The sequence below is a fragment of the Falco rusticolus genome, chromosome 5, assembly GCF_015220075.1.
Source record: "Falco rusticolus isolate bFalRus1 chromosome 5, bFalRus1.pri, whole genome shotgun sequence".
Classification (NCBI taxonomy): Eukaryota; Metazoa; Chordata; class Aves; order Falconiformes; family Falconidae; genus Falco; species Falco rusticolus.
The window spans coordinates 669,377-724,443 of NC_051191.1; the positions used below are offsets into that span (position 1 = coordinate 669,377).

The 55,067-nt window shown below is 42.8% G+C and overlaps 1 protein-coding gene across 1 annotated transcript; it reads right to left on the bottom strand.

The window, feature by feature from the left end:
• Positions 1-1,019: 1,019 nt before the first annotated feature.
• LAMB4 (laminin subunit beta 4) lies at positions 1,020-45,578 on the bottom strand. Its single transcript, XM_037388154.1, has 34 exons — positions 45,545-45,578; positions 44,130-44,344; positions 40,095-40,230; positions 37,265-37,338; positions 36,383-36,571; positions 35,728-35,791; positions 34,956-35,170; positions 34,030-34,150; positions 32,582-32,770; positions 31,330-31,509; positions 30,416-30,525; positions 29,544-29,623; positions 28,394-28,544; positions 27,322-27,453; positions 26,380-26,565; positions 25,062-25,183; positions 24,234-24,354; positions 23,071-23,248; positions 21,562-21,705; positions 21,105-21,336; positions 19,381-19,538; positions 17,578-17,802; positions 16,230-16,450; positions 14,940-15,036; positions 14,213-14,588; positions 13,686-13,846; positions 10,363-10,568; positions 9,255-9,458; positions 7,532-7,676; positions 5,490-5,697; positions 4,755-4,893; positions 4,295-4,471; positions 3,137-3,290; positions 1,020-1,750 (listed from the first exon to the last, which is right to left on the bottom strand). The coding sequence occupies exons 1-34, from the start codon at positions 45,576-45,578 to the stop codon at positions 1,611-1,613; spliced, it is 5,484 nt and encodes a 1,827-aa protein (XP_037244051.1). The 3' UTR covers positions 1,020-1,610.
• Positions 45,579-55,067: the final 9,489 nt, after the last annotated feature.

Below are 55,067 nucleotides of genomic sequence, written 5' to 3' on the forward strand. Positions count from 1 at the left end.
TGCCTGCTTTTAGGTGTCTTTTGTTAGATTATGTCGAAGTTGTGATTTGATAACATCATCTTCACCATAGAAGCTATTATATGGGTAATGCATGTTGCACATTGCCCTGGAGCACAGCTGGTTTGAGTTAAGAAGAATATCTTTGAAATCTCCTCTGTGCCAGCAATTCCCACCCAAGCCTCCCACTGCAAACAAATGCTACTTTAGCTCTGCTAAACACAGAGTGATAGCTACGGAGGGTTTATCTCCATTAAATCGATAAGGATTGTTTTATGGGTGCTGATGACATGAGGACGGGTAAATGCTAAGAGCCCTGTATTCCGGCAGAGCATTCCTTGTTCTACAGATGTGGGCTGGGCTGCATCCTAGCTCTGAAGCAGTGCTGGGCTCCTCACCCCAGCTGACTGAAGCCTATAATGGATGCTTCCTGTGGGACAGTCCATCCGGGAGTGACATGACTGGTTTTAACTGATGAAAAGCCATCGTTAGTCTGTTCAGCATCCTGCAGGAGTATGTATACTGAGGGTGGGATTTTGAAACTGAGGTGTAGCTCCTTTCGGTCTTTCAAAACCCTAGTCCTTCTGTAGCATTTGGTTAGCCCCAGTCTCCTTCTTTACATGTTAAAAAAAAAAATAAAATTATAAGCTAAAATTTAAGGACAATTCCTGTGTTCTTTATGGCTACAAGAAACTGCTGAGTGAACCCTGACTTCTGTGAAGTGCTGCATGTAGGAGAAGGGCTGGACAGACTTTTTTAACACTTGTGGCCCTTTAGATTCACTGCTTAATCCTAAGAGCTGGAGTTATTCTCCAGTTGTTGATTGCATTAACAAAAAATGTGGGAATTTTATAAGCATAAGAAAAACAGGCATTGCAGGAGGGGCATTGACAAAGAAATGATTTTGAAGTTTTTTCAGCATTAAGCATCTGTGCACTGCCATCCAGTGGGCACTGGGGAGTTGGCTCCCCATCACCCACCGCTAATGGGCCGCTGCTCCACGGAGGTAATGCCAGTTGCAGTGGATTTTCAGTGAACGTAGGGGAACCCCCACATGGTCAGGGGTTCCTAGTGCCCCCTCTGCTCTGTCTCAGTGAAGAGATGGGGATGGAGGAGTGACGGTACCCTGGGGATGCTGCCGGTTGTCAGCAGGGATGGCTACAGAAGCCCACAGCCCTTCATCTGCGTCACCCCATCCCAGTCTGTGCAGCCCTGTGCAGTGTTGTGGCACAGCCACAGGTTATAGGGTTCAGCAGAAGACACAGGGTGTTGGGAGTCTGTCTTTGAGGCAGTGACCTGCAGCTCTCGGAGCAATCCTGCTTTTGCATTTCCAACCCTCTACAGTGAGAAGCCCTAGGCTGTGCACAGGCATTTATTACAGAGCTCCCTCAAAGACTACGCCTGATTACTTAATGAGCTGATTTATTCAAAGGTATTTCCATATAAACTCCACTGGACAAAAAACCAACAGAAAATTACATTATTCAACTGTGCCAAAATACAATAGGCACCTTCAGATGTGTTTACAGGGGACAGCCCTCCATGCTGGGAAGCTCAGGAGGTGGTAAGCACAGAGACTTCAGTTGCCTTTTACCTGATGGTCTGTTCAGATCCTAACTTTTGCATGTTGCATACTTGCTTTCCTGCTCCATGATTTCGTTTTTAATGGCTATCACTTGTTCCTCTAGTTGTCTCAGTTGCTCTGCCTTGTCTTGTTTGGTTTGATTCAGGTCCTGAAGCTTCTTCTCCAAATCTGGAAGAGTAGAGAGATGCAATGATACTCCTATTTATTGTGTAACTAAAATCCAGGGTTTAACAGTGTTTCTTTTTCCAGCAGTTTTAGAGGCAATAAGCCCATTTCAAATGGGGAATGTTATATATGCAACTGGAGGGAAAAGTCTGGCTTCTGGATAGCAAGACAAATGTGACAGCCTTAAAGATATTAATTTCTTAGCATCTGCTTTTGTCCATCAGCTAGGATGGAGCCCGACACAGAACTCTTAAAGGAGTTGGTTTAAATGGAAATGCTCAAAGGAACACTGTGTCCACTGATGTGTGTAAAGCCTAGAAAACGGAGGGTGTAATGAGCTTAGGTCTGCCTCATTTACACACATGTTTGCTGCTGGTCCCTGTGAAGCTACACCAATGTAAACATATTGGTAATGAGTCAAACCCACATTATTCACTGCCTGTTTCCAACACACATCATCTGGGCATTTGGAGTGACTGGGATGCTCTTAATGCTTCTCTTCAAGCTGTATGATTAGAAAAGTTATTCAGATCCTGTCCTGAAGAATTTGCTCCTGGGATGGAGTTTCTGCTTCAGTTCCACTGACGTTACACAGTATTTTTGGATGTTGAGCCTGGCAGGATCCTAGGCCCAAGGATTCCCAGTGGGAATGCCCAGACCTTCACTACATGTAGAATTAGGTTCCCTGCATGTGATTGCATGAGATGTGCTCTTCCTTTTTGGTGACCGTCTAGACCCACCCAAGCAGCTGCATGAGGACTGGTGCTGGTATAGCCACAGCAGCTGCCATCTCCGTTGCCCATGACCCCTTGGCCTCCTGGCCACAGCCCCGCAGGTCCAGGGCATGTTGGCTTCAGTCTCCACAAGCCAACTTTTGTACCTGGTTTGTTCTGCCATTGCTCAGAGGTGATGTCTGAAGGGGAGTAAGTATGGGCTGGTGGAAAACAGCTACCCTGCAGCTCTGTATAAAGCAAGCCATCACTTGGGTAATGTAAGAAAAGACAGAGCGCAGAGGAAAGATTAAGGTCCAAATGGCCAAAGCAAGCGCATAAATCAAGGCTTCCAGCTAAATCTGCAGCCAAGTTTTGTGCAGATTTTGCACTTGTCCTGTTTTTAAGCTGAATCAAATGACTGCAAGTCCCTATGTGGACACCTCTGAAACTCTGCTTATAGCAACCAGTTTATGCCAGAAAAAGTACATAAGCCAAATCATTTCAACTACTTTTAAACTGTTTGAGTAGCTTCAAGCAGGCATTTTCACCAGTTAAATTGTTTTAAACCCGATTTCAGGTGAACCTAGTCAGTTAGTGTCTGTGGGCAAGGCCTTCAGTTTAATTCATAACGGTCACAATTTTTGCTGCTTGCTATAGAAAGAAGTGAGAACACCACCTGTTATTTTTTTGATTTTTTTTTCAGTCTCTTCAGCCAGTTTTTCTGCTTCTTCTTTCAGCTGCTTCACTTTTTCTAGTGTTGCTTTGGGAGGTCCTTGGGTTTTTAGCTTTTCTTGAAGAATGGTGTACTTTCTTTTAATGTCAGCAAATTCCTGTAACAAAATTCTGTTACTTAGTTGAAGAGCATCTCATAATTTATCTGGTATGCCGAAGGAGATTTTTATATTTTTTTCAATATCCTCTTTGAACCAAACTTTGAATCTCTCATTATCTTAAAAAAAATAATATCCATAATGTGTGCATCAAGCAATGCTTTGCAAAACCTGATAGAAATAAATTAAAGCAAATGGCCAGTAGAGCAATCTAAAGGAAGGTGAGAATATAAAGAAAATATGACTTCAGATTTTTGAAGCTTATGCTGTTTTTACTTATTTTGATAGGGCTTTTTGGTAAATTTCTTTTTGCCATGAGGCTTAATTCAAATTTAATGAATTATGTGTAGCAACATTGAGGTTTTTTTACATTTTTGGCTGTAGTAATATTTACTGGCTAATCTATTCCCTGCTGATTTAGGTTGCCACTGTTGAGGCTGCAGATTAGATTTCACCTAGATTTCTTATAATCTGGAAGCTTGATCATGCTCCAAGCTTGCACTGTGGGTGCCTGGTTCTCGCAATTTTAGCAAATTTCTAGATGCAGTCTCAAAAATTTGAGCTACTGAAAAGCACCCCGCCAACTAAAAACTCCAAGTTACTCCCACAGCAATTTTCTGTGAAGGAAAGTGTCATGGGATGAATGGCCAGGCTGCTTCCATCACTCACTTATTTTAATACCTGGTTTTATGATTTTTTCTGTTGTGTGTACTGGTGCCCATGGTGACTACAAGTCTTATACACAGTGCAAGGAAAAATGTCGTAGAGCAGCCAGAGAAATGTATACATTTTCTTTCATTCAAGCAAACAGAAGTGTTACATGCCAGAAGCCTTGAAATAAAAAGTAAATTATTCTTAACCTGTGACATTCTATGCTGCATGGCATAAGGAAAATGTTAACAGTTTTGAGGAGAGCAGGGTAACACAATTACACTTCTGAATCAAAATTACTATTAAACACGGAGATAATCTTTTTTCCCTTAACACATGACAGAAATACTTACTTTATCAATATTCTGGGCTCGCTTGTGTGCTGCTTCTGCCCCTGCTCTTGCCTTTGTGGCTTGATTCTTGTTCATCAGCATTTTTGCCTGCAGTGAGGCAATTCCATCTTCCATCTCAGACTGTTTTGCTGACAAGTCATTCAGTTCATCATTTGTCTTGTTCACTTGGTTCTCAGCCTAAAACAGAGCAATTGGAGGCTGTGGTTTCTTATGCAATGTCCATCCAGCCTGCAGAGTGTGGCAATGAGGGAGATTAATATCAACTGACTAAGAAGAGGAGGGAGACTCCTGAGCGGAGTAAGCGATTAAGAAGAGGAGATTCCTGATTACGGAATCCGTGTCATATCTGTGCCACATTCTGCTTTTATTTATTTAAGCTTACATTAAGGAAACTTTGAGATTAAGTATCTTTTTCTAAAATGTATCTAGTAAGTAAATCAAAATATTTACAGCAAGATACCTGTGAGATTTGTGTTCTGATGTCTTGTATCTCTTCATTTAGCTTTATGAAGGTGGTTTTGGAGTGTCCTTGGGACTTCGCAACATTTTTTAGTTCATTATTAATTTTATCCACAGGTGGAAGAGCTTTAGCTGCTTTGCTAAAACAGAAAAATAGAAGTGTGTGTAGTGATGTGGAGAGCAAAGGAAGAACACATTTCAAATGCAGCCATGCTGCCATGCAGAAATGTTCCCTCAAGTCCAGCAACAACCATTAAAATTGTGGCTCATAAATTGGCAAAGAAAAACCTCAGTAAGGGACTTTGTGTGGGAGCAGATGTGCTGCTGTATTACAGGCCAGGCTGGATGCTGCGGGCTGCCTGGTGGTGCCCTGCTCGTAAGGAAGACTCGTGGGTGAATGTTTTCTCCCTCCCTAGTTCTTGTTGGCTCTTTCTCAGCCATATTTAAACTTCCCAGGTGTAATACTCCACTAGGTCCAATGTGAAAGTAAGTAGCTGCTTTGGCCTCTTTTTGACTCTGCAGGCTGAGGAGCCAGGAGCTGGCGGGAGCTGCCTCCTTGCAGCACTGTCGGCTCCTGCATGGTCATGGCTTGTGGCTCGTTCCTGCTGGCAAGCTGCTGTCACCTGAACTTTCCCTCCAGCGTTACTAGGATACTGCCTGGGGCATGGAGCAGTCCTACCATGCACAGTGCCACCCCAGCTGGAGCCTGCACATCATACGAGAATACCCTACTCACTCAGCTTCTTGTGCCTCCACCAGCAGCGTCCGAGCTTCCTCCCTCTTTCTGTTTCTCTTATTTGCATTCAGTTTGTACTTCTCACAGTGGTTCGTAATGCTCCTGATTTTGCCAAGCATGCCTGTGAGCTCTCGTGGAGTCAGGGGAAGGTTTATTTGCAAAACGTAGTTTGCCACCTTCTCAATGTCTTCTGGAGGCGCGCTCTCATCTGCAACAGAAATGGAGGTGAGGATATCCTGAAGCAGCTCTTTCCTCCTAGGGGAATGTAAGTGGTCGTTGTGGCTGCCTACCCTTTGAATTATGTGGGAGAATAAAGCTGACAGACACAGCAAGGGGGTAAGAGAATTTTGTAATTTAATATTATGCTTCCCGGTACTGCTGTTGGCGTTGTCAGAACTGGCTAAAATGAGGATTTGAGCCCACTTTGAACTGGGTTATTAAAATTCTGATGTAGAACTGAGCCCACAGAAGGTTTTAAATCAGTGCACAGCACAGCTAGATGTGTCAGAGCCCGTTTCTCCCTTGGCCCCCAGATCAAAGAGGTGCTGGAGAGACCGGGGTGTGAATGGAGCTTTCCAAGCCGGCTGGTGGGTGTAATCCCTTCCCTGGAGTCGCCACAACATTGAGGAAGTGGTTCCTTTGCTGGTTAATGAGAAAGGCTAAGCTACAGAGGGAACTTGGGTCAGACTCAGATAGGATGGGAATTTACAGTAGAAAAAACTTATTTTGACAACTCCCCTTACAAATGAGCTTGTCCTAGCTCTTCGCTAAGAGGCACAGACACACAGTTAGAGCAGTCCATGCCTTGTGAAGTCTCACCATCACTTCTGTTTTCTGCTCACTCCCCTTTATAGACAAGACCTTGGGTGGTAAAACATTTGAAACATATTAAATGTTTTTGCTAACGCTCCAAAGCAACTCACCAAGAAGTCAATAGAAGACATTTACTGTGCAAACAGTAGTGCGTTCCTGAGAGCTATTTTCTGTAGGAATATATTAATCTAAAATTACCATTCTCATCGATGTGGAATACAGCAGATTTAATGTAACTATATGCATCTCAGCTGTTACTGTTCTCAAACTTCAATTTACAAAACAAAAATCCATTCAAAAATGATTTTATAATTGTTAGTAAATGCTGTATGTCTGCTAAGAAACATAAAAGAGCCAAAGGAATTTTCAATTGCTATCAAATAAAGATCTGAGAATCTTAAGGAGTTTTTCTTCCACTTCAGTAAAATAATTTCAATGTTCCTGAACAAAGGAAGTCCTCTGCTCTCACTCACATTTGGTTGTAGAGTTATGAATGCCAAAGGACTGCCAACATGCAATCCTTAGAAACTTATGAGACCAGCTCCATCCAAAAGGTTGAAAAAATGTTACCACATTTGAACTCCTTTGATGTACATCTGGTGAACAACCTTAGGGTCCCTTTCTTACAGCATTTTTCTGCATTTGTGAGGGTGGATAAAGTTTTAGGGTATATATAGTTGGTTTTTTATTTTTTTTGTGAGAGCTGTGAAGTTCTACCAGAATCCTTTGATTCCTCGAGTTACAGCTTTACGGAGACGACGGAGTGGTATGTGTCCTAATTCCCACGCTCCCTACGGAGAGCCTCTATTTATGGGCCTGGAAGAATGGGGTGGAATAACAATTTGAGGATGCATTGGACATGGCTGGTCATTATACATTGTATGAAATTATCTACATTGTATGAAATTATCTTAGTAACCCTTTACTCAGATAAATCAGGAACTGAGGGAACTGCATGCTTCAAATTAAGCACTTTAATAAAAAATGACAATCAGAATGTAACAGATCTATTGGAAAATTAATACAAAGTACTGTCACTTGGGAGAAAGAAGCACTAGAAAAAAAGGGATTGAAAAAGATTGCACAGATCAGGAGGAAGATGAGAAATTATGTGTGAATACAGCTAGATCATTTTCTGGTCACCTATTATGCTATATTATATCGGAATATATATAAAATTAAAATTAATATATATTAAAAATTAGTCCAAAGGAACTTTGCACATTTACCTAGTAAGAAGTTTCTCACTTTTCGGATGAACTCCTTAGTGATCTCTCCATCAACTTCAATTTGATTCTTAGCCCTCTCCAGTTGTGCATTGAATTGTGAACCTTTCAACTTGCTGTCTTCTGCCACTTTTGTAATGCTTTCAACCTGGAAATATTATTAGAAATCGTAGTGCGATTTTCTGGAGGTTAGCTATCATTGCTTGACAAGATGAGCTCTTGACACAAAAGTGATTTTTATCTAAGCCTCAGGTGGAATCATTTGATGTGGCTTTGAAAAGTAGTAGGAGACCCCTTTGGGGAACTCCCCAAGTTGCTATGTCATGGCCTTCATCTGGCCTCAGAAAAAGCCTAAATCAAGCATTTTTTTGTCTCTGCAACCATGCTAAACCACAGCCCCTTCTGTTTCTAAAAGAAGGTGCTAACTTATTTTCTATTGCAGTACTGCAGTATGTCAGTGATCAGATTCAGTACAGAAAAGGCATGTATTTTCATTTGCCCTTCCACATTTGCTGTTAAAAATACGCTCAAGAGGACACAAATAAGGAAGATAGAGTTTAAGGCTTGTCTTTAAAAATTAAATTAGTATTCTTGATAATTTAAATGAGAGCTTTTAATCAATCATCGAATTTCAATGGCATTTTGCTTTGTTGGGGGCTATGCTTTGCCTTAAGGCAATGCACAGGTACCACCTCTCTGCGATCTGTGGAGGGAAAAGGTTTGCCATTTCCCCATGTAACAAGAAAAACGGTGATGTTTTTACTTCTGAAACGTCTTGAGGTACTTCACTCATTTTATCACAGAGCTGCCTGGGCTTGCAAGCACCAAAGGCAATGTCCCTGCCACCCGGCACTCACCACTTCAGCAAATGCCTTTTGCTGCTGCCTCTCTGTGTGCTGGGGCCCCAGGCATGTGCCCCGATTGCTCATTTCTAAACCCGTTAGCGTTAGCTATGGTGCAGTGTCGCGTGCATTTTAAAAAGAGGAAATGGATGCCCAGGCACCCTGCAGGGACAGGACAAAGCCACAGCAGAATGGCACTTCTGTTGGAAAACGTGTTTGCCTATAACTCAAACAGGCATCGTCTCTGACTGTTATTAAGATCAAACTGTCTTTACCGGTGTTCTGGGATTTGTCAGTTTTGTTTCCTTGGCACATGTTGCATTGGCCACACTTTGCTTTGAGTTACTTTTCACTGCTGCTGTGCAGTACAGCTGACTACTTGATGCCCTTCTAAACATCACCAGGGGCAAAAAAGCTTCGTCTTGAAATTATTTGCAAAAATTATTTAATGGCAAACATAAGAGTAATACAAAGTTGTATAAATAGAGCTTAACGGTGTGCACAGCTGTAATCCCACTGCAATACGCATGGGCCATACTCAGGCTTCTGACAAATGGTGCCATCTGAATCTTTCCCAATAAAAACAGACAATATTAGCCTGATGCCACCAAGTTCCATAGTTGCCACAGGGCACCATGACCTGCGAGATCTTGGCAGCTGTGAGGAAGAGGAAAGCATAGCTAGAGCCATAGTCTCTTGGTGGGACTGGCACCTAATACTTCCAGTACTGAGCTGTGATAGGTCTATGACGTCAGGACAAGGTCCATCACTATGTCACTGCTCTTTATTATCCAAGGAGCAGGTGAGGTTTTGTAGATTTGTCACCTCCCAAATCTCACCCACCATCCATTGTACTGAACAAATATAGGTTTGATATACAGCACCTGATTCTCAGGTTCCTGTAGCTGAGTAGTCAAGTTGTTTAGCAACACAGCAGTCTCCTCAGCTTTCCGGAGGGTTTCAGTGGAGAGAGGAAGAGCTCCACTGCAGTTTGGGCCACCGCACTGCCTGAGTCCGTGACTGTCCTGGCACAAAGCTCCCCCGCAGGCTGCGGTGGCACAGGGCTGGTCTCCCGGCACGCCACAGATCTGCAATAAGGAAAATGCTTATGTCAGGACTCCTCTGGGGCATGAGATACACTCCTGGGGGAAGGAAGATGTTTGACGACGCATAAATATTGAACATATGATGGGATTTTCCTGAGGAGATGCTGGTTTAGTCTCTCCAAAGGTGAGTATTGATGCCAGGTGCAGGTCCCCTTCCCATTCCCTGAAGGATGCAACGGTAGCCCATGGCTCCAAGCATCCTTGCAGGAGCCATCTGTTGGGCTTCACGTGTTGCACTAAGACCCTTGCTTCACCCCTCTGTGCCAAAAGGGCTGGAACTGTCCCCTGGCCACATCCAGCCCACGGGTCAATGGCTTATCCTAAAGGGTCCAGATCACCTCTCACATAACATGGTACCATGTCTAGCCCTCCATATAGTTTGACACAGATGTTGAGACTAAAGGTCTAGATGGATGATCTCTCCCAGATTTGGCAGGGCTGGTTGAAGGTGCTCTCAGGTATTCATTGCTGTCCCACAGAAGGACAGAATTCCCTTCCTCTCCCATGGGTGATGCAAAGGATAAGGTGAGCGCTCCCCATCCACTCCAGGGCAAAGTTGCTCTGCTTAGTTTAAGTTACTGATGGAGGAGGTTGGGGTTAATTTTTCTGGGTTTACACTGACATCCTCTTGAGGCTAGAGAGTGCTTAAACCGTTCTGTGTGCTAGGTCTGCCCTGGGAGCAATGGCTTCCAGAATGGTGGTAGTAACCACAACTGAGAAGTGCAGCTGTTTCTGACGTGACTGCATGTCTGTGCCAGAAGAGTGTTGTTTTTTAGATTTAGAAATGCATGTAAAGCACCCTTTTAAAATAAAACTTCCTAACAGCATCAAAAAAAAAAAAAAAGAGATTTTTGTTTAGCTCCCATTCAAAATTCACAGTGCCTACCTTTTCAGTCAAGTTTTGGATGTTGGGGCTCTTGATCATCTTGAGCTGTTCCAGAACATTGCTTGCTTTCAAGGCCTGATGGCCCAACATAGCCAGTGAATGGTTCCTGGTGTACTCTGAGTCCCTTACAACAGGGGTTGTCCCACTGGTCTCCTGTTCTGCCAGCGATGATACTTCAAAGTCTTTCCTAATGTTGCTGACAGCCTCTGTAGCAACAGAAGTAGGGTTTAGTACCAACTGTGTTTTGGTTGCATTTAATTCACGTATCTACCTGAATTTGGACAAACGGTGAGTGACAGGCGATTCAGTTTGTTGTCACTGGTGTTTGATTTGGGACAGCAGGGAGGGACAGGAGCTGTCATTTCCTCAGTCAAGCTTTTTAATCCTTTACTCAGCCAGCTGCCAAACAGGACTCTTAACAGGAATCATGTTTGATATTCATAAAACCTCCTAAACTAGATGCAAATACAGTGGATCCCATGTCATTCTTCAGAGTCCAAGTTGTATGAGAAGCCAATGGAAGACACAAAAGTAGGAAGGGGATCCCATTAATAACACAAACTGCTACTGATCTGCATTTGTCAGTAGCTCATGCATTGCTGCCATTGTCAATCTGATAAAGTTCCTATCATTTATGCTGTTTTGAAGTTTAGGCAGGAGAACTGTTTCTGCCAGTTGCAAAACCTATGAAATTATCAGCTCTCTGATTGTGAGTCAGGAAAGCATTTGTCCTGTCTGTTCAGCATACCATGCAAAAGTTAAATGGTCTGCTAAACTGAGCCCAAAATTTAGATTACAAATGGGAATTTATGAGTTTTCTTTGGATCTGGAAAATCCAATTTCAGGGTTGACGTATTTAAAAAAACCCCAAAATTTCCTTGATAAGCTTGTAGACCAGGCAAAAAATACTTTCCAGCAAGAGTCTTTCTTGTTTGCTTAGTGTAAGCTTTCCCTTCAGCATACTCAAAAGGGTTGGAGAATAGTACATATTAATAGCCTAAGGAAAAGGCTCAGGCATTTTGCAAAACACATAATTTAAAGCTGCTGCTGTTGGGGCTTCCCAGATCTCCAGAGAACCCAAGTTGTCCCCAAATCTCCAGTATGGGCAATGAGCCAGAACTGATGTGTTGGCAGTGAAAAAGCATTAGAGGTCATTTATTAACATCCCTCTTTGTGCTGGTAACTGACTCAGTTACTAGTTGAAGTCAATGACAAGGCACTCATCAAGTCCTGCATGCTTTGAATCAGGTTCTAAAGCCCTTGGGGCCTTGCTTTGACTGAAGCTGAACAATGTTTAGCTATTGTGTGGAACCAAGGCTATTTATTTTATCTTGTAACTCTTGGAAAAAATGTACAGTTTAAAGTTAGTTCCGAATACAAAATACCTGGCAAGAGGCTGCTGTAACTCCATATCTAAGCCAGAGACTGTTTTCAGTGCAACAGTTCCATTGCAGGAATATTTTACAGTGGTTCAGCTCTCCCTTAAGTGGCCCAAATGCATTTTTCACACTTGGTTTGTGACAGAGCTGTAGAGCTTCCAGGTTCCTTTACATTAAATATAGCATCTTAGCACAGGCTTGATTTACAGCCTAGGAAGCTGTACTCACAGCATTACCATACCACAGTGGCTGCAAAGGCTGGAAAGCCGTAATTTAATGAGATCTCATAAAGGCGTTCTTTCAAGGACACTTGTGTCCTGTTTTTTCCAGTGATTTTAATACATCATTAGATATTGATGTTTCCAGGTCAGCCGGCTGAATGCACACCTGTGAGGAGTCTGAGTCCTGATCCTTTGCAAAGGGAGGGAGGGAGGAGCCCATTTCCCAAGTGTGTCTAGGGCACAAGTGTCAAATGTGCCACAGATGGTGAACATGGCCACATCTTGCTCTACCCGAGGACAAAAAAAAAACAACCCAAAAAACAACCCACCCACCCCCCAAAAAAAGAGAGAGATGAAAAAGCAGACAGAGCCAGACCCAGGATGTGCTGCTGGTCCCAAAATGAAGATGGGGTAAGGGAGAAAGGCTTCTTCCCGGATATCAGAGAAGCTGGTAATCTTGAGGGAAATGTTATTTCTGTGCTGTTAGATGCCTGGTAGCAGGACCAATGAATATTTGTGGCCCCAACCAGAAATTCAGCTTAAACTCAAGGTCTTCCCCTCCCCACACCCCCGTGTGCTTTTTATAGGGCTGTTTATCCATCTCTGGAGGCTGAAAGATGAAGTGGGTTTGGAACGTGACCAGACAGCACCATGGATGCTTCAGCTGTGCATCCACTGACCTCCCTGGGGTTTGTTGTTTCTTTGCCTTGCTGCCTTTCTCAGAGTGCACGACTCAGTTCGATTGGGAAGTGGAGCCTGGGAGAGCTGCACTGAGCGCTCTCGCAGGGACCTGAGTGGAAGAGCTGGCCCCAGGGGCGCTTCCAAGTACAACAGGGCAGGGAAGCCCTAAATCTTAATTAATCCCTCTGTATCCCTTCTTCCTTTCCCTCAGCTTTGTATCCTTTAGACTTTTCCTCCCTTTATTTTTTTTTTTTTTGATCTTGCCTAGGCCAATCTTTTTCTTGCCCAAACGAAACACAGGAACTGTAAATGGGAATGCCTGTAGCTTGTGTCTTCTGTGGTGCATATCTTGTTTTATGGGGGTTCGTATCTTGGCGGCTGTGAGTATACTGCTGACAGTCTCCTGCCATATATTCCCGTCCTTCTCCAGAAGCCAGTCTGTGACATTGTCATTACTGCTATTAGCAGCTGATGGAGACTATACTTAGCTCAAGCACAGACAGTGTAATTCTTTCAAAAATGCCAAGGAACACAGTTCTGATGTCATATATTTTGATGATGGAGAGCTAGTTCCTTACTACATAAAGTCAAGTATATTCCCATGGGAACACTAAGAAGTTGCACTATGACTCTCTGCTTTAATTAAACAAACCCCATTGCTGTACAACATTCTTTAAAGTATTGCTAAGAGCAAGAGAAGTCATAAGTGGGGAAAAAATCCTTTGCTGTTCTACCGTATGATCCGTGTCAAACTGGGTGGCTTTTAAATCTCCATCTAAACATTGGGATTCATAAGACTTCTGATTGACATGACCCCAGCACATGCATCTGAAATTTAGGATGGTAGAAATCATGGCATTTTAACATAAAAGCAAGTTTGGAAAATCAGTATAAAGTGTTGTTAGTATTTGTATTTTTGTGCTGCCATACAACATTTCAAAGATCCCTAGATTCTAGTTTTCTAAGGTTCAATGGTGAGAAAAACATTCTGAATTTTCACAGAAATTGTTCACCTATTTCAATTAATTGCTGGCTGCCTTACCTTTGAGGTTCAAGTAATTAAAACTTTGATGCAGATGTATTTTCTGCTGTAGAAGTTCATACACTAGGTCAGCTTCTTCTCCAATGTCTTCTATGTTCTTGTTAAGGTCAGGAAACTCATACGGTGTACTGTGAGGGGGATCCATTTGTGCAACTTTTTGTCTGAGAGGGAAATGGCAGTTAAGCAGAAGTCAGACCAGATTGGTTTTAAACTAGAACTGATATACACAATATTTTAGAGGACAAGAGAGAAATTTCTAAATGAACAGAAACATTTACTTGTAATGGCTTATTTAGAAAACCCTTAGGATGAACTGGAAAATTCCAGCATTTAATTATACGGCTGTGAGGGACAAATAATATATATAAGGATTATTTTGTTCACAGATTTATTGAAAACAGCGACTTAGGAGTCCAGCATCTGTGTGCTCTCAGAAGCAGGACTTTATGTCTAAGGATGGCTGGTGGAGCCCGGGGGAAGACTGCTTTCTCAGCCAAGGATTTTTTCAGGAGCAGCTGAGCCCTTACTGAATATAGCCCTGAAAATTCTTGATGCCTGAGAGGGCCTCCAGTGAAAGAACAGGATGTCTCAAAATTCTTTCAATTTCAGAAATGGCATCTTCAAAGGCTTTGAAGCGCATGTCACAGATGGCCATTCGTCCTTCTTTATCGTCGAGATTTGCAGCAAACCTCATTAACCCCTGAACAGTCTGACCAAGGGTAGTAATTTCAGTGTCCCACTGATGAAAACAAAGATGACACTGACGGCAAGAGGGAAAGTTTTTCTCAAAGCCGCGGCCACACCGGTCGCAAAACTGGCCAGTGACACCAGCACGGCAGTTACACGTGCCAGTGGCTTTGTCACACTTGGGCTGGCTGGTTCCCTCCAGGTTACATTCACACGCTGCAAGAAAGGGACAGCAAGTTAAATCCAGTTGTTCCTTTTCCATGGGACATGCAAAAGGTACAATCATGCACTTCAAGACAATAAATGCAAGCCAGTGTTTGAAATGGTAGAGCAAAGTGGATTGCCTGGCTAACGCCTCTGCTTCATCTCTAACTTCCACGGTCCCATCATAACCATAGAAGGAACAATACAAATAAATAATATGAACACTTTTAACCATTTCATGCACACAAATGTATGAAAGCCTGCTTCTTTAGATGCATGTCCCATCTCCCCTATGAATATAAAAAGTAAATGCTTCTTTTGAAGCAGTTTCTAATCCAGTTGTCCCCACTTCGTAATACTTACAAATGCAATGCGTCTGGGGATTGCCAAAGTAATTATCCTCACATTCATTGCAACGTCTTCCGCCGTAACCTAGCTTACACGGGCACTGGCCTGTAAGCTGTAAAGACAGTTAGGATTAAATAGCTTCCTGCAGAGCCATATGGCTGGATATACATTATTTACTGTGTTTCTTTTTCTCCCTGTGACTTATATAGCTGTGTGGGGACTGCACTGATCCTGCTTGCACATGGTATTTGAACACCATGGTTTACACAGTATTGGCCCATGCTTCCTGTCTTCTTCCTGAAGGCTGTGAAAACAAAGTGGACTTTGAGAGGTGGCTCTGCTTTACTAATATGAAAGACTTTGTATGTTCCAGTCTAGAGATGTTCTTCAAGAACTCATCCTCTGACTATGATTGAAAAGAGGATGCTTTTCCTTTGCAAAACAGATGAATGAGCAAAGTACTCACCTTCGCATTTCAACTTTTAACGACATGATATAACTGTAACTGAAAACTCTGAGGGTACATTATGCACATTGTCCTAGAAAATTTATTTTGGAATTCAGCTGCTAAATTACACTGCAGGGAATTATAGCTCTGATAACTGGTACAGCTCAGAACAGCAGTAGTAGTTCTTTGAAGTTAAAAGCTACGTTTGCTAGGAAAAATAATAAGTCTGCTAAATAAACTTGAACAAACAGAAAGCACATTGAAAGGAAAATGTGAAAGCACATCAGCAAGAACTTGGGATAAGCTCCTGGTGCTCTAAAGTCAATAGCAAAATTGCTGTTGACTCCATGGGACCACAACTCCACCTCTCTGTTCTGAAATGCTGTATTATTTTTTCTACATTCTAGCCCTAAAACATGCACAGGAAACGAAGATGTGAAAAGCTACTCTAGCAGTCTGATAGATGAGGCATGATTCCTGTAATGGCCACAGCTGCTACTTTTATAAAAATAAACGCTTTAAAAAGTACTCATGAGACACTCAGGTCCAAGCCTGGACTTCCTTCTTCCCTATACATATACTTACAAGGCCATTTTTTCCTGTGTGACGTTTTCTTAGATCCACATGACAAAGAAACACATAGACAAAGAGAGATTGTTTACAAGCAGAGCCACATTACCAGAACAGCACGTTTGATACAATGACTCCAAGTGTGATGGCACCAACTGCAAACTTCCAAAGACTTTTTGTTTTCAGAGAGCCTGACAGACAACTATCCTCATTTATAAGAGGGTCCCCGCTGTGCCATGCCAGAACACCACCACCCCAGTTCCTGGAAAGCAGAGTAATTTTCTTGCCTGGTTGCACTGGTTGCTTTGGGAGTTTTTTGGATCACAGTCACAGATCTGACATCCTTTTCCACTAGCCAGGTCCCAGTAGCCAGAGGCACACTGGTCACATGTCGCGCCTACCACGTTGGGCAGGCAAGGGCAAGCTCCAGTGGCTGGGTCACACAGACAGGCTGCATCTCCCCCGGGGCACATGGCAGGGTGAACACCCGCTGGATTGCACATGCACCCTGGAAAAAGAAGGACAACTGCTACAGCAGATGAGCATATAGACAGCGGATGGACAATCAGAGCTGCATATAAAGCCCATGCTGTTGGTTTACTCCTAGTAACCTTGAACGCATTTTTGATCTCATATAGTTTACTTATGTTTCCATAATAGCTTATATGTTGCTTTGAGCAAACTTACTGGGAACATTCAGCACTTAACACAGGCAAGAAAAATTAAGGCGTAGTGAATTTTGGATCTTATTAAAATGAAATGTTAAATATGCTAGGTAAGGAGAAGCTGTTTTACAGTAGGCACTATGCAGTGTGGGAAACTCCAGTAAGCCAAATAAGATAAGAAGCCTTCCTTGTGAGGAGCCAAAAGTCCTTGCTTAACCATTTCTAGCGGACATCTTCCAAGAATGCACAAGACATGGGTTTGAACTGTATTTTAGAGATTCCCAGGAAGAGTTTCTTGAAAATACTTATAACTGTCTGGCCTGTAGAAATTAGACCCTCAGTCAGGCACATTTGTGAAAATTTGTGTCTTTGAGAAGTGTTGGGAAAAAACTCATGCCTTGCTGTTTTGTTTTTTTTTTTTTAAACACTCCTGGCTTTCTGTTAAAGTGCTGAATTACTGACTGTCCTCATGGAGTCTATTAAATTGCCTGAACAGACTCATTCTAGCCACTTAATGAAAACAACTGGTAAGGCAGGGAGCTCAGCAAGGGATCATCTGGTTAACTGAGCATTGCTTAGTTGGCATCAGCCAGCAACATGGATAAACAGTTATCTTTGAGTCCTTTACTTTTGATCCCTTCCTGAATGGGCTGAACACACATTTATTTTTCTAACAGAGTACTGATTACATTTCACAAATTAGTATTTCCTAGAAGTGATATGCAGTATGAGATTTAGCAAGACTTGGGCGACAAAGAATTTAATAGATGCCACATTAACAGTTATTTGTGTCATTGATAGATATCTATTTGGTACACATAGAAATGTATTTGATATTCTCATCATGTTTTGCTCCATTGATCTGCTTTAGTTTTACTGTCCCTCCAAGGGCTAACCTCTCCCTGTAGCCTAATTACTTGAGAACTTTTCTGGGTAGTAATACACGGTTGCAATGCTGTTGCTTACTTACTTTGACAATTTTGATCGAGGGCTGAGCCAAAATACCCTGGTTTGCAGAACTGGCAGTTTGCTCCATGGGTGTTGTGTAAACACTTGGTGCATTCCCCGGTGACCCTGTTACAGGACTCTGGGTCTGTCAGATCGATGTTGTTATTGCAGGGACATGGTGCACAGTCAAGCCTGGGGCTGCCTGGGTTTTTGTAGAACCCACTAGGACACTCATCACACTGACTGCCTGTTGGAGGAAGGTAAAAATATTTGCTGGCTGATGGGAATTCAAGTGAAACATGTAATTTCCATGTAATACTGTTAAAGGATTCAGATTGTCTGTTCAAACGCACGTTTCCAATGGAAAAGATCCACCAGTCTGAGACTGTTGCCCTTCAATCCTACGGTCAGTTTAAATTACACGTCCCACACTGAAATCTGATGGAAATGCACTTTCATCATCCCATGCCGTTTTTATCGAGGAAATAGGAGTAAACAGGTACCCCCTCACACAATACCTCCAAATATCTTTTTCCAGTGAAGTCCTTTCAATGGCAGTGGTGAGGATTGGCCATATTTGCAGGATTTTCCCTGGGCCCTTCACCCCAACACCAGCATGGGAAGGTGTGGGCTGCCCTTTCCTGGAGGAACACAGAGTCCAGCAGACCTTCCCTCCTTTCCATAACCCAGTGGAGGACCCTCAGGAGGATATACCAGCTCTGGGACACTGTCCTCGCTTGCTGGCATTGCAATTACTTCTGCATGCCATCCCAATGCCTGCCATGACTGGAGTGCTACCCTCTCTGCATCTCAGAAACCCTTCTGAGTTGGTGTTGCTGCGACCTCATTCACTGGCTCATCCTCAACCAAGGACACTACTCCTTCACCATGGTCTTCAGGACCACAGCCTTTAACAGCCTCTGAAGTAGTGAGCCCAGTGCCACGGAGGTGATCAAGAGCCTTGTCAGAAGGGAGCAGGAGGAGGATAGTCCAGAACTAAGAACTGCAGTGGTTTGTGAGAAGTTCCCTGGGTGAGTACCAACAAGGATCATTTTGGTCCTACAGCAATTACTCAAGCAAAACTGCTCTTGACTTATAAAGGAACCTGGCCTAAGTAAAGATGACACCATTGGTTTAGTTTTTGGCAGCGTTTCCCATTAGGGATTGCTTCCATCAATGGAGACCTTTCTAATGCCCCGGGGGAGGGAAATACCTTCAGGTTTCCCTGCAGAAATTCAAGCTACGACAACGGGATCTTAGGAAGCGAGGCATCAGTTTGCTGCAAAAACATCTGTATATGAGACAACTGAGGATGGGAACTTCATTTCTAAAGTGACCATCTGAATGGTGAAACAGTCACTTTTGGGCATAACATCAAAGCTAGATTCCTCTATATGAAGAAAGATTTTTTTTCTGATTAGGAAATTTTATTGGGTCTTTTTGATGTCCTGTTCTTTCTGATTTGAATTTCCAATGCTTGTTTTTCAGAGGTAAGGAGCAACTACAGTTTTCCCCCCTCTCCCCATCAGGTTAATGTACTGCCCCTGGAAAGGAGGAGGTTTTCAGAGAATTTCAACAGACTAATGGCTTCACTGTATCCACACAGATGATTCCCTTCTTCAAACACTAATTGCATAATCCCTACTCTTCTCAGTCAGGACTTCCTCACATAATTTCAGTAAATTTGAGTGTTAACTTTCCTTACCTATGCCATTACCATTACCTCACTTGTCATTTCTGAACAGAGGATAAGCTGAGGATGGTCATTTTTCTCTCTTATGTTAATTTTAAAAGAATCAAAACAAGTCCTTATTTTGCTTTGTACCTGAATATCCCTCGAGACAATTGCAGACCAGTTGTGCAGACTGGGAGTCCTGGTAACAGGAATGTGCGAAATACCTGTTGCTTGTAGGTGCCCCTGGGCACATGCATGGGCGGCAGGGTTCTCCGTTCAGAGGGTTTCCATAATAGCCATCCACACACCTGTCAAAGCAGTCAACACAAAGCAGAAGAAATTGTCAAGTACTCTTTTCAGTCCCCTCAGCTGAACCAATGTAATGTATGTATAATTAATTTAACACTCCAGGTCATTGTAATACTATCCCCATTAACTGGTTACAGATATACTGAGCTTCAAAGATGTTCTAAAGTGGAAAATCAGAGCTGTATTCCCAAAATTTGGAGCAAAAGGAAAAAGCATATCCTTTCTTTTCAAAGAATATTTCTGAAGACTTTCACCTACTCTGGAACAATTTTATTCTAAATTATAATATATGCATATGACATACCACACATGCTCTGCATAGACAGCTTAAAGCTGCCATGTAAAAATTCTGCATATTCACCTATAACCACACACATTCGTCTATTTCCATACACACACACAAAGTGTTTGGGACGACATTGGAAAGTCCTGACATGGGCAAAAAAGCAACGATTCATTCAGAGCACTCGGAGAATATTGCATGTTTTAGATGCAGCATATATTTTGAAGTCAGCCATGCTCTGTCTGACATGTTCTGCAAGCGTGGGGTGACGGCTGTTTCAAGGCAGTGGTGGCTGTCCTGTTACCCATACAGGCAGGGAGCTCTGGGGGCTCAGCTACCCCTGCCATCCCATCTGTCACCACCACCTCTGCGTCCCAGCACCCTGTAGCCCTGCAGCTGTAGCAACACAGCACCTTCTGAAGCATCCTGTCTTTGATCTGCTTTACTATGACAAATGGGAGCACAGTTCTCTCTATGTACACAAGCCAGGCTAAAAGTCTTGGCTATTCAATTATCCTTGCCCTGGGGTGTGGAGCTCCTGTAGAGGCACAGGGCAACAAGTAGTTCAGTCTCCCAATTTTAATATATTTGCTGCCTACAAGCACAATAGCCGAAGGCTGTATCGTCCAAAAGCACTGCAAGAAAACCTCAGTAGGTTTCATGGGGAAATACTAAAAGTGAATTACAAGGTACAGTCTAGCCAAACTAAACAGCTAAAGAATTTAACTCTGACATCCATGTTGAGCTCTGATGCTGTCGCCACTGTATAAAATAAAAAAGAGCAGCACTGTTTTGAACAGAGCTGGAACACATGGGAAAAGTGATTTGCTGGTTGTATGGAACTAATATGACCAGAAAACAGTACGTGTTTATTTAAGCTCCTCAGAGATAACTGCAGGTATTAAAATGAGTATTCAGCACGAGGTTAGTCTCTTGGCAATGTAAAAGCTAGCAGGAGTCAGCGGATCTCATACACAGTGCTTTGCACATGTCTCCAACCCCATGGTGCCATGGCACCCATGTCTCAAATGCATTCTTTCAGAGAGCCCACTGCAATGCTGTCTGCGTGCCATGCCCGCAGTCCCCCCACAGGCATTTGTCAAACCTGCCATAGGTACCTGCCATTCAGCAGCTACACCCAGTTTAATATTGAGCTTAGGTACGTGTTTCTGGTTAAGGTCAGCAATGCATTCACGGCATTGTAGGTGGGCCTCCAGCAACACAGGCATTTCAAAGAGCACCAGTGTTTGGGTGAGCTTTGCAGCACTGTCCATCAACTTACCTTTCACAGTGGCTTCCAGCCGTAAACCCACGGCAGTTCAGGCACTCTCCAGTCAACGGGTCGCAAAACTCTGCATAGCCGTTACACAGGCAAGGACGGCAGTGGGGAAATCCAAAATACCCAGCCAGACATCGACTGCAGCGCTGACCATCCACCTCCCGGCGGCAGGAGCACTGCCCTGTCACCTGGTCACACAGCGAGCTCAGTGAGCCTTGCGGGTGGCACTCACATTCTGGAAAACACCAAAAGCAAAGATGTGTCCTGAAGTTATTCCCACAACCCTACTCATCGCTGAGACTGCTCAAAGGCAGCGCAACAGCAGGCATGGAAAATCCATTATTTGTGGAAACATTTTTCATATTGCTTCACACATAATCATGGATCCAAAGCCCTAAAAAAATCGGGGTATGCATGAAGAGCCAGATACTGGCACTGGTGCTAGCTGCCAAGTACTCACCGTAGCAGCCGTGGAAGCCGAAGCCATAGCTGCCCGCAGAGCAGGTGTCACAGCAGCGTCCCACAACGTTGGCTTTGCACTGACATTGTCCTCCCAGTTTACTGCAGCTGGCGTTGAGTGACCCTTGGGGATTGCACTTACATGCTGCCAAGGGGAAAGAAAATGAAAACAGGTTTGGTTATAAGGGAGTGTGACTGCCTTCGTAAGCTTGCACTTAAACATGGGAAAGAAAGAGCTTGATTACTCTTATCGGGGTTCCCTAACCACTGATGGCCATAGCTTGGATTATTTGATGCTGTAGCATCACCGGTGATGGTGTATCAGGCACCAGCACAAGTCTCGGTGTTGGAGCTGCCACTTTCAGGGCATCACCTTCAGTGCATATTTGGGACAGGGCAGAAGAGGGCATAGCAAAATGTAGATCCAAAATGGAGATATCCTGAAGTTTAGAAAGGTTTGCTATAAATCTATGTCTAGCTGCAGCACTGGACATAACCTGCAAGTAGTACTTAGACAGCCTGCACCTGTGTATTGTTTGCTGCTTTCTGGACACCTTGGACTAATTCGTTGAATGAACCTGGTCTGCTAACCCACAGAGGGTGTTTGTCTAGGATGCTCAGATGTCAACGCTAGAAAGCCAAGCGCCATGTTTCATTGGGAGAGTCCCATCACTATGGGAATCGAACTAGTGGGGAGTTCAGCACAGCCCAAACTTAAATGAGCAGGGTCTGTGCCTATAGAGCCATGAGCACATCACATGCTGTGTGAGCAAGGCATTGGTCCTTCTAAAAATAGCCCAAACCAAGCAAATACTATCAGGCCCATTGGAGTCAAGTCTCCCTGGAAGGAGCTGGCCACCAAAGTTGTCCAGGAAGGCCCCTCCTGTTACTGGAAGTGCAGAGAAGTTCCATTTCTCTGGCCCCAACACCAGGTAAGTCTCCTAAGCCACCGAGCCCAGCTGCCCTTTCCACAGTGGGTCCACAAGACTGCCTGAGGCTTCAAACCCCATCTCCCACCACCTTCTTGCCAGGACACCTCCAAGGTTTTCTTGGTGAATCTTTTCCAGCCCATCAGCTTGTGTGCCAGCATGCCTGGATTCCTATCAGGGCATTTAGCTGGCCTGCAGCATCCAGGGAGGGGGCTTGAAAACTCCTCTGTCATTTTACAGCAGCAAGAAAAGTAGGAAAGTTACTGCTTTGGCTATCTGGTGAAGCCGCATCTGACTGAAATGCTGTTCAGAAAACACATGAGCACTGCCGTGGTCCCCATCTTGCTGCTCCATGAAGCTCATCAGGTGTGATGGAGCCCAAGAGCCATGCCACCAAAAGGTGTTTGCAGAGCACTCAGGGTTCAGGGGACGTATCCTGCATGTCCATACATACCACATGCTGATTGGCCTCACTTACCTACACCACCATGGGCTGGGAGCTCTCCAGTCAACATATTCTATAAACTCAAGGGAAAACCAGTAACTGTCCAAAAGAGCTGCCTGTGCAGGCTGCTCCTTACCAACGGCGCCGTTGTGAATACGAGCTGACATGCTCACTATGAGCCGTGTGCATGCTTCAGGCAGGACATGAGGTCCAACTTCTGATGCAATTTCAATACAGTGATACTTCTGGTACTCATCTAAATCCTTTTCACTGCATAAGTTCTCCACGGAGCCAATTCTGGGAATAAGTCCAAGCTTTGGCATTAAAAGGGAAAAGAAAATACTTTTGCTTAGATATACTGAAAACCAGAATTTCCCACATTCTCTTACTGTGCTCTGCATTGCAAGGACAGAGGCCCAGAGCACTACGTTTCCAAATCTGCTGTTGTGCTGCTTGGTCATCTAAATTCACATTTATTCTGAAGGTCTAGACATTCCCTGAGTTCTTCAAATAAAAGAGACCCTGTATATAAAAGAATAAGATTATAATAAGACAGATATATGCTCAGAACTGGTTTTGCTTCTAAGAGGTGACATCTTGATGATTCCAAAACCAGTATCTGGCTTTTTTTTTTTACTTATATTACCAAGACAGAGAAAAATCATCTGAAGGGTCTATGTCCAAGTATGGCCAGCCCTTGTCAGGTCCAGTTCTACAGAAGAAATTAGAGTAATGGACTTAAAAATATTTTTCTCAAGAGAAGGACCCAAAACTAACACCCAGCTCCTGACTTGGTGGAAACTTGGGAGATGTCTGCACCCAATTTCTGGGAAAGTACAGAAGTAATTTTACTTTTCCAATGTAATCTTTAAATATATCCATGATTTTAAAATTAGATTTAGACAAATTACAGAGATTTTTAAAAAAACTAAGTGATGAAGGACTGCATAAATTTATTATACCCCTGACCACAGCATGTTGTCAGCATATGTGGAGTGTGCTCATAATAAATGAGCAACAGATAGGGATAAATACTCTGATTATTAACATATGCAACAAATATAACTTGATGAGCTGTTTTGGTATTTCTCCATGAAAATTAAAACAGTAACAATCCTGTCTTTCCATACAAAAATATGCAAACACAGTGCCAACAGAGGTAAGCAGAAGCACACTTCCCTGAATTTCTGTTAAAAGACATTATAAATTATTTTGAAGTATCTGGAGTAAAAATAAATAAATAAATAAATCACACTGGTATAGGCACAGCCTCAAGGGAATTGTGACAGAACTACTCACCGAGTCAATCAAGATGAAAGATTTCACTTTTGGGTCAGAGGCAGAGGGCTGAGAAAAATACACATCCACAGAATATTCTGTTCCTGGCTCCAGGCAGACTGTAGTTTGCAAAAGTGCAATCCTGTTCAGCAGAAATAAAGCACAGTTATAGGCAGGAGTCAGGACAAGGCAAGTTTACAGGATGCTGGGAGCTCTCGCTTCCCTCTGTGCCTGCATCCTAACACCTACAGCCCAGAGCAAGCCCTGCTGCTGCCGGGAGCCCACCCAGCCCCCCTGCTTGCAGGCTTTGGGAAAGCTGCACGACTCATGCCTGGATGATTCACCAGGCACGATTTAAACTTGGTGAGATTAAACTGAAAATGGCAGGTTTTACTACTTCAAGCAGAGGAGTTTGCAACTCACGGTTCATATTTGTCCTTTCCTGTCCCTGTTTGACCGAAACTGGTCACATCCTCTTGGTCCCTCTCTACTCTTTCCATAGGTTCAAGCTGAAAAGCTAGTTTTGAAAATAGGCTAGGACAGTGACTCTAAGTCAGTATTTCCTTTCTTATATTGAAACACCTGCAGCTGGATCTTTACCAAAGCAATGACTAGCCCCAGCAGGATCTCAGGCTGCTCTTCTGGCTTGGGCAAGCCTTTCCCAGGCTGAGGACTGGAGCATCAGACTCTTCCTTAGAGCCTACATAGTATTGTGGTGTGACAGCAACATGAAAGGCCACAATGTGTTCCTAACGTTCCCACTTTCTCATACATTTATCACTCTGCAGCACTCCAGTAAAGGATCTGAACACAGAAAATCTACAGGCAAAAAGACAGGAATAGTCAGACCTCTTCGTAGCTGGGAGAGGCAACACATGTGGCTCCTGTGAAAGGCCCTTGGTTTTGCAGTGTTGACTTGACAAAATACCAACAGGCTGAACAGCAACACTTGCTAGCCAGTCTTCCAAGGACTATAAACAAAGGACACAAAATTCTGATCATTTTTCATATCTGGAAAACCCACTTTCTCCTTGCCAGGGCTAATGAAAGCCATCTGAATGATTCCACACTGCAATACACAAAACAGATTTTCTCTTTGTTCTTTACAGGACTGAAAAAAAAAAAAAAAAGTTATTTGTGAAAAATGTGTTGTATTTGCAATGGCTAATTGAAGAACAGAGACAGAAATGGGACCTCAGCTGGTGCAAATGGAAACAGCTCTGTTAAGTCATTGGAGTTGTTTCCTTTCTCAGCACAGTGTTGTTCCGGAGATACCCTTTATTATCTGCCTCTTGTATCTAATAAGGAATAACAAACATAAAAGACTTTGTAGTAAAAGTCTTTAAAATTCAGCTGTTTAAGCTAACCCTTAGAAGAAAAAAGCTACATCAAACCAGCCTACTGCAAAATTGTTCTCACAGGGGGTTTTGTTTGCCTCAGAATGACAGTAAGAGAATAGAGCACAACAGACAGAAAGAGGACCTCAAGCGGTGGGATTGTCCCAGGGAGCTGCAAAGCAAAAAGAGCAAGGCATGTACAAACACTGGTACCGAGAAAACACTTGCCTGGATTTTTGAAGACAGGGGTGCAGACATGGATTTAACCAAATTTAGGCTAACAGATTTCCCCAGACATGTCTTCATCATTGAGACATTTTGCTCAAGCAACAAATACGACTTTGGCTATTTTCCTACAATTTTCACGCACCTCAGCACAGCCTGAGCAACCGAGAAGCTGAATGTCGCAAATATCTAATAAATGCAAAACCTGGATAAGTATCTATCAGATTGCTCCTGCCTGTGCACATTTTCCTGCCCAGAAAATCCCAGCTAGAAATACAGGATGTCTATCTAAAAGGAGCTGCATTTTGCATGTGTCTGATTTGTGCACAAAAGTCCAGTCCAAGCAAAGGTACCAAAAGAGGAACTCCAGAAGATGAAATCTTGGCTGATGCTTAGAAAACACTTATAGTGCTGATTTTTCAGATTTGTGTGGAAAGGGTTAAGGGGATCAGTGGAGGGCATGTTGCTTGGCTGATAAGGATGAAAAGACGACCTATTTTAATTTTAAATCTAAGGAGCGGGACAAGTTGCTGTGTTCCTATTATTGACCAAATAGACCCTGCATTTATCACAACATCACAAGACACACAAGACATCACAAATACCTCAGGCTCATAACGAATCGTGATATCAAAATCCATAGCAAAGGGAATGTTGTTGATGGCAAATCTCAGCCCAGCTCCGCTAGGAATGCGGGCAAAGCCAGGTCCTGTCCATGTGACAGACCGGCCGGCGCTGGGCTGTCTGAAAACCACCGTCACAGCCGCGTCCTGTCCAAATTGCATCACACCCTGCAAAGTCATAGTGACATTTTCAACAACGCACAGAGCCAAATTACAAAAAAACAAACTCAGAAAAGAGAAAGGAAATATTTTTGCCTTGTTGTTTACTTATTTTGGCCATCAGTCAACCTCATTTTCAGAACAAGCTCGAGTTCAACAATCTAAGAACTCTCCCAAATGTATGATGTTTAGGGTCGCATATAATAAAAGCTTCCTGTAGCTTTGCAAGAACAGCAGCAGGAGCGACTGGAATAACCCATTCATCTCTGCATATTTGGCATCTCCAAGCATTTACATTGCAAACTTTAAACAAATTAAGCTTTATTTCATATGTGGCTGGACTTTTCATTATAAGATGAATAAATAAGTATCAATACTTAAAACTACAAAGCTGACAGCATTTAAATGCAGTAGGTTCTAAGTTAATGTCTTGGTAAACTTGTTGGAAAGCAGAAAATATTGGAGGCATCTTGCAAGCAAAACAAACATAGAAAAGATTTTACCTTTCATGGGGGCTCTTCTCTTCTAAACATTTAATTGAACCCGAGACTACAATGGCACTGGACACAGCATACCAAATCTGTCTGTGTGAATTATGGAGTGCCTGGCCCAACTGTGTACCAAAAAAATTGATTTAATTTGTGTCAGGATTGTAATGTCTGGAACTGCGAATTCCACGTGCTCAGACATTTCATTGACCTCTGTTGCAAAATAAAATTTTACTATTTGGTGTAATCTTCAGTAACTATTCAAGTACCAATTTACCTGTTCCAGTCCAGATTTTCTTATGCTACGTTTCTTGCTCCTGTTTAACACAATCTTTCCATTTTCAATCATGAACTCATAGCCTTGTTTCTGGAAGTAGATGTCACACCGTGGAAGAGTGCTTGGTTTAACCTATGAAGTAACGAGAGCGGGGCAGCACGGTCTGAGCAATTTTGACCGGTAGGTAAGCAGCTAAATGAAAATCCACATTCTTAAAACAAGCTCTGTTCTCTGCTGGGCAAAACTCTAAGCTATGGCGCAGCAGCTGCTGGAAATCCTTTTCCTCAATCCCTTAAAATTAACTTGTACTTCCTCATAAGCTATGTCCCAGACATCTGTTTTCCATTTAATTATTGGACTGTAGAATGATTACTGGTTGTGTTTATAGCTAAATATTTGCGGATATGACCTGCAAATAAACATTTTTTCTTACTTCTTCTCTACAGCTCCTGAACAACACATCAGAGAAGAAATGTTAGTGAAAACATAGACAGCAGAAAAGATGCTTTCCAGACTTGTACTCTGCATGGGGAACAACTACCTCCATGTCAAGGAGAAAAAAAAAAGAAATTAATTTTTTTAAAAAACACTATAAATGGATGCCAAATTCTTGAGGAAATTGGGCTGCAGTCAGTGCCATTATATAAGGCAGCAGGAGTGAGTCCAATGGAGCAGAGAGGAATTTTATTCTTCCCCTGTTGGAGATCCCCAGAAATATCACAGTTCATGATAGCTGTTGGCAACTCAAACATTTTCCTCTAATTTAAATAATTAAATTAATTTCTCCAATTCATGCTAGACCAGCCTGTTCGTGAGGAGCAGCTAGGACAGCTTTGCAGGTCACAGAATACTGTAGCAACTGACCCTTGGGAACAGCCACAGTTATGGGACAGTCACGTCTGTGAGGAACAAGAATGAACTGGGGACAGTCAAGGGACTAGCTTTGCATCTTCCTGCTAAAAAGCCACTCCGGCTGCTCCCCAGGCAAGGGCTCCTCACCTCAGCCTCAGCTCTTGTGCCACCACTGTATGTATTCCCTCTCAGTACAACACCTAAAAAGCCAACTACGTACCAAGGGTGCAGAGCCAGAAAGGGGCTTTGCAAGCTCAGCTTCATAAATATAGTAATCCAGGGGTAAAAAGAAGTAGCCTGGGGCTGGCTCATTACACTGGCGGCTAACGATGTTGGGAAGACACTTGCACTGCCCGTCCTTTGGTGAGCACCTAGGATGAGAGTTGGTAAAGGGAGGAGGTCAGAGTGTGGCATGGCTGGGTCCTCACAGCACAAGAGCAGCTCAGCTCCACCCTTGATTCAGATTCCCTTCGTTTCTTCCATTATTGGATTGCCTCCCGTACCAAACTTCTTCCTACCACCCACCCGCTCCATTTGTGATGCTGGGTTTATTCAGTGCTATTTTTTCATCGCTTAGGAGATATGACATGTTTTGTTTTTCTCTGTCCATTCCATACCTGAAGCACAGATCCTTTTGTTTACTGAGCATCCATTACTATCTGTTCCTGTATCCATTTCTTGTATCTGTTTCTATATCTATTACTGTATCTATCACTGCTGTTAAGCACCTGTAATTTCGGAGGCAGGGCATGAGATCAGAATGACCTTTAATTTGATGCAACATGATAGTTTTCATATACTTACACTCTTATTTAACACATCATATGATTACTAGCTTTGATATACCTGCTCACAAGGAGCTGCTCTACAGCATTGGACTATGTGCTCCTGTGTCTGAAGTAGCGAAGACCCCTGCCCACTAGACTTTTGGGGGAGCCCAACTGAAATCAAGCTTGCTTCTAAAATGATATATTTTGAATAGGAAACAGTATGTCAGAAAAAATTAAGATATTTTTAGCTTTTAAAGTAGATGTAGGAAGCAAAGTTGAAAACGTTACCTCTAATTTACTTCTAATTTCTATTAATATTAGGGCCTTTGGTTCTCTCAAACCATGCAGTTTATATTTTATATTAACCAAAACTTGGCTCAAAGTGATTCAAAGTTGGCTTCAAAGGAAAAAGGTAAATCCTCTTATTGCAAATAAATTTCCAAGATCTCAACCCAACTTTACACTGCTTGTATGCGATGAAATTACATCTACAGTCTATTTTCCCATTTGTACTGAGACTCTATTAACCTAATCAGAAAATCTAGCCTAAGAGTTTATAAAAATTAAAACCAAGAAAGAACTTGAAGAACATTAACTTACAAGTTATTCTGGGATCCACCAATATCACAGTCACATGGAGAACAGCCATACAAGCTGTTGCCAAGACCCCAGTAACCTACCTGGGATAAAAAGAAAATTTTTATTTTTTTTTTTTCAATATTTAGGTATCTAAAGCACAACAGAACTTATTCCTCTGGATGAACAATGCTCTGGAGCACTGCTGTGCTGCTGCTTGTGCTTGGCTGTGGGAGATTCTTTTACCAGATTGCAGGGGTGCCCAGCTGTCACAGCGCTCTCCAAACCCTCACGCTGCAACAAGGTCTTTTACCATCTCATACCAACATACTCTTCACACCAGTCCCTCTGCTGCCTTCTCCTCGTCTCTCCTCACCCAGGGCACGCTCATGTTCTCTCTTCTCTCTACTTATTCCTCCTCTCTCTTCCTCGGCAGCCCTCTCTTCCTTGGCTGCCCAACCTCTCAACAGAACCAGCCACAGCTGCACCTTGTCTACATCAGCCAGCCCGCCGCCCCTGAAGCCAGCCCACAGCTGGATATTATCAATGATAATTAACCCAGCTTCATTCCTCTGCACTCAGCCACTGCAAGAAGAGCCAGATATGTACCCATTTGTGCAAGCAAGTTGCTCTGTAAAAGTAAAGACGGCCTGAAGACATGATTTTGCATTTCCTTTCCTTCCTGGGAGTGTTCCTCTTATTGCAATTTTATTGCACAAGTGTTTGCAAGCAGTAAAAACCAAACCAGATGTATCAATGCAAAATGGGAGCACACAGCTGTAAAATTATTTCGCATTTTGACTAATTGTTTACTTTTCTGGCAGGGAAAAGGTGGGAGACAGGAGAGGAAATTCTAAAACCACATGCAGGAGTAATAAGAAAAGCTGAGTACTTACAACACATTTTTCACAGCGTCGCCCCGTGGCAAACTGCTGGCAGAGGCACTCTCCGGTGCCAGGATCACAGACAGAGAAAGGCAGACTGCCGGAGGAATCACAGTTGCAGGCTGCAGGGAGAGAAATGAGCGGTTACCCCTGCAGGCCCCAGTGACGGCAGCAGGACTGGCATTTGCTTTAGATGTGGCATCAGTGTGACAGGCAGTCTCGGTTCTCCGGACAGATGCTCTGCGGATGGACATGCCCTGGTACCCTGCAGCCCTCAGACTGCCCTTGGGGAACGGACCGCTTCCTCAGTGGCTACCCTCACTCGGGGGAGCAGGGCCACTGGCAGAAGTTCAGTGTGCTGGTTTACCCTGCGCTGTGTGCTGATCCATACCACACAGCCCTTGCACGTTGCTGAGTACCATGCTGTGGGCATAACATGCTCGCAAACCCACAGTGCACTTGGGTAGGGGTGGGATGTGTTTTTCAACAAGCTTCTCTCAGGGGAACGGCTGGCTGGAAACTCTCATGGCAAGGCAGCAGCTCCTGTCATCTCAACACTGCGCTGCAGTGCAGAGTCCAGCTATCTTAATAGCTCATCTGTAGCTTTCCATTCACTGTTATGCTGAGTTTGGTGTTAAAATAATCTTCATGTGTTTTAACCTCCTCTTTTCAATTCAATTGTGTATTTAACAATCCTTCTATTAACAACAGCCTGATCTATTATAGTATATTATGTATTCTGCAAGTGATTTTGCATCTTTTCAGTCTCAGATGCTGCACCAGGAACATTAAATTTCATTGACATTAAATTATAGTAGCAACAGGGTATTTTGTGAAGCAGGTAGTGCATTAGCGTGTGCATCTGTGCACTCAACTACCTCTTAAAAATGCTTTGAAAAGAAGAATAAAAGAGGTGGTTTACATACGTTGGCAGCCCAGAGGGTCACTGCCACTCAGTCCATAGTAGTTCGCCCTGCACTTGTCACAGCGGATACCCTCCACGTTCTCCTTGCAAGGGCACCGTCCCGCGACTGTTCCCAGAGCAGGATCTGTGTGGCGCTCGCACATGCCATTGTGCAACGTACCTTCTTGGTCACAGTTGCAGGCTATAGGCACGGTCAAGGAGAGACATAAAAAAGCACATTTAGATATAAGCATGAAAATGCAATTATGGAGCTGTGGGTAGGCACAGATTCAGGATCCTTGTAAAGATTTGAGACGTTCATCTGTGCTCGTTGTGTTGGATGCTTTACAATTAATGCACAGCTGCTGTTAAGAAATATTACGAGCATGTTTCCAAGATCTGCTTTCTCTCTGAAGGACAGTTACAATCTTCACTTTGGTAGAAATATACCCTTTGCTTTGGGTAGAAATAGGCATCACTCATCCACTCCCTACCCTCTCCAGAGTACCTGGGAGGGAGTGGGGCCCATAGTTTTGTGGATGCTCTCATGAAAGCTGTAGGGTCGCAGAAGTACCCCACATGAGCCGTCACTCCAGAGCTGGTCTGAGCTGGCCATGGCTGAATAATTTACTGGAAGCAATGGATTCAGCATGAGATGCTGCCTTCATGATGCATCTCAGTTTTTCCTAAGGCGCTACCCGTTTCACACAGCAGAGCTGACATCTTTGCACAGCACTCCCCTGGGTAATCACCCCTTGGCTCCTTAAGGACTTTCCACACCAATCAATTACTACAATTAAATTATACTCAGAGCATTTTTCCCATCCTACATTAACACTGAATTCAGCTCATCTTTCAGAAGAAGGGCTTTTATACCTGAAAGACTATTTTTCTTGCATATGGCAGGTATATAGCAAAAGTTATTACTCCTCCCATCGTTTCACACCTCTTTTGTAATCCCTGACTATCACAGAAGCAACAGCACTACTGCTATTTATATTCATATTGATGTTGTTCAAGAAAGACGATAGCTCTGCTGGATTTCTAAGCTCAGTTTAGCAATGAGTTGGAATATACAGCTCTTTTTGCAATGCTGGTTTAAAAATGCTGATGTGCAGCTACTTTATAAGGCAGTTTGGATATTATAGGTTTGGTAACATTTTTATAACCATACGAACATTTAAGCACGAGGATACCATAGGGTTCAGAGCAAAGAGAATCAGAACCACCCTGTCTTGAGTCATTCTTGTAAAAGCTAAAAAAAGGAAGCTTACGGAGGCACGCCTGAGGGTCTGAGATGACTTTGAGTGGATCCTGGTAAAAGAAGTGTTTGCACTGGTCACAGTGTTGCCCCATGGTGTTGTCCTGACAGTCCTCACAAACACCACCGCTGACCCCGCCACTGGCCTGGTACACTGCCATGTCAAAGTGGCATCTACCAGTGTGGCCATTGCAGTTACACCCTGAAACCAAAACCAACAGTGGGGTATTACTCACCATGACCCCTATTATTGTGGTCCTGCCACCACTACTGTCTACCATTACACAGGGTTACTTGTTACCTGCAGGATTTCAGCACCCCAACAAGATGATAGCTTCCCAGGCCTTGTGCTTTACAGCTAGGGGGAAACACTGGAGACTTATGACAGACCCGGGCCCTACACTTGCAGACGTACCTGTTGTGGTTTAACCCCAGCTGGCAACTAAACACCACACAGCCACTTGCTCACAACCACACTGCCCCCAGTGGGATAGGGGTCAGAATCGGAATAAGGTAAAATCCGTGGGTTGAGATAAGAGCAGTTTAATAATTGAAATAAAGAAAAGTGTGATAATCATTATAATCATAATTGTAATGAAAAGGGAGATTACAGAAAGAAAGGGAGGAATAAACCCTGAGAAAAAAGCAAGTGATGCACAGTAGAATTGCTCACCACCCGCTGACCGATGCCCAGTCAGTCCTCGAGCAATGACTGTCCCCCCGCAGCCAGCTCTCCCCAGTTTATATACTGGGCATGACGTTCTATGGTATGGAATATCCCTTTAGCTAGTTCGGGCCAGCCGTCCTGGCTGTGCTCCCTCCTGGCTTCTTGCGCACCTCCTCACCAGCAGAGCACGGGAAACTGCAAAGTCCTTGACGCAGGGTAAGCACTACTTAGCAACAACTAAAACATCAGCGTGTTATCAACATTATTCTCATGCTAAACCCAAAGCACAGCACTGTACCAGCTGCTAAGGAGAAAACTAACTCTATCCCAGCCAAAACCAGTACAGTACCCATGCAGGTCAGTGTGCCTGATATGCAGTGGGGAACACTGCTTAATTGAAGAAAGACCCAGTTGAATATTTGTTACAGATCCTAATATACTATTCTTTTATATCTTATATTACTCATTGTTGTGGAAATAAATAATTTAGCTTTGTCTAAATTGTTCTTTAATTTGCAAGAAAGACCCTGTGCAAGCCAATGAATGATTTTTTTTGCATTAGTTGCTTTTTCCTCTTTACATTTTTTTTTTCTCTTTATGAAAAATAAGAGCATGAACCTCCTTCTTGTAGGGTAACACAGTACCAATGGATACAGGAATCCCATCTGTTTTTCTAGAAGAGGCATGGAAAAGTCTCCTTCCCAGAAACCTGGACATCCCATTATGGATTGGGCTGGGATTGTGCTACACCCACCCCCCACCTATCAAAAAGGAAAATAATATGTTTGAGTTACGTTTGCAAGCATTATCCTGTGTCCCTTCAGCTGGCCTCCAGGGAGCATCATTGTAGAAATCTTTACATCTTTCACATGACAAACCTTCAGTGTTATGGTGGCAGACACATCTCCCATGGACCTGCAATGTGGTGAGAACAGAAAGGAGGTAAGGTGGGAGGAGAGAAGCTGAATGGAGGGAGACATCTGCTTGAAGTATGCCAGCAAGATCAGGAAAATTCAAAGCTCTTTGGCTCCCTCAGCTGACATATAATTATCATTTATTTGAGTAAAAGGTCTGGAGAATACTTGCAAATTTTAACCAAATAGTTTTAAAGCCACTGAGCAACATTTAGAAAAAAATACTTTGAGAGATATCAAAGGAGACTTCAAACTTTTAAATTCTCTCTCTCCCTACATGTCTCTATGTTGAGATACATACTTTCCAGGAGAAACAAAACCCCTTTTGTTCCCAGAGGGAAAGAATTCACAATCATGTTCTTGAATTTTTTAATAATCCATTTTTCATGGGTTAGCTTTGCATTATCAGCTATTCTTTGTGCCAATGCCTCTTCTCGTCCTGCAGAGGCCTCAAGCCCAGCTGGATTGTGGAATGCACCCAACAAGTGGCCATTCAAGTCTGCACACAGCACAGGCCACTTACTGCATTACATTTGCACCATTACAGCTCTGGTATTTGCTGTTATTATCAACATGTCTCGTCCCAGTTGCTTTTGAAACACTATGGTAGTGCCAACAAAGAGACAGCTTCTGAGAAATCCATCCCAGGGTTTTAAAGAAGCTGTATTGAAACATTTTACAGCTTGGAGTTGCAAATGGTCAATCCAAAGATCGTCAGAGATCTTCCTTTCCTTCCCTCCCTCCACCTCTTCCCACAAAACACCAGGTAGAGACTGCCCTTGACGGAGACAGTGTTAATGACGCACCATCCCAGACTGATGGAAAACATCTCCCCGCAGATTCTGCACAGGACGACACTGGCTGGCATGGCCATTGCAAAAGCAGCTGCCCCGCACAACCATCTCATAGACAGCATAGTAGTACTTCTCGAGGGGATCACTGTGCCTTCTTCCAAGCAGAGCATCCCCAAGGGTGTGGAGTTTAGTAAAATTGATCCTTAGGTTTGTCACTGTAATGAGCTCTGGAAGAAAAGAAGAGAAATCAAGAGCCTAAATTCACTCAAAATTAACAGTATGACATCTTCAGCTTGGATTAATCATTGAAGAATTCCTCCATACTGAAGAAATGGTGAAAATGATCTGATATTGGCTGAGACCAGTTACCTGTCCAGTGCCAGGGCATGGACCCACTGCTGGCACACAGCCGTGTAAACGTTAGCACCCTCCTTGGTATGGCTCTGGCCAGGGCCAACCTGTATTTTCCCAGCCACTGTCTTCATAGGTTCACGTACACCTCTGGGACTGCTCCTTTTGGAGCAGTGTGGATTGAGCCACCTGTTCCCAGAAGGAAAGACAGCCTAGCTGCATGGATGAGCTCTGCAGAGCCATGCTGTTTGCCCTCAGGGCTAGAGAATAAGACTGGCCCATTTTATTTATTAATATAGATGTCTCCCTAAGACCTTTAGGTACCTAATTTTCAACATCATTGTCTTACACAAGCTGAGCTATTGACTCTTTCAGTGTACAAAACAAGCAACACCATCAAAGTATCCCTGGAGAAAACTTGTACTGCCCATACCTTGGATATATGGCACATATGGATTTTCTATTTCAAAGCTGGGATCCAAAGCTTTTAAAACAACCTGCAAAATAAATTAATACAGCTCTATAGATCACTGAAGCTATTATTTTGGGGTATAAAGACTGTCACCTGAGACCTCATTCTTACTAATGCCATTTTACTGATCCCATAAAATAAAAGAACAAGGCTGTGGGCTGATTAAGGAAGTGCTCTCACCCCTCCAACCTGGCCTTGGCTGAGCAAGGCAAGAAGGCCTTTTGGTGGTTTGAGGTGTCAGGAGGAAGGAAAAGCCTAGAGTGATGTAGAGACAGGATGAGCACCCAAAGGACAGGCCCCAGTCTTCAGCGGTAGAGGTTGGTGGGGAGTCAAGATCTCTTAGGAGGTGGACTTCCATGTGAGTTTGGAAACCAGGAAAGAGCACTTAAAAGGTTTTGTACAAGTTGTCTTATGAATTCATTTGGGTGTGAAACTAAGGGTATATAAATATATATATATATATATGTCTTTCCAACTTACTTCTGTAAAGTCAATAGCAATTCATGTCTCAGAACCTGTGGAAGTGGATCTGATGGATATAGATGAAAGACCTTCAGCTCCAGAAAAATAGCCACATATGACCTGAACTCATACAAACACAGACACATGGCAATACCTCGCCTTCAGTGGAGGGCTCTATGTCCGAATATCTTGAATCACAAATGACATCTTCCACACTTTTTGCTGGACCAGAAGAGATGTTGGGAAAAGAAGCTGCACAGTCCTGTGCGAAATATCTAAATGCTTTCCAGGTCTGACCAAAGTCCGTGGAGCGCTCAACCAGCATTGCTGCAGGCCGAAATGTCTGCAAGAAGCATTATTTCAAGAATTTCTTAACCAGGTGTTAAGACGACATCTCAGGGGTTGTTGATTGACATTCCTGTTTGTTTGTGGGATGCCAACAGCTGCCAATTAAAATTCTGTGTTTCAGAGTTTGTAGGTTCACTACAGGGCTACTGTGCCGGTTATGTGATTCTCTGAAAAAGTTGGATACTTCATTAGAACCACTGTCTAGCACAAGGGAAGGGTAACCTTCCATATAGACACAAGATTACTTTCTAAGTAAGAAATTTACTACATTGGTGTCGTAAACTTCATGTAATGTAATTTTTTTCTACAAAAATGTAGAAAAAAATTTGTAACTGTCCGGATCATAATGGATATGCATCAGAAGGTTGAACTAAATTTGAAGGAGCACCTGCATTTCAGAGATGTTCTAATTTTTAGGGCTTAATTTTGCAATTTAAATTTTTTTCAGCTTTAATTTTCAGATTTATAGAAAATAGGACCAGAAGGCACATGAACAGAAAGCTATTCAGTCTATCCTCCTCCCCTAAGGCAGGATCAACTACAATTTAACCATACTTGACAGGTGTTTATCTAACCTGTTCTTACAAACCTCTAAAGATGGAGCTTTCACTGCCTCTCTAAGCAATTTATTCCTGTGGTTAAGTAATTAGTGTATAACATTACATAAAAGCTCTGGTAAAAGATGTACCTTAAAAGTCAGGATAAGATGGCTGAACTGGAATAAAGTTTCTAGGTCCAATCTAATGCTGACATGGTCAATGCCTGAAAGGAGAATGAAAATGAAGTTAAGAGCACAACGCACCCATTAGAGGGGTTGCTGAGACAGCTTTCTCATGGGGAATTTAAAGATGACTTTTCCAGCACAGCAGCTATAGTCTGTTTGGGGCATCCCCTGTGCACAAACCCAGCATGTGGCTGGATCATTCTCAGGGACAGTGTGATGTGCTGCCTTTCCAGCACCCGTACTGTCAGTGCTGCATGTCACTGAGACTGCACAAGGTAGTTAAAAATCCTACTCAGATCATTCGGATTCTAATTTACGGTAATGGTAAGGTTCTGGGCTTTTGTCTTTCTGTATCCAGTTAGATTATGTAAAAATTTTTAAATTATTTTTAAAATTATTTGCTTATTTCTAAGAAAAAAATGAAACTCAATAAAACCACGGGGCTTTCTTCATGCTAAGCAGATCTGTTGAACCCTTCTATACTTCCGGACCTGCAATTCACCATGAGCAGTGCTACTGCACCTGGGATCTTCCAAACTTGCAACAAATACGGAACCCCACACACACAATTCACACATCTCTGTAGAGAGTTGCAGGAACCCAGCAGATATCTCTATTGTTCACATCTGCATGCAGCATCTCAGGGCTCCTGCTGACCAGGCTGTGCATGAGACCTCATCCCAGAAGAAAAATGAGGAAAGCAAAAAAAGATTCTCTCACAGCTGACCCACAGCTTTATTGGCAGCGGTATCCAAATCTGGTGACAGTTCCTTGTTAAACTCACTGAATAAACAAGGCTTAGGAATTTTTTAGTTGGATACACAAACTAGAGGTAACATATTATCTTAATTTTTCTGTGCTTTAATTTCCAAACAGTCATATTCACTGTATGACAAATGAGATTGCGTAAATGCTATTCTTCCTAGCATGCCTTCACTGAGAAGCTGTAAGGATAATAACTTCATCAATAACATAGTGGGATCGAGTGCACCGTCAGCAAGTTTGCAGACAACACCAAGCTGAGAGGTGTGGTTGACATGCCTGAGGGACAGGACACCATCCAGAGTGATCTGGACAAGGCCATGAAGTGGGCCCATGTGAACATCATGAGGTTCCACAACGCCACATGCAAAGTCCTGCACCTGGGTCAGCGCAATCCCTGGTATCAATACAGGCTGGAGGATGAAGGGATTGAGAGCAGCCCTGCAGAGAAGGACTAGGGGGTACTGGCAGATGAAAAGCTGGACATGAGCCGACAACGCGTGCTAACAGCCCAGAAAGCCAACCAAATCCTGGGCTACATCAAAAGAAGTGTGGCCAGCAGGTCAAAGGAGATGATTCTTGTTACAGTTGAAATTGAAATAGCTAAAGTCCAAAATAAATTCACTAAGTATTTATTAAGGCAGGAAAGCAAAAACAGCGCTGGGCAGCCAGGGAGTCACAGCTCCATCCAGGCTCACAAATTCCAACAAGTAACACAGCGCTTTTATTCTCAGCTTCAAGGCCGGTTTAAGCAAACAGTTATGCTCTCAGTCCCGTAGCAAGAAGCTGTACATTACGAACTAAACTATTTTTACACCGAAGTCTAGACGAAGACAAAGTTGTCATAGTAACATGAGATTATGGTTTCACATTGGCCTTGAAGAGGTACATCTTCAACCTCATGGTTAACAGTTAACTCTTTTCTCTCCAGACAAAACATTCTCAAATCTGTTACAGCAAGATCATTCCTTTTGTTAAAAACCCCTTTGATCAGCAAATTACCCTTAGTTACTTAATACAGTTCTGTCCCTCTACTCCACTCTGGTGAGACCTGCATCCAGTTCTGGAGTCTGGGCACAGGAAAGACATGGATGGGTTAGAGCAGGTCCAGAGGAGGCCACAAAAATGATCAGAGAGACAGAACACCTCTCCTATGAGGAAAGATTGAGAGAGTTGGGGTTGTTCAGCCTGGAGAAGAGAAGGCTCCAGGGAGACCTTATAGCAGCCTTTCAGTATTTAAAAGGAGGCTTCTAAAAAAGATGGGGACAGGCTTTTTAGCAGGGGCTGTTGCAACAGGACAAAGGGTAATGGTTTTAAACTAAAAGAGAGTAGATTTTTTATGATGAGGGTGGTGAAACACTGGAACAGGTTGCCCAGAGGGATGGTAGATGCCCCATCCCTGGAAACATTCAAGGTCAGGTTGGACGGGGCTCTTGAGCAACCTGACCTAGTTGAAGATGCCCCTGCTTATTGCAGGGGGGGTTGGGCTCGATGACTTTAAAGTTCCTTTCCAACCCAAACTCTTCCATGATTCTATATCAGTGAAGAACTACAATAGAGAAGCTTCTAACAAAATTAACACGTGGCAATTAGGGTGCTGACAGCCAGGATTTATTTAATTATTTCCTAAATTATTAGTGCTTTATACTGCAAGCACTATTTTTTTAAAAAGGATATTTGTTTCACACACTCTGTCATTACACATCTGTAGGCAAATGTACCTTTTACCACAAATGACATTTCCCTGAAAGACAGGCACCCTGTGAAAGACACATGGCCACTGTGTATAACACAGCACTGCCACAGGTCCTCTGGCCAGCTCTTGGAGATACTGTGCTTAAAATTTGTCTTTAGAAAAATATAGTTTCTGAAATCCTATATTGCTACATACAAATATGTTTAAATCATTCAGTATTACTGAAGCAAAGAATAGATGCAGTTTTGTTTCATCTTTTCATGAAGGCAACGTGGTGAATGCCAAATACATAAATAAATGTCACAGTTACATTTTGCATTTCTTAAAGAAACTTACCATTTTCTGACTGCCACCACTTCTTTTTCCTATCAGGCTCAAAAGTTGTGATAATATTTTCAACCATGTGACTGTTGTGCTGTGTATAGGGATTATATGGGTATCTGGAATCACAGAGAAAGCACTTCTGTTCAGCCTAGAAAACAAAACATGCAGAATAAAAGATGAATTTGGTCTCTTTTCTAAAGATACAGCGGATGTACACATTTACGTCATTGCAAGACTGCAACCTGTTGTGTTGCTTTGGATGCCTGTGCTTTTAATCACTCAGGCTTTCATATATAAGGGACAAGCCCAAGAAAATCACCATATGCACAAAAGCATGCACATAGTAAATGTTGGTCTCAGTTTGCCTCAGGTAATGTATAAAAAAATACACTTTTTCAGTACTGGAAAAGGATCTCAGTAAGAGCAAAGAAGTTTATCAAGGTGTTGTTTCTGGGTTAGCTGCAAGAGGGCTTGTTTTGCAAGAGTTTCTTGGAGAAATATATTTTTTAAAAGTTGAGCTTTTATTCATGTCTCATAAAGGTTGTAGAAATTTTTGCCCAGAGATGGCAATGAGGAGGCTGAGGGAATACATGGATCATTCAAGATCTGAAGAAGCTTCAAAGAGGAATACTCACTAAATCATTTGCACCTTTTTTTCCTCTCTCTTTTGCACATTTTCTAGCAGCTCAGAAACCCAGCCAGGAGCAGCAGACAGATGCTGTTGTACAAATGGAAGGCAAAGCTGGATCCAGGTAAAACGTAAGAGGTGGTCTGGGCTGACGCCACCACCCCAACCCCTGTCAGCACCCTTTGTAGGCATAGGGAAGCTGGAAAAGTTTAAAAAGAAATGCAAAGGAAGAAAATCAGAATGTCAGTAGGATGAAAGGGTCTTGTTTGAAAATGAGACAAGCAGAAGATGAAGGTGGCAATGATTAGCCAATATCTCAATGCTGAATGAGAGACTTTTGTTTGCAAAAAGGTTTTGGAAGTGAGGACAAGGAGCTCATTTAGAGGTGATAAGAGGGGAGTTGACTGGGAGACTTAAGGAGACGTGACAAGGTTAACATGCTGTGCTGGGAGATGACCTGTGCTGAGCTTGCAGACAAGCCCAGGCAGCATGTGAACGCAGATGACAGGGCCGCGGGTTAGTGTACGGCAGGGTGGGCATGGGTGGCTGTGCTACACCGCCGGACTCTACGGGATTTGGGCAGAGTCCGAGTGTGAGGACTCAGGGATATGTGGATAACTGGCTAGCTGAAAAAGGTCTCATAGTCCAGCTGGCTGGACAAAAATGCACATCCCTCTCAGCTTATCTGAAGTAAAGCAAAATACACTGTCTTTGGCTGTCCTTGTTACACAGTAACAGGAAGATTTTGGTGGGAAAAGAATGTTGCAGGTGGGAACAGAAAACTACAGAAGAGAAACTAGGGGCGGGCTTGGTATTTAGGCAACTAACCAATAATGAGCTTAACTTTTGTAATATGTATGAGCTAATTATAACAAGGCATAAAAGGTGACTGTAAGAGACAATAAACGAAGTCTGCTGATCACTCATATTGAGTGACTGTGTCTTCCCTCCGTCGTGACAGGGATAAGCTAAAGAGGAGGGTGATGCCCAAGCTTTGTGCCTGGCTGGCAGGGACAGTGGCAGGGAGAGGAGAGGACAACACAGCATCCCAGAAGGAGCTGAAGGAGGAGGCAAAGATTCAGTGCCAGTGGCTGGGAGGCTGGCAGGGATGCTGCTGAAAATAGAAAGTGGAAGTCAGCGGCAGCAGCTGGGCTGGAAACAATCCAGAAGAGAGAGGATTGGTGGAGAGGCAACATGCCCAGCACACTCAGGATGTACAGAGAAGTATTACGAATGATTTGCACATCTTTGTATTATGAAATCACCTGGGAATTATTGACATTTAAATAAAAGAAGAGATATAGAATTACAGGCATGGTATAATTCATGTGTTTAAAACATTATGATAAATATATATTATATTCAGTCATTCTATACCACATTTGACAAATGTATGAATGTAAGACAAGACAGAAATACAAAAAGTACTCCATCTCATTTCACAAAGTCCTGGTAGAGAGAGCTCAGCTTATCAAAGCATTTGGCAGGACTATACACACCCACTCTCTGGTTTATATAGACACATACAATACGATACTCAGTTAAATGATGTTTAAAGTTGCTCCATAAAAGTCTTTTTGTACCCCAAAGGACAAGCATGTGCATGTCCACGTAAGGCAAGTGTGGCAGATGCCTGCCTCTGAAGTGAGTAGCTTTATAGTCTCCCCAGTACTGAGCCCTCTTTCTTTACCTTTCAAAACATGTGTAAGTAGTAAATCCAATCACAGGGCTAAAAACCACTTAACCTACATTTAGAAACACTAAGACACATTCAAGACTGAAAATGATTTGTAGTGCTTCTTTTCAAACACAAAGCAACCGAAGTCTAATTTTTTTTTCAATCTCAATTTTCAATAAGACATCCCATCCAAGTCCCTCTTGGCAGCTTGCCTTGTTGACTAACACACATTTTCACACAAAGTTTGCTCTCGTCCTGATGCCTGACACAGGTCATCAGGAGGGGAAGTTGGGGAGGAAGAACTCTGAAAGATGCAAGATGCAAAGCTGCCTGGCCTGCCTCCAGCAAAGCATTCAAAGTGTGCTGGTGAGAAAGAGAATTGACTGGAACTCATATATAGGTGACACACATTTAAGGTGAGCTGATAGAGCAGAACACATTGCAAGAGCATAAGCCTCTCTCAAACTCTGCAAAGCAGCAGAATTAGTAGTTCTCACCCTCTTCAGGGAACGGTCACCAGGGGTCAAGATACATTGAAGCAGCATTAAATCACAGGGATTATTGTGGAACAGATGTTCTTTTTCATGAGTCTGTATTTACATAATTCAACGGATAAGTTCAGGCAAGTGAAAACATTAATTCTTTATTGCTTTTTCGATCTCCTCGTAAAAGGCAAAAACAAAAGGCAATCATCCAGCTAAGGGCAAGAAAAACAATGTCTCTGTGATGGCTCTTTCTGCCCATCTATGAAGCAGTGCCAAAACTCAGGGTATTTCAGAAGAGGAAAGAGGTATTTACATTTTGCAGAAAGCCGTGGTTGCACTATCTAACTCAGAACAGCGCTTGGTGCCATCTGAGTATGGCAGAGCTTTACTCTGCAAATGTGTCCAACCATTTCTCCAGAAGGTCGTAAACTGTAATTATTTTCAATTGCTTATAAATTAAGCTGTATTTTATTAAATTCCTCTTCAGCCTAAGCTGGTATTTAGTGAAAATATTTCCATTTGCAACAATTTATTAGCTCAGCAGGGCCAAGTCCTCTAGGACATGCAACAGGGGAATTACCATTTCTGCCTGGTGCAGCTCCCACACACCTGCTTGTCCCCCACAGCACCCATCACTGTGACCATGGAGCAAAAGGGATCCTTCTGATCCCCTGTGTTTTGGATCTGCCTACCCACCCAGCCAGTCAGTCAAAGTCTGGACTACACCATTAGGTTTTCCCTCTGCCAGAGGTGGCTTTTATCTGCTTTTATCGACATTGGCCTTATTTCAGATATAAAGACATGAGAGGACATGGTGCAAGTCTCTTAACAGGCTGCCTCAGGTCTCAACACTGTATGGGACATGTCCTCCAGTGAAGGTTATCAAGGCAGTGCCTACACCCTGCAGGACTGCACTCCTGCACTTGCACAATGCAAACCGTGGTCTCCACCTCTGAGGCATGAGTGGGAAAAGGACTCGCAGACCAAAGCTCCTTCAGAAATCCCTGTGTTCATTTGCATCTCATGGATGATTCTGCCTCTTGAGAAGCTATACATCACTGTGGAGGCTGTTTGCTGCCAAACCCTCCGTATGTGCCTCAGTAAGGGAGAGCCTTCTAGCAGGCTTATGTCACACTGTCTGATGATTATTCAGACAACTCCAACAGAAACATCCGAACTGGGCAAATTCCTTTTACAGATGAGAATATTGTTAGTAAGCAGAGTTCAGTTCCCTAAAAAAGAAAGAGCAAACCAACCTCTAAGTAGCCTATAATGCAGTACTTCTGAGGGCTGTTCATTCCACAGGTTGATGAGGCTGTTAATTGCTTGCTGCGGCCGAGGAGGAGGTCCCCAATGGCCGGGTGGCAGGACCCAGCATCACAGTCATCCTGTGCATGCTGGAGTCTTATCAGCACTGAGCACAAAAGAAGATAAAGGAGAGGCGAAATTGTTTTGTATACCCAGCAGTGTTCTCCAGACAAAATCAGTTAAATCCCAACATCAGCAGAAAACTAAATCAACCTTTGTCTGTACTCCTTTAATAATATCACTTGGTGGAATCCTGCAGAGCTTTGGTAATGAACACACCTGCTGCAAAATAATTATAAAAAACAGCTACAATATTGCAAATCTATGCTAAAATTTAAATTCTTAGCACATTATTGCACAGCAAACATGCCAGTCTGCTATCAGCAATAATTAATTATGATTTCTATCCTAGAATAATGGGATTATATATATATATATAAATAACCTATACCCATAGCCAGCATTACTGCAGCAGAGCCACAGGCATTTCAATTGACTCTGTGAGCACAGCCAGATTTGGATTAATTCTACTGATTTCTGTTGATTTCCAAGTAATAATGGTGGAACTGAGACCAGAATTGACGTCAGGCGTCCCTCAGATTGTCTGATGATTTGCAATTAAACCCTTGGTCTGGACCCAGAACCCTCCACTCAGACCCCATGGAACAGTCGTTAATGATTAAAAAGAGAATAATTCTGAATTCTCTAAATAATTGCAGGTTCTTTTGTTTATTTTGCCTGAAACAACTTTACATTTTTTCTCCATTATGTTAAGACTTCCCTTACAGGGCTTGTCCTTTTAAACAAGTTCTGTCCTGAAACCCTGAAAAGGAATGGCTACCTTGGAGGCTTTATCCGTTCAGCTTTACTTGGCTCAACTTGCTACAGAAAATGCAGTTAAGAAACCAAACAATCGATACATGAATATCCTACAGAACACTAGAAACATTAATGCAATTACAACAGTAAAAATACAGTATTTCACAGCCAGATTTCAGTCTATGGCTCAGGCTATACTTCAGATTATGAGTGACGCTTGACTCTTTAGGTTTAAAGCAGTACATAAGTTTGGTTAGCCTGCTCTTCTTTATTTATGCAGAACCACACTCATTATTCATTAGAAAATATTGATTTGCCTCTTTCAGGACCTGATTCAGACTCAATTACAACACGTATCATATCTTTATACTTAAAGGTTTCATATCATTCATAACTCCCAGGCAGGAGAGTGGGGAATAAGGACTCACTGTCACATGGGTCTTACTAGAGTACTTAAAAGCAGCACTCTAACAAAATTTTGGAGATATGTAAATCACATGGTAATATTTCAAAATTAGTCTGAGTAACTGTAACGTGTACTTACTGAGCTGTAGCAGGATGGCCAGCCCCAGCCTCATGTCTCCCCAGGAAACTCAAACTGGTACCACTGCAGAAGATGAATTGGTGGGTTATTCGGTGCTCTGCTTCGCCAAGGCACCCCTTGCACATAGGCTTAACCTGGGCTAGCCTTTAATAAAGTGGCAGAGCCATAATAAAAATATAAAGGTTAAAAGGAAACCCTGGCTTTGATTTTGTTCTTGCAAAAACTTCTCATGACTGAAATTTCGGCACTGAAAACAGGATGAAAACAGAGGGACACCTCACAAGGGCTTTCAGAGAAGACTGTGAAAACATATTCGTACTTAGTGTAAAATAAAACCAGAATGTTATTAGCAAAAATATTGTAGCATTCAAATACAAGCTATTTAATCCTAACTAGATTCAGCAGGGCTGTTTGCACAGACCTAACCCCTTCCCTGGAGGTTCTTTTTTCTTTTAATTAAATTAAAACAAAGACCGAGGTCCTAATGAAGATGCCACTAAGAAATGCCTGATGTCAGGTGCTATGAATTTTGGCAGAGACAAGATTACAAGGGCATCTCAAAGTATGGCGAAGAAAAACAGGTAACATCAGAATCAATGCAAAAGACTCGTACGGGGGAACCTCAGCGTAAATCCAAGGGAGGTTCATTGTGGCATTTACTTCACATCCTTCCTCTTCCTGCTCACCTGGAGGAAAGTAAGACTTGCCAACACAACACCTCTGTTGGAAAAACAGAAGGCAGCCATGGGTATAAAAACCAACCCAGCATTCTGCCACCAGAGCTCTCAAACCACAGCCTGCTCCCATCTTTGTGCCTTCCACCTCCTTCTCCATCCAGCAAGGCCAGCATACCCTGATGCAGCTCCAGCTGCTGCTGCATCCCTGCATAAACATGCACAAAGTGCTGCTCCCTGGCTCTGTTCTTTTCCTCATCTTCACACAGCTGTCACTGTGCCGAATGAGCTAGAATAAAATATCCCTCCAAGAGTAGGGGGAACATAAGCAAAGTCATTCAAAGTATTTCAGATGTTATAGGCTCCAGGTAGGCTTGGTTCATGCAGCTCTACACAGCACATGACGCAACAGCCATACCTAGATGGCTATTTCAGCATCCACGGGTAGGGAAAGCTATCCAGGGTCACCAGCCTCTCATGCCACGTCAGCTGCCTTCACTGCCATGAGTGTAGGGAGCCTGGCGTGTGACGGGGAGATGATGCTGGTGAGCATCTGCACAGCTGCGCCTGCCTCCTCAGCTGCAGAGACAGCTGGCAGTGGAGCTGGTGTCTGAGGCAAACCCGAGCATTTTCCTGCTATATTGGACTTTAAATTTTATACTGTCAGAATAATGGACAGACTCAGAGATGACTTAGGCTGCAACTACTGCAACAGCACTGTAGCGAAACATAGGTATCCACAACTAGAGTAATCTTGATAAGTACACGTCCTAGTCCCTATCCTCTCCAACATCAATACCAACAATACTCTTTAAACATGACTCCCTTTAACAGAGAAACAGCCCAGCAAAACCCCAACATACTTTAGTTCCATGCTTAGCAGGCAATTAAATACTGAAGAGGTCTTACCTGGGTTTCAGACAGTGAAATGTTTCATCTGGAAATGAGCACAACTGACTGAGGGAAGCAAGCAAAGGCATACCTGTGTGCTTCAGCTGGAGAAGACAGGTGTCCCCCGAGGCACCAAGGTGTAGGTGAGAATGAGACCCAGCCTGCAACCTGCCAAAGGCTTGATTTGTGAACTTTCTCTGCCGGAGCTTCTGGCATCAGCAAATATGTGCAGTGAAAGAAAATTGTGACAGGTTAAGTTCATGGCAGAAAAAGTCCATGCAACTGAAAAGAGGAGGCTGGGCTTCTTAAAGTGCTGGCAAACAACTCTTTAATTGCTTAATTAATCAACTGTTCAGTTGGTCTGGTTTGCAATCAAATGTCAAAGTCTTTACAGCTACTTAACTTCAGAAGTCTAGTAGCACTGGTTTATCTGAACGTGGGCTAGAAAGGATGACTCCTCACAGTAGGTGCAAATGATCTGGAAGGGATGACTGGGTTTTGAAGTGACTGTAAACATGCCCACCTGAAAGCTGTGATTGCACCCATATGGACCTGTGGAGCTAGATTCAGACTAGCTCAAGCTCTGGATCACTGCTGTGAGCAGTGTTTTTTTTCAATTTAAAGCTGAAGACAACATAGCAACTTGAGTCACAGCTTTGCATTTCAGCACAAGCTTTGTCTGTAACCATCCACAGCAGCGAGAGCAGAGCAGGGTGGTGTGTGGGGTACACTGCAGTCATGGGAAACATGGTGATGGAGAAGATCTGAAATGGCATTCACCAGCTCATGCACAGAACTGGTCGCTGCTTTTTGGTGTCTTTGCTGAAACCTGTGGCACTGCTTCCAGTTTTCAGAATGGCAGATTGTCTTGGGTATACATATTTAGTTGTGATATATTTGTTATCAATTCTCCTCTGACTGCTTGTAAGTCTTAATTCATGATTGCCTGTAAAAAAGAAGGTTTTCTATATGTGCAAAATATGTTTTATAAACTAATCAGCATTTTTCTTTTGGTAGTTCCTATCTTTTCAGGAAAAAAAAAAGAGGTGTTCTTTAATCCTATTGCAAAGCTCAGTACTAAGTGTCCTCTACAATTACTATGACTGTTCATTCTAGCAGAAATAATTCATATACTTACATTTTTTGAAATTATTTTCCTCAAGTGCATGTGGAAATTGCTTGTGGGAGACTTTTTTTTTAGGTTAATTTAATCTCCATTCAGTTTGTATTCATGCATGATTAATTGTTGGACAGATAGTTTATATTTAGTGAGTTTCAATATTAAGAAATAAAAGACTAAATGATATATTAAGATATTAATTTTACTTTTTATGTGTAAGCAGTATGTCAACTGCTTTCTGAAAGAGTGACATAACTGAAGAAAGTATTATTATTATTATGCTACTAAATTATAGAATGGTTGACGTTTTATTGGCATATTTGGTAGGGAATTCAGAATTTGTTACAGAGAAGTTATGTGAGAAGTAAGTATCAAGGAAGATTTACTTGCAGAATATAGTCAGTCCTGTGTTTTGATTTATGTAAGATCCCAAGCAAGAAGGAGGTTTGAAACTGCTTGAGGCAAGGATTAAGAAACTTTTTTCTTGCTTGTTTAATGCCTCTACTGGTAAAGGATCTGGATTTATCACTCATCCCGTGCTGGCTGGAGGGTAGATAGCATTGCTGCGTGATTTTTCAAGTCATCACAGGTCCTACAGTTGTCATTTCTTAGGCCCAAGGCATATCCCTAATAGGCACAAAGGACGGGAATTGCTGGTACTTTGGCATGTATTCCCTTCACAGACACCAGCCAGCAGTGAGGGAGGAGGGCAGGAGCAGAGGCACCCACCACACTTCGGAGCCTGGCCCCAGGATGACGGCTGATGGGCAGTTGGCACCAGCCCCTTCAGGTACATATTTTCCTCCAACAGATTTCCTGAATAAAAATGGCTGTTTGGGTATACGGTTATTTTCTCCTGTATTGAAAATGTGAAAAACATCAGAAAAAAAAAAATATTCTAGATTTCTTTAAAGATTAAATAAGAAGTAAACTTACTTGAGCCTGAGATTATTCTTGCCATGTGAAAAATAAGTATTTAATCTAAAGAAATCATCTGGGTTTCCTTTATAGTCAATGGAGAAAGACAGGGATCCCCACAGGGTCCATCCTACCACCTTTAGATACCTACCCTAAAGGGATAAATCCCCCTTTGGTGGTATCCACTGCTTTCCTTTGGTTATGGGCAGCCCAGTTCCCTAGCTTAGGATAGATGCCTGTATTTTAAGCAATTAAAGTGTACTGAAATGAATCCCATCCCATAAAGAACTGCCCAAAATCATAAATGAAAGCTAATGGTCCAAAAAGCAAAACCATCTTGCTACATTTCTCCCTCTCCCTCTGTTGTTTCTGCTCTCATTTCTTCAGGCGTATCTTACGCTTAAAGTCTCATTTCTCAAAGGCAAAGCCTGTACATATTTTTTTGGTTTTCAGAACATTGGGAGAATGTAGCATTGAATAATAAAACCAGAATGAAATAAAAGCTTACAATAAAATAAGTATTTAATTTGATAGATCTGATCAGGAAAGAGCTAAGGACAGCAGAAGAATACGCTGCAGAGCTCAGGGGCAGGGGGAGAGAGAGGCTACCTTGGCCCCCAGCCTCCTTGCTTCTGCATCCCACCGGCTGTCTGCTCCTCCATGCTAGAGCAAACAGCTACTTTTAAAATTCTATTTAATAATTGTTTGGAAGAACTTTTCCACATTTCAAAAGGATGTAAAATCTATATTTTAGTAGAAGTTTCCTTTTCTAACAGTCACAGCACCTCATGGTGCCCTCCACCTTTTGAGTGCAAGTCAGGTGTTCGAAGTCTTTGGGTTTTCCACCACAAACAAGAAATGCAGTTTCAGCTTGAACATTATCTCCCTGGCAAGCACAGCGTTGCTGATAGTAGTAATCAGCACTAAAGACAAAGAAGAGAGTGGATTTGTTTTAAAGTATCAGTGTGATTTTCAAAGTGCTATTCAAGGTATATATATTAAAGATACGTTTCATGTTATTTCCTAAGGTCCTGACATTTCCAAGCAGGCAACAGGACAGGCAGGATGAGAAATCAGTCACATACCTTGTTGTGATCTCATGTTAGTTTACTCAGAATTGGTGAGTTCATGTAGTACAACTGGACAAAGCTGTTTCTATGATCCTTCTCACATCAGTAAACAAAAGTGCTTGAAATTTTTCACTTTTCATTGCTTTACCGGCCTATTAACCCGAGAGAGAGAAAGAAAAATTATTGAATTGAAACTAGAAAGAAAAACAGAAAATAAATACGCTCAGGAAGAAACAACCAAAGACGCATATGAGGAGAGAAAGCAAAAGAGCTTTTCCAGCCTCCACAAGGTGTAACAGCCTGGTCCCCAGAGCTGCCTCTGGCCCCTTTCCCTCTTCTTCCCTCCCAACTAGACCTCCTGGATTAACCCCAAGCGTGCTTCACCCTTGATCAGGCTTGGGGGTGTGGACAAACCCCATTACCAGTACCCAGGTCTGGCTGCTGTGTCCAGATGTCATGGGACCGCACCCATGGTACCATCCTGCGTGGGATCAGAGACACAGAGGTATTGATGCCAGGTATGTGGACAAAGACTGAAGCTAGAGCACCAGCAGTGGTGAAATGTTAGATCAGCACAGCCCTATGAAGACATATGAACTTGCAGGTGCTCTGCATGCCCTCCCAAAGGGGCCTGTTCCCTTACCACAGTCCTCGCGAGTAGTCTTACCCTCCTTGTGTCAGTAACCATGGGTCCTCAGGGCTTGAGGTACAGCCCTGCTTTTTGTTTCATACATTGTCAGGATAGCTATGGTGAGCTTTTAGATATATTTTTCTAGTGATAATTTATTATACCTGAATAATAAACTGCAAAACCCCATGGAACTGGCATCCCCCTGATGAAGGCTGCCCTCCAGGTGGGAACACAAAGCGATGCCCAGCCTGGGGAGCCACAAACAACTCTTCCCCCTTGGCATGCCCTGCTCTTTGCTTGCACATAGCAAAATTTCCACAGCTGTTTGGAGAACCTCAGATTTTCAGACACCAACAAAGACCCAGACTGAAGAAGTGCTTCACCCGTGAGTATTTGCTCCTACGGGTTGTCGTCACCCACAGCTGCCCAAGGAAGTTCTCCTGTGTCCCTGCCAAACTTCCACAGGGGAATAAAGGGAAAGTACACCAAGGAAAGCATATTTACCCCGCAAAGCACATTCTCTGGGTTCCTGGCTTTATTTGGCCCCGTTAAGCCCACATGCAAGTTACCTCCATGATTATGAGGAGAAAACTGCATTCTGAGGCTTTAACGGAAGTGCTGTAGGCTGTTCATGGATTAACCATGCAGTTTTTCTCTTCTAAAACACACTCTCCACTAAAAAGGGAGAGTTGTATCAGACTTGCAGCAGTTAAGCTATATTTATATTGATTACTTTATCAGGAATAATCCAGAGTCTGCAAATAAGACAACTGGAAAAGATTTTTAAAACCTAGTATTTGCTTACACATCTACTATTTTAACCACATGGAAAGGTTTGCTTCTGAGAGAACTGATGCTTGTTTTAGCTGTTCAAGCCAAGGTGCTTCACATGAGTCACAAAAAAAATAATCTAAAGATAATTTGACCAAAGATTATTTTTTAAAGACATTTGCTCAATTACTTTCTTCAAGAAAACAAATAAAGTACATACAACACAGGTTAGGGGGTATGGTCCTTCCAACTCCGCCAAAAAATTGACTCGAGCAGCATGAAGAGCAGTGATTGAATTAGCTTCACTTACACACTTTTAAAAAGTCATTCATTCTTTTGTTTTAAAATATCAAGCTATATTTTGACAAAAAAAAAAAAGGGCAACTCTCCTCCCCTCCCCTTAGTAAACCAGGGATTAAAATTCTATTATAACTTTAAAGTGCAGTTTGTACATACGAGGACAATATACACAGAGCTAGGATGATGGCAACAGTTTTTCACACGACAGCCACTACCCTGCAACATAAAATAATGAAGCTGCTCAGCGGAAAGCTTTTTCCACCACAGTACCTGTTAATAAGGCATAACAGTGCCCTTACTGTGCTAATGGTCCCTGTACTGTTGAAAGTTCTAAGAAAAGATTTTCCTATTTTTATTCACTCAAATTTATGGCAATGTTCTGTTTTAAATCTCTATTATTAGATTTTCCATACATGTCAGCCTAAACTGTACAAAGCATTTTTCTCCAGGTTAAAGTAAATTCTTCTGCAAAGGTTAAATTGATGTTGTTTAGAAATTATGCTGCACTCAGAAAACCTCTCTGCCCCCTGAGGAACCTTTCTTTGTTGCCTACTGGCTTAGAAACATTTTGTTACCAATGCAGAACCACAGTCTGTTTGGAAACAAAGATGTATGTTTGGGGTTTTTTGGGGGGGCAGGTGGAATAAACAAAAATCAGAATCCAGGAGACCGCAATTTAAAGAATAAATAAAAGGAAAACAGGCAATTCCACAGGGTTAAAAAAAAAACTAGAAAACTGAGACCATTGGGAGGAGAACCTGACCAGTTTCAGGAGAGAAAAGAGTGGAGAGAAAAATGTGTCCACTGGAGGAAAACGGTGGTGGCAGCAGGAGCAAGAGTACCCACTGCTGAGCTACCAAAGCCCGATGGTCAGAGAGCTCCCGTGGGAGCCACTGGCTCTGGTCTTCCAGTTGGAAGCACAAAGTGAAACCAGCTCTTCCACCATCCTGGGGAGCATCCAAACTACAGTTCTCTGGAGTGAAAGAAGTCTGCCCTCATAGCTTCTCCTTATTTTTTACAAGAACTGCAAATTTAAATATTAAGTTTTAGATTGACTTGGAATAAAATCATTTTGGATCAATTATTTCACTTTGGTTAGTAGTAAGATGGACTGAAAATCACTTTTCTTTCTCCTTACTTCATTGGCTGGAAGTAATGGTTTCTTTCTCATGTAATTGGAAAACAAAAGTAGCACAAAACCACTAGCAATGTGAAAATGTACATTTCGACAGAATGAATATAGCTTCAAGCTGCAGAAATAGAAAGGCCTGCATGGTAAAATAACTGGTAAATCTGACATTTTCCATCCGTAGTTGCCAATACCTGTGATATGCGTGGTGTCCGGCTGTGCACCACAACAGCACTCTCACACAGCCCCTCTCCTGTGGTCACCCACAAGGTCCCTGGTTGCAAAAGACAGCGAGTGCAGAGCGTACAGGTGTTGGATGAACGATCTCGGTCAAAAGCCTCAACAGTTACACATACCTTCTTTTGCCTCACTTGGCAATATAAACAGCTAAACTGAAATTTTGGAGATTCTCCATTTTCAGCCCCGAATGAAATTTAATACAAAGGTTTCTGGAGAGGATTTAAATCTATCAACATACACATGTTAATTACCTAAAAGTATGACAGAATGATGTTTGGCTGATTATCAGCTGTTTAATTTTATGTGTCTATCCTGGAATCTGTACCAACACATGAAGCATCAAACACAAGTCATGCATAAAATAAGTGAGGGGAATTATTAGATTTTGTCATGGACCCTAACGATATAACCAATGTAACAGTAGCACAGCAATAACAATGCATGCTGGCAAGTTGGGAACTGGTGCATAGACTTATACTATTTGCCCAGGATCAAGAATATATAACCACTGCTTTATTTTTCTCTCAAGTACTTAATACCAGATGGGAGAAAGCAGAAAAATTAATATCTCCCTTCACTTTCCTGATCTCCCCCTGTCATATGGAAGGGAAGTGTTGTCACCACCAGGCAGGAGCAGCTGGGTACGATGGAAACCCAGCCAAGCACAGAAGATGCCAGCAGCAAATGCGGAGAAGGAAACACCTCTTGCTTTCAAACTATTATTGAGACAGTTCCCTTTCAGCAGAAGAAGGCAGGAAGCAATCTTTCCCTTGCTGACCATCCGTGTGGAGTGTATTTCAACAGTAATTGGTTTGCTTAGACGTTGCCTGTCCTTTCTCACCATTACACACAGCTCCTAGGAGCGAAGTGAGTAGGTGTCTATGAAAACTGAGCCAGATGGCACTTCAGAGTCTCTGCTACATCTTGAAGGATAAGCAGCCTGCAACAGGGTAGGAAAGGGCCAGAGCTCATGGGAAACCAGGTTAATTTGAAGTTGGGGACTGAGAGGGTGGGAGAGGGAAGACAAGTAGCTGATTAAGGTACCCTAGCTGGGAAAAGATTTAGTGTTTTGAGAAGGTCCACAGGTAATCATAGGGACATAGACTGGGCAAGGAAGATGTGGAGAGAGCTGGGCAGGGGATAACAGAGAAGATGTTGGAAGTTGTGGCTTAGTCAGGTGGACATGAAAGAAGTGTCTGTGTTCAGTACACAGGAACAGAGGCTGAAAAAACCCAGGGCTATCCACAGGTGTGGCTACAGGGTCTCCACTCACTGCGTGGGCAGATCTTGCACAAATATAATGTCTGTTTAAAGAGTTGGGGTGCATTGGACCTACTAGGCATGCTGAGGTGCTCACATAAGAGATCCTGACCCCTTCAGCTTGCCTTGCAGAAGTGTCCTGCAAATGAATTGAGTGAGATCCTGGTGATTGCCAGATCACACTTAGACTAGGTAAAGCTTAATTAACAGTTGTTATTTTTGCTAGGTTCAGCTCTCACCAACCATATTAAAATTTTTACAGAAAGCAACAGGCACGGTAAAAGAAAAAAAGTCAACACCAGAACATGAAGTTAACGTTCATTATTATTAAAATCAAACCAATATTCTTATAAAGAAAACCTTTCTAGCAATTTGCCAAGATTTTCTAACAACCTGTTTGGCCTGGCAGAACATCAAGGGAATAATTTTCAAGAAAACTCTAAGGATTTATTTCTTATAGAGCCCAAACAATCAAGTGTGCATACTTACCTACATGGATTTCATGGTAAGTTTGGGGAA

Bases quoted from the DNA above. Each gene is read 5' to 3' on its own strand.
- LAMB4 (XM_037388154.1), bottom strand. From the start codon at position 45,578: ATGAGGCTGGGGCTGGCCATCCTGCTACAGCTCA. The intron at 10,569-13,685 runs GTAAGGCAGCCA...CTGTTGCTACAG, and splicing joins TAATTACTTGAACCTCAAAG to AGGCTGTCAGCAACATTAGG. The intron at 4,472-4,754 runs GTATCTTGCTGT...GCTCTGTTTTAG, and splicing joins TCAGAACACAAATCTCACAG to GCTGAGAACCAAGTGAACAA.